The sequence below is a fragment of the Grampus griseus genome (assembly GCF_964374135.1).
Source record: "Grampus griseus genome assembly, chromosome: 18".
Taxonomy (NCBI): Eukaryota; Metazoa; Chordata; class Mammalia; order Artiodactyla; family Delphinidae; genus Grampus; species Grampus griseus.
In genome coordinates, this window is record NC_139012.1 from 391,811 (window position 1) to 463,899 (window position 72,089).

At 43.7% G+C, this 72,089-nt stretch overlaps 2 protein-coding genes across 2 annotated transcripts in view; both read right to left on the reverse strand.

Annotated features, from left to right (window-relative positions):
• UPF3A (UPF3A regulator of nonsense mediated mRNA decay) overlaps positions 1–10,022 on the reverse strand; it is a gene marked incomplete at both ends in the record, with an annotated part of 25,331 nt that extends 15,309 nt beyond the window's left edge. The window contains 7 exons of the mRNA XM_082675648.1: positions 2,061–2,219; positions 2,309–2,364; positions 5,755–5,865; positions 6,000–6,098; positions 7,278–7,384; positions 9,006–9,112; positions 9,816–10,022. Coding sequence (XP_082531774.1) covers positions 2,061–2,219; positions 2,309–2,364; positions 5,755–5,865; positions 6,000–6,098; positions 7,278–7,384; positions 9,006–9,112; positions 9,816–10,022 — 846 coding nt within the window. The remainder of the gene's footprint in view (positions 1–2,060; positions 2,220–2,308; positions 2,365–5,754; positions 5,866–5,999; positions 6,099–7,277; positions 7,385–9,005; positions 9,113–9,815) is intronic.
• A 16,639-nt stretch (positions 10,023–26,661) lies between these two features.
• On the reverse strand, positions 26,662–55,046 carry CDC16 (cell division cycle 16). Its single transcript, XM_082675680.1, has 18 exons — positions 54,933–55,046; positions 53,630–53,684; positions 53,431–53,528; positions 52,289–52,327; positions 51,885–52,025; positions 49,581–49,740; positions 48,519–48,610; positions 47,882–48,015; positions 46,960–47,039; positions 45,600–45,649; positions 44,634–44,707; positions 42,936–43,061; positions 37,031–37,183; positions 35,677–35,740; positions 33,154–33,215; positions 32,122–32,257; positions 30,454–30,544; positions 26,662–27,132 (listed from the first exon to the last, which is right to left on the reverse strand). Exons 1-18 carry the CDS (start codon positions 54,978–54,980, stop codon positions 26,873–26,875), a joined length of 1,863 nt encoding a protein of 620 aa, XP_082531806.1. The 5' UTR covers positions 54,981–55,046; the 3' UTR covers positions 26,662–26,872.
• Positions 55,047–72,089: the final 17,043 nt, after the last annotated feature.

The following is a 72,089-nucleotide window of genomic DNA, read 5'->3' on the forward strand; positions in this document are numbered from 1 at the left end:
TATTGACAAAAATGCTTTTCAGAATATAAAGCATTAGGTGCTATTATTCTTTGCTGAGAAAGGTAAAGGAAAAGGTTAGACAATATTTGCATACCTGTAGATGGATACCTACTTGCCCCCTGGTCATGACAGAGCTGTCTTTCCAAGATGACAAAGGCCTTCCCGTAATATTAAGGTTTCATTTTATTATCTTTCAAGGGCTGTTAGTTTATACTGTTGAGACTACATATGATTGTTATAGGAAGTATATCTGCTACACTTTTGTTATGAAGAACTGTGTTCATACTTAAACCACATGGACAAACAGAGAACAGTCTCAGAGTTATTTCCAGAGGGACACCCTGGCTACGCCCATTATTAGGTCCATGTCCTGGCAGAGGTGGGATGGACGATCTTCATTTAATAATCTTGACTGGGCTCCTCAATTTCATCAATGTTACTAACAGATTATGAGATTTTAAAACTACATGGATCTGTAACAACTGTCATCAAAGCCAAAATGAAGGAACTCACTCTGGCTGATTCCTTGCGGGCCAAACAGCTACCTACTCATCTTGCCCGCTGAGGCTTTATCCTTGCAGTAAACGTGCTGCAGCAGCATGACCTGGCCCACACCTTCCATCAGGTTGAGTTTTTCAGCAAATCCTTGAACTTAAAAGAGCCACTTCAAGCAACAGTCTTCAGAGGTTATGTTATTCATTAGTGCTGTTCATCAGCTATTCCAGGTTTTCCTCCTAGCACTTGCAATGTCCCTCGGCTTGAGAGTAGGTGGGGACGTGCACCGCGTTTTGGCCAGTGGAATGTGGGCACATGGGACCTGCCACTTCTGTGTGGAAGGTTTAAGAACCAGTGTGCAACCTGCTGTGTTACACACCTCCTTCCACTTCATAACGACTGCGGAAGCAAATGCAAGACGGACCCTCGTCAGCTTGGCTCACTGAATGGCTATGATGAGCAATGCACAATGGACACGTAATGTGAACAAGAAGAGAACCTTAGCTGCACGAAACCAATGAGACCTTGAGACTATTTTTACTGCAGCATAGCCCAGTCAGTTCTGATCGATACAGATGGCTGTGTGTGTCACAGGAATATGGTTAAGAAGTCCCCTCCATTGCTAGTGAACCCCATAGGACCACCTACGGGAGACATTGTTTAGAAGCAAAGGCCTAGAAAAAGCTTTGCTTTCCTTGAAGAAATGGCATGTTTTCTCCTCATGGATAGTGAAAATTACATTTCTGATCAACTTTTCTGTTTTTGACTGCCGAGCATATCAGAAACAAATCTATGGCTCAACTACGGCAACTGTGGTCTCTTCCCTATCCTTTCCTTTCTGCCTCTGTTCCCTCAAGTCCTGACCTTCCATTTTTTTCCTTTATATTATACAATGTTAATGAATCCCTAAAAGGCACCTTAAACCCTTTGTGGAAGAGGTAAGATTCACATGCGGTTGAAATCTAGGCTTAAAGTCATCTGAGCAGAATACTAAGAAGGTAGGGGCTGACCCCAATTTAGGCAATAAATTTTACATAGAGGATAATTCCCTCTGTGGGAATTAAACCACCCTCATAAATGAATGCATCAGTCAAAGGGAAAATTGGGCAAGAGATGTAGAAACCATTGCTGCTACCACAAAAGAAATGATACAACCCAGTTCTCTGAGTCCGTCGGCATGAAGAAAGGCCAGTAGACACGAAGCCAGCGGGTTTCAAATGTGTCGTGTTTTAGTTAGGAAATCTCTCTTGAAAGGCAAATATAAGCAGAAGCCCAGCCTACGACATTTAAATGTGGGCTCCTCTGCGTGAAGTGCTTCTGCCACACCCAGGAGCCTGGTCCTCGCCCACTCTTCCACCCATGTGGTCCCCCAAACACAGCAAGCTCAAGAAAGCCTGGGGCTCAGGGAACACCATCTGAGAACCACTGTCATAGAACAGAGAAAAAGAACTATAATTGTGAAAGACTACACTAATGAAAATGTCCTGCAAGTTCTGAAGAGCTAAAATACCGAAAAGGTTGAACCATTTTTGGAAAAAAGAAATGAAATGTCTCCTCAAAATTACCTTCCTCCTTACTTCTTTCTCAGCAGTTTTCTGCTGTTTTTCCGCTGCTCTCCCCTTACGTCTCTCCTCTTCCCTTCTCCTTCTTATCTCTTCTTCCCGTAAGCGCTTCCTTTCCAACTCCCTCCTCCTCCGTTCTTCTCGCTTTTCTTCTCGAATTCTCTAAAGATGTGGAAAGTATGTGTATAAACTGTCTGCACAGACATGATGGGAACAAGAAGGCTATTCACTGGGTAAAAGGCCAGACCTACCTGCTTTTCTAATTTTCTACTTTTAATATACTCCAAAAGAGGTGTGGTTCTTCTAGCTAAAATACAAAAATTGCAATGTAGTGTTTAACTCTAACATAAGATTTCTTTATTTTAAATACTTGCTTTCAATTTAATCTTTAAAATAATTAAGGGAAGACTATATCATTTTAAAACTTTCCTACTCTATCACTATAAAGTCAAGCAATTTGGAGGCACTGACAGACTTATACACACTAGGCATTTAATTCCTGAGTCTTAAGGGAGTCCCATACATTACTCACAAAAATGTGCAAAGCAAAAAAGCAAACTGAGAGCAATACATTAAACTGAGAGCAATACGTTAAACCGAGAGCAATACGTTAAACCGAGAGCAATACGTTAAACTGAGAGCAATACGTTAAACCGAGAGCAATACGTTAAACCGAGAGCAATACATTAAACCTCCCCAACGCTGTAACGTATTTATATACGGACGGCCCTCCGTACCCACTGGTTCCACATCCGCAGATTCAACCAACTGTGGATCAAAAACATATGGGAGAAAAATTCCAGAAAGTTCTAAAAAGCAAAACTTTGACTTTGCAACTCAGTGGCAACTATTTCCATAGCATTCACAGTGTATCAGGTATTACAAGTAATCTGGACATGACTTACCGTATACAGTAGGATGTGGGTAAGCTGCGTGCAAATATAATGCCATTTTACACAGGGGACTTAAGCACCCACAGATGTTGGCACCCATGGGGTCAGGGCGGGGCTGGAGAGGCGTGAGGACTCTGCCCTGTACGGCGGTGGTTCTGGGTTTGTCAACTAGGGCAGAGCTGAGACCTACCCGGGTGGGGCTGGGGAGCCGATGCTGAGGCTCCACCCGCCTTCCCTCCTTCCTTACAAACACCCGCCTTGCTCCCCCAAAGGACTGATGTGGTGGGTAAATAGGACCCTGTATAAGAAAGTGCTTTACAAGCCATAAAAGTGTATCATTTACTAAATACAAGATGCACAACCACGCAGTACAACACTGATTTAACCAACAGTAGAACCGTTCTCGCTTACTAGGCTTGGCAACAACCACGTATGAGGAAGCCGGTCCCACGGCTGCTAAGTCTCAGAGCTGGGACCTGAGCCCAGGTCTGTCCGCGCTCTGAAGACCCTGATATGCCTGCACTAATCTGCAACTTCAGAGTGAACTAACATTTGCATTTAACCCACACTGCTCAGCCTTGACCATAAGAATCCACTGAAGGTCAAAATCTAAGAAAAGAAAAAGGCATTTGCCACGAATTGCCTGATTAAGACTAAATTTAAATAGGCAGAAAGAGGAGTCACAGTTCTACAGGCTCGTCCTGGGCTAGTGGATTCTAAGTCACATTTATTCATTCAGTAAACAATTACGGTGCACCTACTGTGCACCAAGCACTGGGCGAGATGCTGGGAACGGGAGAGGACAGGCTCGTCCCTCCTCTGCAGGAGGGTGGCTGGACTCTGGTGGGGGATGTGTGTGTGATCAGCAAGTGGATATCTAACAACTGCCCAGAAGTGGAAGATCTTGCTACTTCCCTGCAGCGGCCCTGTACAAGGGCATTTAAGAAGCAGCAGTAAAGAAACAGGATGAGGAGGGTGAGTTCTGTAAATAATTTCTAATTCGCTGCTTCGTTTAACTCTTCTGAAATTTATCATGTTCTACAGTGAAATCACGATTTGCCCTCAATACTGTTTCCTCCCCACGTCAGTCCTGGTGCCATAACCCACTGATCTGCTCAAGTCAGGCTCCTGGAGGCTTTCATCCTTTCTGCTTTCTTACCCTCACACCCAATCCTCAGCCGGTCTGGTAAGTTCAACCTCCAGAACACATGCTGACTCTGCCGCTCTCATTCAAGCAGCCTTTCCTGACAACAGCGAGGGCCTCCTAACCAGAGCCCAGCTTCTCCATCTTATGGAGCAACCAGAGTGACGGGGAAAAAAAATCAATCAGACCACATCACTCCCTCGGTCCCCAGCTGTCCCGCAAATAAAATCCAGCCCATCATGCTGTGGTCCCACCTCTCCAGCCACTCTGCTCCTTGCCCACCACGTGCCAAGCACACAGGCGTGCGCCCCGCTCCTGCAGGCCCAGAGCTCCAGCCTCCAGCCCTTGTGTTTGCAGTTCCCCCTTCTTCCATCTCTTGGCCCAGCTGGTCTCGGCTCAAATACAGTCTCAGAGGGCCTCTCTCTATCCCATTATTCTATTCCATTACGTCTGTGGCACTTATCACAAGCGGAAGTACTCTGGCTTGAGCATTTCTGCATGTGTTTGCTGCAGTCGCCCCAGTAGGAGGGCAGCTGCATGAGGGCAGAAGCCTGTGTGTCCTGTTCCAGTGCTGTCCCCGTGCCCAGGCTCAGAGTCGGTACCCAGTCAACATGTGCTAAGCACATCTCCATAAATACTTTAGTGATTAAAGATCCTTCGAGCCTCACATTGAATCACCTCTTATAAAATACAGAACTTCATTACTAGACTAACGAAGAACGCTTCACTAATGTTAACCTTGTTTTATTAATTTACTCAAATACCTAAACTTGTTCAAGCAATTACATGCTAAGACTACAAAGACAAAAATACAGTTCTCTTGGGGGGTGGAGAGACAAAGTGAGAGGAGAGTTAATGCAGAGAGAGACAGACAAATAAGAAGATAAATTATCAACAGCGTAACCATTCTGTCCTGTAAGTCTTGGTGGGTGAGCAGGAGGTAGGCATGGGGAAGGGAGGGCAGAACAGGTGGGAGGGGCACCGGGCTGCACGGTGAGGCCCCAGCCCCGGCAGAGGCAGGAAGGGAGACACTTACAAGCATGTTTGGGAGAGACAAACAGGTTGCCTGATAGAGAAAGGAGTTTCACGTCTACTCTTGAGTTCTGGGGGAATGCTGCTAGGAGAGAGCCATTTCCAAAATATTCCACTTGGGGCTAGAGGGTTGAAGGCCTGATTCAAACCAGATTCTGTGCTCTGGCTGGGCTTATCCACTCATCTGCCTCACTCGCTCAGGGGCCTTAATAGTTTTTTGAACAACAGCAAGATGACCTCATACTTAAGCAAAGCATCTCCTTTCTATGACTGCACTTTGCAAAGATGACTGACTTCAACTTTGAGACATAAGCTTACCTGATGCAGCCCGGCACACAGCACTCCAATGTCTTCTCTACTGCTCATTCAGAAGCGTCATAACTTTGAAACAAAGTGACTGTAACTGAAAACTCAGGTGTTCTCCCTCCATCAACAGATGCTCAGAAATATTTTCCCAAGTTACCATCCTGCTACCCTTTTCCTTTTGTCAAAACTGGGAAATACTCTGTATTTCTGCCAAGCCTGTCACATGTGTCAATTTTCTATAATAATCATGAAAAAGGAAAAACAAATATATACTCTATAAATACATATCTCAATAAAGAGGAAAAAAATGAGCAAAACAGACCAATAAGTTCTCTTGTCTTTGCCTCTATGTCCCCCAGAAGAGTTTCAGGATTGGCATTAGTTTTCTCCTCCTCCACACAGTAAGTTTCTAAAAACTTCTTATATTCTGGATCTGTATATTAAGATAGAAAGAAAATAAATATATTCTTCCCCATATAGGGAGAGAAATTATATTTGACCAATGTGTTTAATTTGACCAATGTGTTTAATGCAGTTTCACAATCCAGCATTTGAAAAAGGACTCACCATCTTCAATGCTTCCAGCTTGGGTGTCTTTTTTCTTTAGCTTCTTTTTGGCTGTCTTCTGGAATGGAGCAAATTCTACCACTGCAGGATATTCTAGGCCTTTAACAGGAAACAAATTACAAAAGCCATTCTGAAATTCTGTATTCATTTTAAAACAATAGTCTAGCTTACTTAAGCACTGAGCATAGCATTGACAATATTACTGTTTAAAATATAATTATACTTTCAAGTAACAGTAATCTTAGCACATCAAACTCCAGATTTAAACAAAGGATGAGCACTTATTTACTAAATAACACAATTCCTCATATTGTAGTTGTGGTTACATGACTGAATACATTCAAAATTCTTTAAACTGTATACCTTAAAGTGGTTTTTTTACCATATGTAATTTCTACCTCAATAAACCTTATCGCTCTCCCACCAAAGAGTTTATTTTGGAATACCTTTCAATAGGTGTCCTAGTAACATCTTACATTTTTTAATTTTAAAAGGTTAATTTAATTATCAATCTGGTATATGAGTTCAAGGAAATGACTCTGTTTACAAGAGACACTCAGCTAAAAGAGAGGGTTTCAAAGGGTGTTCATGATATCCAGGTAAGATTTGCTTCATATAGAAAAATCTAGAATGAAAGTCATTTGAAGCTGACTCTGTTGTTATGTAGGGGTGGCGGGGAACAGACACACAGAAACGCTCGCAGACAGCATCTGCCTCACGGAGAGAGGGAACACTTCCACCCTGCTGCCAAACCCGCTGAGTGATCACTTTCACATTTGCCAGAGGGCTATGATACTTTAACTCTCATGTATCTGGAAGACACTTTTGAGTATTTATTTTATCCTCAACTACTCAGAATAAAGTCAAGAACCAGGAGGAGAGCAGGGCTTCAGACAGACAGGGACAATGTCTGCTTCATTTTCAGTGCTGCATCCATGATGCCTAGTACATAGTACCAGGATAAAATAATTTACTTTGGGAACGTAAAAGAGTAAAAAGTTCACTTATCCAGAAAACTCATTTATGTGAAAAACTTCATTCTCTGATGATGATACCTAACTAGGTTGTCACTACTACACAAAATTGCTATTAATTCTTTGGTTTATATGTAATTTTAATTTTTAACATAAACCCATAATCACAATAACATACTCAAAATTTATGAATTTATTTTAGATTAGCATCTAAGGACTCAATTAAAATTCACAAACATCCAGCAAAACTTAATTAATGTACTTAGATATTACAATAAAGAGTTTAAAAAGCCAATGACCCAACCTTTACTGTCAATGAAGATATATCCATCAAAACGATCTCTAAAAAGCAGGATGTCATCAGGATTTCTAAAATTAATGTATGCTCTTGAATAGAGATGAGGATAAAGACTGAAAGAAGAGATAACAATGAAAACAGTAAAAAACTTAAGACTTCTTTTAATTTTGTCTTTTTTTTTTTTCTTCTTTTCTGGATACAACAAACTACTTCAGATAAAACCTTTATGCCAAAGAACCATTTGTCAGTTAATTACAGCAATCTGGATATTCTTTAGCAAATAAACCAAAAACGAACAAAATATTAACCGAGATCTTTTTAATGATTTGGGAGAGACACTTTAGGTTGGTTTTTCTACTGCACAGAGCCAGGGTTAAAATACTGGTGCTCAGAGGTAGAAAATCAAAGGCAAGGTTATTCAAAGATCATCCCTAATCACATATCATGACTGCAATACAACCTAGTCACGATTCATTCAGAGAAGGAAATGTTGTATTGTAAATGAGCTCCTTTACTGATTTAGAGAACACATTTAGGTATCTTAAAAGGGTATTTATTGTAGCACATGGCATAGGATCTACAGAAGAACTAAGCCTTTCCCCTCTAGCTCACAGCTACCAATGTCCTTCATAGGTGGGAACTTTCAACCCCATTTCACAGATGAGAACACTGAGGCTCAGAGAAATTAGGTGCTCACAGAGGGACCAGTTAGTAAAATGGTGGGACTGGGATTCCAATCTGAGTCACTCTGAGTCCAGTGCCTGACCTCCTGTAACTGTACTAGTTTTCCTAAACTTTAGTCATTTCAAAAAATCATGTTTATGTTGTGTTTTTTTTTAACCAAATCTACATTTACCTGTGATATTTTTCTTTGACCGAACTGACATTTTTTTACTTAAATGTATTTATTCAAAAGGAAAGTTTATAATGGCTACCATAAATGAGAACTCATGATATTGAAGAGAAAAAGAATAATAAAGATAATAAGAAATCACATAGTGAAAATCACCAAATTCTAGCTGAACTGTCATCTGTTGGGCTAACTTGAGGTCTGCTCTCTTTTTTAATAAAAAGGAGATTTTGAAGTGTTAAATTATTGTCAGAAACATCTTCCTACCAAGCTGTAAAAGGTAACTGAAAAAGATATAACTTAGTGGGCGTGGGTTGAGGGTGGGGATGTCAGTGATAGAAGGGAACACTAGGGGCTGCTGGGGTCTGGAATATTCTGCCTCTTTATCTGGTCTTAGTTACATGGGTGTGTTCACTTGTAAAAATTCATTAGGTTATACATCTATTATTTATTCACTTTTCTTTCTTATATCTTAATACAATTTACTTTAAAAGGTTATATGAAGTAAGGTTTAGTGATATCCAAAATAAAAAATACATTGTTAGACTGCTTTCCTTTTTAGGCTATGGTGGTGGTACGGAGATCTTCAAATCTATTTTAGGGAAATTTAATTATCTGCCTACTTAGAAATAACGTGCAGAAATAAAGGCCTGCACTGATTTCCGCATATATGTGGGAACGAAGATGGAAACAGAGATGGCTATTATCTATATTCCTTTACCATCAACTGACAAAACCTCTCAGCCTTTTTTTTTTTGGCCATGCCGCACAGCTGGTGAGACCTTAGTTCCCCGACCAGGGGTTGAACCCGGGCTCCGAGCCCTAACCATTAGGCCACCAGGGAATTCCCTCTCAGCCTCTTAACGTTGGTAACATCTTCTCACCTGAGATCAGCAGTAAAGAGCCCGAAGTAATCGTGTGCAGGAAGGGGGTGAAGCTGCTGTTCCAGCTGCTCCTTGGTGAGGCTGGGAGGAAGCCGCCGGATGACCACCTGGGGAGAAACGCTGGCTGGGTTTCCTTTCGCTAGTACTGTATTAAGCTTACCTGAAAGCTTGGTCACCTGTGTTTATGCTCAGAGTAAAATCTAACCCAGGAGTCCAGCAGAAACACGCATTTTAGTAAAGATTAAGGAACATATGCATGGAGAACATGGCTGTCAAAAGAATAACAAGGGCTGAATAATGTAAAAGGGATCGGTGAGGTCAGAAAAGGCTGGGCATAGCAGCCGTTTTTCATAAAATCTTTTCATTAAAACCAGATAACTGTTGGTATGTGCCCGCCTCCACGCTCCCTACCAGGAGGTAAGGTACCTGCAGGGCAACATCCACAGCAGCACCTTCCGCCTCCCGCCCGCAGGGTCCACCCGCGTCCACTCCAGCGCCACGGGCTCTGCTCTCCCGGCTGCGCCGTCTCCCCTGGACCGGACCGGACCCTCGGCAACGTGGAAGGCTACTGCCCGGCACTGGTAAGCCCAGCGTCCCAGCCTCGACGGGAAACACCTACAGGCTGAAGTGACTTTTCTTCCTCCAAAGCCAGAAAAGATCGCGTCAAGGGCGCCCTAGCAGCCCAGACGCCGCGGGGGCAGCGCAGCGCGGCCCGGCCGCTGTCCGCGGTGCTGAAGCGCCCGCGGCTCCGCCCCGGAGCGCAGGGATACCGCACCTTCGGCCCCGCCCCTCACACCGCCCCGCCCCCACCTTGCTGAGGACCGTCCTCTTTTCCTCGCGAGGTTCGACCGCACCGCCCCCACAGCCGGAGGACCAGGCTACTGGCGCTTCAGGCTCCCGCCGCTGAGACTCCCGGCGGAAGTGGCTTTCTGTGGGCGACGGCTTCTCCTTCCCGCTCGGACCCCGCGTAGTAACGGGCAACCCTGGGCCCCCCTCTCCCTCCTTCTGCGAGCGCATCCCAGACCCGCCGCCGAGCCGCTTCAGCCTCTCGTCAGGGCCGAAATCTCGCGAGGACTGGGCCGCCCCACCCAGTCCCCACTGTTCAGAGGCCGCACGCCCCCTCCCCCGTCCCTGGCTGCAGTTCCGCATCCCTCTCCCGTACTCCGACTTCCGTTGCCGCGCCCGTCCGGGGCCCGGGGACGCGCGTGGGGAGGGACGTTCGGCTCCTGGACGAGGGGGCGGGGGTGGGGGGGCGTATGCGGGGCCAGGACCTGCAGCTGGAGCTGGGCTGCCGAGGGCGGGCCCTGGCCCTGCGGGGGCGGCCCCGAGAGCCGCGGTCAGCTCGGGGCCCATGCCCTGGTCTCCTTGCAGCCCGACTTAGAAGGGTCTGGGGGTGGACGGGGGCTTGGCGGCCTCGCCCAGGAGCGGGTCAGCGGGAAATTCGGGACCTGAGGACTTGGCTCAAGCGGGAGCCTTGAATTGGGCTGTGCAGGGCTGGATCTCTTTCCCACCGAGAAGAGCTGGCCGTTTGGCTAAACATCCCAGAGAATGACATACACATGCTTAATAAAGTGTTTACAGCTATTTAGTCTTTTCCAAGGAAATCTGAACGTTTCATCAGAGAGTAGCAATTACATTCAGGAAAAAGCAAGCGATTGACAAACAGCACAGATCAGTACATGGCTTTCCTCTGCGGAGTAGAATAAATGCCCCAGAGTTGAGAGAAGAAATTGGCCGCAGAGAAAGAAGCCTCACTTCGACGGTCCCTAGGACTCAGGTGGCAAGGACTGGAGTAGCTCAGACTCACGGCACTCAAAATAGGGCCTTATCTCCACACATTCTCCAGCATTTATGGCATGGACGTATATCCACTACCAAACATAAAACAGACAGCTAGTGGGAAGCAGCCGCATAGCGCAGGGAGATCAGCTCGGTGCTCTGTGACCACCTAGAGGGGTGGGATAGGGAGGGTGGGAGGGAGACGCAAGAGGGAAGAGATATGGAAACATATGTATATGTATAACTGATTCACTTTGTTATAAGCAGAAACTAACACATCATTGTAAATCAATTATACTCCAATAAAGATGTAAAAGAAAAAAACAGGGCCTTAATGTTTTCCAATATAATTTTCGCTCAACTTTTTGAGCCGCTCAATGGGACAGCAGCCATGTTTTTCTTTTACAAACATTCAGGCAGAAACACTTTTGGTTAGAATAATTCATATAGAGGTTAATTTTTAAATGCCACGTTTTTTCGTATTTTCAACTTATTCGTGTTGGCTATGTTTTTCATTCGTAGCACCTTTCTTCCCAGAACTTTAAGTACCAACAAACAAAGAAACTGGAGAATAGAGTAACTGAGGCATTAAGAGATTAAGGGAATGGCTGGCAGCCGCTGGGAGTAAATCCAGGTTTAACTCAATCCAGTCCTTTATCCCTGAACCACTCACTACCTATGAACACAATTGAAATGTGTCATTTTAAATGGGCTGAAAGACTCAAAAGAGCAGTTCCAAACCTGAGTTCTCTAAAACCCCACAAAGGAGGCCAGGAGCAGTTTTCATTATTTCAAATCAAGTCTAAAGGAATCCTATAGGAACAAACTATGCTGAAGTTGCACACACACTAGATCCAGTTTCCTTTCCTGCCTCCAATCAACTCGGTATTGAAAGCCTAGTTCTGCTGATCAAAAGCTCTTATTGTGACAAAGAAAAGGAAAATGTGGTTGTCGGAGAAGATGGTTTATTATATCCCGAGGGTGGGAGGGAGGGGCACAAGGGGCTGATGGTGAGAAATGGCAGAACTTCAGAATTCACGGTGGATGGAATTATTCTTTAAATACAATTTTATAATACCAATTTCAAGACAGTGAATGACATACACTTGTTAAATCGCTCATGATTTTATATGAAAGAAAAGTACAGCGTAAAGAATATCTACCTTCCTACACATTACCCAGCATGTTTTGTTTAAAATACACATAGAACTACATCCAAAACAAAGCCGTATTAACTAATCGCCACATGTCAGTGAACCTAACCCTAACTGAACACTCCACCTCCTGGTCATAGGAAGGGTTACATTTTGCTCCAGAGCACGGGTCTAATTGATGGATGACCATGACCTAAAGCAACTGGTGACCGTTACACTCTGTTTTTCTTCAAAGATGACAGCACAGTCACTTTAAAGGTGGCAAGAAGGCTGACTTCTTAGGAAACTAGGCATTATTATGAGATACTAGAGTCATATCAGAAAAATACTTGGCACTACAATTACACACTACCCTCCCTTTTTTTTGACACTTTCTGAAGACTAAACATTGATATTAAACTTGTTAATGTGAAAAACAGCTTAGTCAAATGTCTTGAAGTTCTTGTTCTTTTATGTCTTAAAGCACTGTCAACAAGGTCATGGGTTAATTATCAGGCGTTCACTTTTCCAGAACATGAAAAAAAATCACACCACGTGATCGATGAAAAAACTAAATGAAGCAATGTTATTGTCTGGTGGGTAAAATAAGTGTGGAAGAGTATTAATACCTTCATTTTTATTTATTTTAAAAGTGATTATTTTCCGTTCCATAATTTGATTTTCTAGCCCAGCTAAAGAGAGGAGCGGCATAAAAATAGGCACATGTGATGCTTCACAGAGAAGAGACAGAGAAGCCATTTGCCCGACAGAGAAGAGACAGAGAAGCCATTTGCCCGACAGAGAAGAGACAGAGAAGCCATTTGCCCGACAGAGAAGAGACAGAGAAGCCATTTGCCCGACAGAGAAGAGACAGAGAAGCCATTTGCCCGACAGAGAAGAGACAGAGAAGCCATTTGCCCGACAGAGAAGAGACAGAGAAGCCATTTGCCCGACAGAGAAGAGACAGAGAAGCCATTTGCCCGACAGAGAAGAGACAGAGAAGCCATTTTAAAAGACAAATGAAAACTCAGGAACACACTATCTGAGTCTAAATAGCAGTAGGCTATCAGGGACTCTAAGCGCCTCACTGCACACAGCCCATGTGTAGTGCGAGGGGCTGAGACAGGAAACGGGGCCTGTGCGCTGCCTTGGATGCATCGCTAGCTGGGCTCAGACCCCCACCTGTACCGGTCTTACTCCAGAGGCTTACGGGAGTTACTAGCACACGGGGGCCTCGAGGGGTGGCAGCTATTACTCTTCTACCTTATAAATCGCGTTTTTCTGCCGTAGCTATTACATTTCTAAGCCTTAAAAGGTACAAATATATAAGATACATTTTAGGCTAAGATAAAAAGTTTTAGTGTTTAAGAGAGAATATTAGGTGCTTGGAAAATTCATTTCTATACAATACCTTACTTGTTAATGATGCTGTAAATAAATGCCTTGGAATAAAACATTTTTCTATGAAAAAATAGGATAATGTGTCTAATATGAGGATAAGAGCTTGAAAGAAAAGATTTGAACAAATGAAGGACCTAATCCCATCTTTTTATTAGAATGACTAAGAGTTGTTCTTTTTTTTTTTTGGTACGCGGGCCCCTCACTGTTGTGGCCTCTCCCATTGAGGAGCACAGGCTCTGGACGCGCAGGCTCAGCGGCCATGGCTCACGGGCCCAGCCGCTCCGCGGCATGCGGGATCTTCCCGGACCGGGGCCCGAACCCGTGTCCCCTGCATCGGCAGGCGGACTCTCAACCACTGCACCACCAGGGAAGCCCCGAGTTGTTCTTTTTTTATTATAAATTAATTTATTTATTTTTGGCTGTGTTGGGTGTTTGTTGCTGCACTAGCTTTCTCTAGTTGCCGTGAGTGGGGGCTACTCTTTGTTGCGGTGCACGGGCTTCTCATCGCGATGGCTTCTCTTGTTGCGGAGTAAGGGCTCTAGAGCGCAGGCTCAGTAGTTGTGGTGCACGGGCTTAGTTGCTCCACGGCACATGGGATCTTCCCGGACCAGGGATCAAACCCGTGTTCCCTGTGTTGGCAGGCAGATTCTTAACCGCTGCACCACCAGGGAAGCCCTGTATAAACTGTATAAAAGACAATTTTAACATGTCTTTCATGGAATAAATCACCTGCCAATGGGTGAAACTATAAGAAATGTTCTTTCTTGCCCCCCAAAAATGTGCTACATCATTTCAGTAAGTTCTGCCACAACTGATCCAGATGCTTGGACAATTATCTAAGCTATGACATATTAAAAGTGACATATAACAGGAGAAAAGCAGCTCCAAAACTAAGACTCCCTAATCAGCTCAGGCTCCGGCCCAGAGGACTGGGCGTGGCTGTATTTACCTGCCTGGGAAATGGCTCTGGAAGGATGCTGGCTCAGCATTACAAAACCCCTGGATTGGCCAAGATGGTGGAGTAGAAAGCGCCTGAGCTCACCTCCTCTTACGAGCACACCAAAATCACAACTATTGGCAGAACAACCATCCGTGAAAAAGGCTGGAACTTTCCAGAAAAGATCTTCCACAATTGACGACAAAGAAGGAACCACGAGATACGTAGGAGGGACAGACTTGCGATATAGTCAAGTCCCATACCTCCAGGGCCCAAAAACTTGAGAATAATTACATTGCAGAGGTTCTCTCAAAGGAGGGAGGGGTTTCAGCCCCATGTCAGGCTCCCCAGCCCAGGGGTCCTGAACTGGGAAGACAAGCCCCCAGAGCACTTGGCTTGGAAGGCCACAAGGACTTACTTTTGGGGGGGCCAGAGGGCTGAGGGAAATAGACTTCATGCTTAAAGGGCACACACAGAAACTTACACGCTCCAGGACCCAGGGCAGGGGCAGTAATTTGACAGGAGCCTGGGTCAGACTGGCCTGCTGATCTTGGAGAGGCAAGAAGCCACTGCAGCTCACCCTGGGGACATAGGCGCTGGCGGCAGCCACTCTTGGAAGCTCGCTCCTTCTACCACATGGACACTGGTGCTGGGAAGGGCCACTGTGGAACCCTTCCTCTAGCTTATTAGCCCCAGGACACAGCCCTGCCCTGGCCCAATAGCTTGTAGGCACCACTGCTGAGACGCCTCAAGCAACTAACTGAGTGGGGACACAGGCCCACCCGTCAGCAGAGAGGCTGCCTTGAGACCTCCCGAGACCACAGCCGCCCCTGGACAAGGCCCTCCCACCAGAGTGCCCAGGAACCAGCTCAGCCACCAGTCGGCAGGCACCAGCCCCAGAATCCCCTGGGCCTCAACCCTGCCCTTCAGGAAGCCGGCTCTAGCATCCAGACCAGCCTCATCCACCAGGGGGCAAACGCCAGACGCAAGAGAACCACAGCTCCACAGCCTGCAAACCCAGCCTCCCGCAGCCAGCCAGACCTACCCTGGGACCAGCTGGGCCCCAGCCCTGGCCACTAGAAGGCCAACACAAGCTTCAGGACACCCTGGACCCTGGACCCAACTGTGTCAGAACTAGTCCCCCCAACCAGAGATCCAACACCAGCTCTGGGACCCCTGGGCCCTGCAACCAGACCCCAGGACTTGGCTCTGCCCACCAGTAGGCTGGCACTAACCCCAAGACCTGGGTTCACCCACCAGTGGGCAGGCAATAGCCCCGAACTCTTCTGGACCGTGACTCCGCCCACCAGTGAGCCAGCACTAGCCCTGGAGCCCCTGGGGATTCTGCAGCTAGCTGCCTCCTGACCAGGCCCCACCAAGCAGCAGCTAGCAGCCTCCACTCAAGGCAGAGTTTGGCAACCACCCCAACCAGGTGCCAACCAAGCCCACCAGACTGCCCACATAGTCAGCCTGCCACAACAGAAGGACCCACACGTCCTCACAGGGGGAACACCTAGAGCATACAGCTTGGGAGACGAGAGGGGAGTGCACTGCTGCAGAGGACGTCTCCTACAGAGGGCCACTTTTCTAAGGTTGTGAAACATAACCAACCTACCAGATACATAAAATTACAAACCGCAGCTTAAGTGAAATGAGGCAACAGAGGAACGTGTTCCAGACGAAGGTACAAAATAAAACCCCAGAAGAGCTAAGTGAAGTGGAGATAGGCTCCCTACCCAAGAAAGAGTTCAGGGCAGTGATTGTAAAGAGGACCCAGGAACTCAGGAGAAGAACGGATGCACAGAGCAGGAAATTAGAAATATTTAACAAAGAACTAGAAAATGTAAAGAACAACAAAACAGAGATGAAGAATACAATAACTGAAATGAAAAATACACTAGAAGGAATCAACCATGGACTAAATGATATAGAGGAACAGATCAGTGAACTGGAAAACAGAGTAGTGGAAATCACTGATGCTGAAAAAAAGAAAAATGAAAAGAAATGACCGTTTAAGAGACCGCTGAGACCACATCAAGTGCACTAATATTCACATTATAAGGGTCCCAGAAAGAGAAGAGAAAGAGAAAGGGGCTGAGAACATATTTGAAGACATAATAGCTAAAAACTTCCCTAACCTGGGAAAGTAAACAGTCACCCAAGTCCAGGAAGCACAGAGTCCCATACAGGACGAACCCAAAGAGATACACACCAAGACACACAGTAATTAAAATGGCAAAAGTTGAAGATAAAGAGAGAACATTAAAAGCCGCAAATAACATACAAGGTAACTCCCATAAGGCTATCAGCTGACATTTCGGCAGAAACTCTACAAGCCAGAAGGAAGTGACACGATATATTTAAAGTGATGAAAGGGAAAACCTACAACCAAGAATATTCTCCCTGGCAGGGCTCTTATTTCGATTTGATGGAGATCAAAAGCTTTATAGACAATAAAAACCTAAAAGAGTACAGCACCACCAAACCAGCTTTACAAGAAATGTAAAGCTTGTTTAAGCGAAAAAGAAAAGGCCACATCTAGAAACATGAAAACTACGAAAGGAAAAAGCTAATCAGTAAAGGCAAACATAAGGCAGAGGTAGGGAATCACCTAAAGCACAAAGCTGGTAGGAAGGTTAAACGATAAGAGAAGCAAAAATCATCTATATCCACAATAAGCAGTTAAGGGATACGGAAGACAATCAGATGCAAAATATGGTATCAAACATAGTAATCGTGAGAGGAGTGTCCAAAGCAGGGATGTTAAAATGCATTTGAAATTAAAAGATCAGCAACTTAATTCAATCATGTATATGTATAGGTTGCTATATAAAAACCTGATGGTAACCACAAACCAAAAATTTGTAATAGATACACACAAAAAAGAAAAAGGAATCCAAATATAACACTACAGGTAGTCATCAAATCAAAGCAGACGAGAACAAAAGAAGAAAGGAATGTAACAGACCTACAAACAAACACAAAACAATTAACAAGATGGTAAAAAGAACATAATATCAATAAATACTTTAAATGTAAATGGCCTAAATGCTACAATCAAAAGACACAGAGTGGCTGAAATCAACACGAAAACAAGACCCATATATATGCTGCCTACAAGAGACTCACTTCAGATCTAAAGACACACACAGACTGAAAGTGAGGGGATGGGTTCGTGCCCCGGTCCGGGAGGATCCCACATGCCGCGGAGCAGCTGGGCCCGTGAGCCACGGCCGCTTAGCCTGAGCGTCCGGAGCCTGTGCTCCGCAGCAGGATAGGCCACAGCAGTGAGAGGCCCGCGTACCGCAAAAACAACAACAACAACAACAACAACAAAAAAGATATTCCATGCAAATGGAAATCAAGGGACAGCTGGGGTAGCAATACTTATATCAGAAAAAATAGACTTTAAAATAAACACTGTTACAAGAGTCAAAGAAGGACACTACATAATGATCAAGGGATCAATCCAAGAATACATAACAATTGTAGATACACGCACCCATCATAGGAGCACCTAAATACATAGAGCAAATATTAGCAGACATAAAGGGAGAAAAAGACAGTAACGCAATAACAGCAGGGGACTTTAACACTCCACCTACATCAATGGACAGATCACCCAAGCAGAAAATCAATAAGGAAACACTGGCCTTAAATGACACATTAGACCAAATGGATTTAATAGATATATAAAGAACATTCCATCAAAAAGCAGCAGAATGACACATTCTTTTCAAGTACACATGAAACATTCTCCAGGATAAGTCATATGCTAGGTCACAGAACAAGCCTTGGTAAATTTAAGAAAATTGAAATCATACTAAGTATCTGTTCTGACCACAATGCTATGAGACTAGAAATCAATTACAAGAAAAAAGCTGCAATAAATACAAACACTTGGAGGCTAAACAACATGCTACTAAACAACCAATGGGTCACTGAAGAAATCAAAGAGGAAATAAAAAAATACTTCAAGACTAATGAAAATGAAAACACAACCACCCAAAATCTAGGGGACACAGCAAACACAGGCCTAAAAGGGAAGCTTCTAGAGGTACAAACTTATCTCAGGAAACAATAAAAATCTCAAGTGAGTAACCTAACCTTACACCTAAAGGAAATGAAAAAAGAACAAACAATATCCAAAATTAGTAGAAGGAAAGAAATCATAAAGATCAGAGCAGAAACAAATGAAAGAGAATGAAAAAAAATAGAAAAGATAAATAAAAGCAAGAGCTAGTTCTTTGAAAAGATAAACAAAATTGATAAACCTTTAGCCAGACTCATCAAGAAAAAAAGAGGGCCCAAATGAATAAAATCAGAAATGAAAAAGGAGAATTTACAACCAACACCACAGAGATACAAAAGATCGTAAGAGACTACTAAAAACAACTAAATGCCCATAAATGGATAACCTAGAAGAAATGGACAAATTCTTAGAAATGTACAATCTCCAAAGGTTGAACCAGGAGGAACAGAAAATATGAACAGACCAATTACCAGCAATGAAACTGAATCAGTAATTTTAACACTCAAGAAACAAAAGTCCAGAACCAGATGGCTTCACAGGTGAATTCTACCAAACATTTAGAGATGAGTTAACACCTATTCTTCTCAAACTATTCCAAAAAACTGCAGAGGAAGGAACGCTTCTGAACTCATTCTATGAGGCCAGTATCACCCTGATACCCAAACCAGACAAAGACATCCCAAAAAAAAGAAAATAGGCTCAATGATGAGCATAGATGCAAAAATCCTCAACAAAATATTAGCAAATTGAATCCAACAATACATTAAAAGGATCATATACCATGATCAAGTGGGATTTATCCCAGGGATGCAAGGATTTTTCAATATTCCCAAACTGATCAATGTGATATATACCACATTAACAAGGTGAAGAACTGAAATCATATGATCATCTCAAAAGATGCAGAAAAAGCTTTTCACAAAATTCAACATCCATTTATGATATGTTTTCCAGAAAGTGGCATAGAGGGAACATAACTCAACATAATAAAGGCCATATGTGACAAACCCATACCTAACATCATACAAAATGGTGAAAAGCTAAAAGCATTTCTTCTAAGATCAGTAACAAGACAAGGATGCCCGCTCTCACCACTTTTATTCAACACAGTATTGGAAGTCCTAGCCACAGCAATCAGACAAGAAAATAAATAAATAAATACATGGAATCCAAATTGGAAAGGAAGAAGTAAAACTGTCACTGCTTGCAGATGACATGACACTACACATAGAAAATCCTAAAGACGCCACCAAAAAACTACTAGAGCTCATCAATGAATTCAATAAAGTTTCAGGATACAAAATTAATATACAGAAATCTGTGCATTTCTATACACTAACTTCAAGTTATCAGAAAGGGCAATTAAGGAATTAATCCCATCTACCATCACATTAAAAAAAGTACCTAGGGGGGCTTCCCTGGTGGCGCAGTGGTTGAGAGTCCGCCTGCCGATGCAGGGGACTGTCCCGGTCCGGGAAGATCCCACAAGACGCGGAGCGGCTGGGCCCGTGAGCCATGGCCGCTGGACCTGCGCGTCCGGAGCCTGTGCTCCGCAACGGGAGAGGCCACAACAGTGAGAGGCCCGCGTACCACAAAAAAAAAAAAAAAAAAAAAGTACCTAGGAAGAAACCTACCTAAGGAGGTAAAACACCTGTACCTGGAAAATTAAAAGATACTGATGAAGGAAACTGAAGGTGAAACAGATGGAAAGATACACTATGTTCATGGATCGAAGAATTGATATTGATAAAGTGACCATACTACCCAAAGCAATCTACAAATTCAATGCAATCCCATCAACATACCAAGGGCATTTTTCACAGAACTAAAATAAATAATCCTGAAATTTGTATGGAAACACAGAAGACCCCAAATAGCCAAAGCAATCTTAAGAACAGATCTGGAGGAATCACGCTCCCTAACTTCAGACTACACTACAAAGCTATGGTAATCAAAAAACATCATACTGGCAAAAAAACAAGACACACAGATCAATGGAACAGAATAGAAAGCCCAGAAATAAACCCACACACTTATAGTCAATTAATCTGTGACAAAGGAGGCAAGAATATACAATGGCAAAAAGACAATCTCTTCAATAAGTGGTGCTTAGCAAACTGGACAGACACATATAAAACAATAAAATTAGAACATTCTCTGATACTATATAAAAAAATAAACTCAAAATGGATTAAAGACCTAAATGTTAAGACCAGAAACCCCAAAATTCCTAGATAAAAACATAATTAGAACACTCTTTGACATAAATCGTAGCAATATTTTTGGATGTCTCCTAAAGCAAAGGAAATGAAAACAAAAATAAACAAATGGGACCTAATTAAACTTAAAAGCTTTTGCACAGCAAAGGAAACCATCGTCAAAATAGAAAGACAACCTGCTGAATGGGAGAAAATACTTGCAAATGATGACTGATAAGGGGTTAATATCAAAATATATACATAGCTCACATATCTAAAAAACAAACTCAAGTAAAAAATGGATAGAAGACCTGAACAGACATTTTTCCAAAGAAGACTGCAGACAGTCAACAGGCACATGAAAAGATGCTCAACATTATTAATCATCAGAGAATGCAAATTAAAACCACAATGAGATATCACCTCCCACTGGTCAGAATGGCTATCATCAAAAAGAACACAAATAACAAACATTGGTGAGGATGTGGAGAAAAGGGAACCCTTGTATACTGTTGATGGGAATGTAAATTGATGCAGCCACTATTGAAAACAGTAGGGAAGCTCCTCAAAAAACTAAAAATAGAACTACCATATGACCCAGCAATCCCACTCCTGAGTATATATCCAAAAAAAACCCAACATTAATTCAAAAAGATACGCACACCCCAACATTCATAGCATCATTATTTACAATTGTCAAGATACGGAAGCAACCTAACTGTCTGTCAACAGAAGAATGGATAAAGAAGTGGTATATATATAGACAGACAGATAGATAGATAGATATACACACACAATGGAGTACTACTCAGCCATAAAAAAGAATGAAATTTTGCCATGTACAACAACATGGACAAACTTCAAGCATATTATGGCTAAGTGAAATAAATTAGAGGAAGACAAATACTGTATGATACCATTTATATGTGGAATCTAAAAAATACAACCAAATAGTGAATGCAACAAAAAAGAAACAGACTCACAGATATAGAGAACAAACCAGTGGTTACCAGTGGGGAGAGGGAAGGGGGAGGTGCAAGATAGGAGTAAGGGAGTATAAGGTAAAAACTATTATGTACAAAATAAATAAGCTACAAGGATGTATTGTGCACACAGGGAATATAGCCAGAATTTTAACTATAAATGGAATGTAACCTTTAAAAATTTTGACTATGTTGTACACCTGTAATGTATGTAATATTGTACATAAGCTATACTTTTATAAAAAAATTTTTAAAAAGACATATTAATGATCACCTGCTTATTTCATATGAATTCAGAAGCTGTAACAGGTATAAATATATATGTATCTGATAGGAATCCCAAATATATGAAGCAAAAGTGAACAGAATTGAAGGGAGAAATAGAAGTTCTACAGTAATATTTGGAGACTTCTAACAACCCACTTTTAATAAAAGAACAACGAGGCAGAAGATCAACAAGGAAATAGAAGACTTGAACAACACCATAAACCAATTAGACCTGACACACATATACAGAACACGCCACCCAACAAAAGCAGAACATACAATCTTCTCAAGTGAACAGGGTACATTCGCCAGAGGGACCATAAATTAGGCCACAAGAAGAGTCTTAACACACTTAGACTAAAATCACACAAAATATCCTTCTAATAAGCACAATGGAATGAAACTAGAAATCAATAACAGAAGGGAAACTGGAAAACTCACACACATGTGGAAATTAAACACATTCTTAAACAACCAATGGGTCAAAAAAGAAATCACATGGAAAACTAGAAAGTACCTTAAGACAGAAACAAAAACAGGAAAAGTTATGGGATCAGCAAAAATGGTGTTCAGAGGGAAATTTATAGCTATAAATGCCTACATTCAAAAAAAAGTACCAATTCAATGGTCTGTACACTTTAAGGAACCAGAAAAAGAAGAGCAACCTAAAACCACAGCTAGCAGAAATAAGGAAACAATACATTAGAGTGGAAATAAGACATACTTGAGAAAAATAACAGAGAATGTAAACAAAATTCAAAGTTAGTTTTTTGAAAAGCCATAAAAAATTGACAAATCTTTACCAGATTTACAAAGAAAAAAAAGAGAAGACTCAAATTTCTAAATCATAAAACGGAAAAGAGGAAATTATTACTCACTTTACAAAAATAAAAAGGATTATAACAGGATACTATGAACAACTGTACACCAACAAACTGAATAACCCAGATAAAAAAAATTCCTAGAAACATACAAAGTATGAAAACTGACTCAAGAAACAGCTGTAACAAGTAAGGAGACTGAATCAGTAATCAAAAACCCTCCAACATAGAAAGGCCCAGGACCAGAGGGCTTCACTAAAGAATTCTACCAAACATTTAAAGAATTAACATCTATTCTCAAACATTTCAAAAAAATTGAAGACTTATCTCAGGACTGCAAGGGTGGTACAGTATATGAAAATCAATAGAAATGAAGGGAAAGAAACCTAAAAGATGTTGCACAAATGAGTCAAATAGGCCCCTGCATATTGATCCTCATGTTGTTTACTTCTTCACAGCAGGCTAGGATGGTTAGCTTAAGTCCACCAGAGCCAAATCAAAATTTTCACATGCACCTGTTTATATGTAGCCCAGACAAGCATATCTTCAGCCATTCAGAGCCTGCCTGTTTTGCATACTCATCAAAACTACACCCAGTGTCTGGTAGCTGTAAATAAGACAAAAAAGACCCCAAGGTGCCGCTGCACTTTGTACTTCTGTAACCCAGAGACCCCCTGCATGCTGCTACTCCATCATGGAGACATGTGAGCCCCTCTGGAACTTCCCTCTGCCCCAGGAGTTCCATTGCCCTCTTCCCCTTCTGGGTGGTGACCTCATGCTGCTGTCTCTGGAAGGGGCTATCCCCTCTTGCAACCTGTCAAAACAGGGCTCAAATAAAGCTACCCCAAATAAAGCGTGCGACTGCCATTTATGGTTGTGTCTTTTCCTTGAACAGTTCCAAAATCCTAGAACTCATTAAACCTGAACATCTCAACTGATCCAAAAAAAGCATTTGACAAAATCAGCACCCATTCCTGATTAAACAAAACATTCAATAAACCAGGAACAGAAGAGAACCTCTCCAACACTAAAAAGGACATCTATGAAAGACTAAAAGCTTTTCTTTTAAGATCAGGAATGCCTACTTTTGCCACTTCTTTTCAATAAAATACTGCAATTCTAACCAAAGCAGTTATGTAAGGAAAAGAAATAAAAGGAATCTAAATTGGAAAAGAAAAAGTAAAACTATCTCAACTTGCAGATGACATGATCCTATTGCACAGAAAATTCTGAAGAACGAACACACACACACAAATTGTTACAGCTAATGAACACGTTCAGGATACAAAGTCAACAAACAAAAATCAGTTGTATTTCTATACACTAGGAATGAGACAATCCAAAAAGGAAACTAAGAAAACAATTCCATTCACAATAGTATCATAAAGAATAAAACACTCAGGAATGAATTTAATCAAGGAGGTGAAAGACTTGTACAACGAAAACTGGAAAACATTGCTGAAACACATTAAAGACATATAAATGAAAAGACATCCTATGTTTATGGATTAGGCATATACTAAGAAGACATACATATTCAACTAAATCCCTATCAAAATCCCAGTGGCTTTATTTTCAGAAATGGAAAAAAAAATCTAAAATTCATATGGAAATTCAAGGGACTACAGTAGGCAAAACAATCCTGAAAAAGAACAAAGTTGGAGGACTCACACATCCCAATTTCAAAACTTACTACAAAGCTACAGTTGACAAAACAGTGTGGTACTAGCATAAGCATATACATATGGACCAATGGAATAGACCTCAGAGCCCATAAATAAACCCTCATATTTATCATCAATTCAACATGGATGCCAAGACTATTCAATGGGAAAAGAACAGTTTCTTCAAGAAATGGTGCTAGGAAAACTGAATATCCACATGCAAAACAATGAAGTTAGACCCTTAACTTACAACATTTAAAAAAATTAAAATGGATCAAAGACCTAAATTTAAGAGCTAAAACAATAAAAATCTCAGAATATCAGAAGTGAAACTCTGCATAACCTTGGATTTAGCAATAGTTTCTTAAATGACACCAAAAATACAGTCTACAAAAGTCAAAAACAAAAGAAAAATAGATAAATTGGATTTCATTAAATTAGAACTTTTGCATATTGAAGGACACTATCAAGGGAGTGAAAGGACAACCCAAAGAATGGGAGAAAGTGTGTGCAAATCATGTATCTGATAAGGGTTTAATATCAAAAATCTATAAAGAAATCCAACAACTCAACAACAATAAGATAGACAACCCAATTTTAAAGTAAGCAAACGATTTGAATAGACATTTCTCCAAAGAAGGTATACAGATGGCCAATAAGCACAGGATAAGATGCTCAACATCACTAGTGATTAGGGAAAGGCAAATCAACCAAAATGAGATACCACTTCCACCTACTATAATGGTTACAGTAAAAAACAAAACAAAAAAACAGAAAAACAGTAAAAAGCATTGGTGAGGATGCAGAGAAATTGGAACCCTCGTGCACTGGTGATGGGAATGTAAAATGGTACAGGCACTGTGAGAAAGGTTTGCTGGCTCCTCAAAAAGTTAACCACAGTATCATCATATGACCCAGCAATTCCACTCCTAGGTATATATCCAAAGGATTGAAAACAGGGACCCAGATAATCAGGCAGCCATGTTCATAGCAACATTATTCACAACAGCCAAAAGGTGAAAACAACCCAAGTGTCTGTCAACAGACGAATGTGGTAAATATACACATTTTGGAATAGTATTCAGCCATAAAAAGGAACGGAGTTCTGATAAAAGCTACAACGTGGATAAAGCTTGAAAATATTATTCTAAGTAAAATAAACCAGACACAAAAGGACAAATATTGTGTGATACCACTTACACGAAATTATCTAGAATAGGCAAATTCAGAGACAGAAATTAGATTAGAGGCTACCAGAACTGAGGGACTTTCTGCTTAGTGGGTACAGTTTCTGTTTGGAGTGAAAAAAAAAGTTGGAAATAAATGCCACTGAATTAGACACTTGAAAATGATTAAAATGGCTCCCTATCCACACATGCACACACTTTATTTCTTCACTTACAGAAAAACGGGACAGAAGAGTTCCCATATACTAACCGTGTCCCCATATCCCTATCTTGCATTGATGCGGTACAGTTGTTACCAAGAGTGATGCATTAGTATTAACTAAAGTCCATAGTTTATGTTGTATACATACATTTTACCAAAATAAAGGAAAAATGAGAAGAAAAAATGGAGGCACATCACAAGGACATAAGATGGAGGCATGTCACAAGGACATAAGAGCCAAGCTGAAGACTTCCAATGGCCAAAGCTGAAACAACTTACGCCACAAAATAAATAACGTTAGCATAAAATTATCACCTAAAATAGAAAATATGTATACATGAGTTTATGCTGATAAATAAATGGGATAAATAAATAAAATGAACAAATGGGAGAGAACAGATGAAACTGTCAGGGGATGGAGCTTAACTTAAACCCCTCGACAAACGGAGGGTAGGCTGGACTTAGTGATTTGCTTCTAAAGTGTGGGAAGAGGGAAACAGTGACTTTGCAGTGGGGAAACCTGGCAGACACCATTGCCACCAAGTGATCAGGTCCACACCTCCTGTGTAAGTCATGCTGATAACATGTAACCCTGACACAATGTGGTGAGAAAGGTACTTCACACCCAAAACCCCAGTCCAATCATGAGAAACACTTGAAACAACTCAAACTGAGGACCATTCTACAAAATATCTGACAAGTCCTCTCAAAGCTGTCCAGGTCACGAAAGATAAGAAAAGTCTGAGTCAAGAGGAGCCTAGGCAATCTGACAGCTAGTTGCAGCGTGGCCCCCGGATGCAGGAGCGGAAAGAGGACATTCACGGGAAAACTGGTGAAATGCAAAGAAGTCTGCAGTTCGGTTACTAGAGACCAACGTGGATTTCTTAGTTATGACAAAAGTCCCACAGTCACCTAAGATGTTCACAGTGGGGGAAGCTGGGTGAGGGTGCACGGAAGCTCTCAGTACTACCTTTGCAGATTTTCTGTAAGTTCAAAATTAGCCCCAAATAAAAGTCTACTGAAAAAGAAAAAACGACCTAAGACATGGTTTACTTTCTTTATTTCACTTTGTATAACTGCTCCGTAGGATCAGAAAACATCTGTTGCAAAGGTGTGCGATCCAGGCTCTTAAGGCAGGTCTCCATTCCTAAATGCAGAGGTGGGGTCTGGATGCATGTTGAGCAATGGGACATTTTAAAGACAAGGATGAGAGGAAACACTGACCTACTCTAGGACACAGGGGAACTGGGACCCGTCTGGAATCACGTACTGTGGTCTGACATAGGCGTCTCTAACATCATGTCACTTTCATTCATTTCAATTTCAAAGGTTTCTTCCAAGGAAGGTCTGGAATCTGGAGTTTTCCTTGAGGTTTCTAATGGTGCAAGCCCTGCTTCTTCCACTGTCTGTTTTTCTACTTCAAATTCCCTGAAATCCCACGGAGGTGAAATAATGTTCTTTAATGTCTTCATTGTATGCACATCAAAGTCGTAACATTTTAATTTGTCTTTGATGTCTGCTCCTAAAAAGAGAGAAATGCCACAGTAAGAACAAAATAAGAAATTCCATTTACCTGTCATTTCCACCAATACATGGCACCGCTCTATCGTTTAGGCCAGATGTCCTTGTAAGAGCACACGCATAGCTAAGGAGGAGAAGCGTTCCCATCATGATCTTGGGGACGAAGGGAGATTGTGGGGAGACTCCCAGAAGCACGTGCAGGCTCAGCTCCACTGGGCTCAGCAGCCGCCCCATCTCCAAAGCGAGTCTGGCACCGACAGAAGCCTGTGCGCGGTGCTCCCTCAGCTGCTGCACACGGAGAGCTGCCGGCTGGCGCTTGGCCCTGGTGCAGTCACAAGCCTCAGGTATACAGAAACACAGTGAAGGGAAATACATTGTCTACAAATCAAAATCGTGAGAACAATGGATGTATTAGGTCCAATCATTCCCGACATAAACAAAATGACAATTTTACAAAGTTCAAACTAATAGCTTTCAGTAATAGATGTTTTAACAGATAATAACATCCAAGTCTTCTTAAGATAAAAATAGTACAGCATGGCGATTACAGTTAATAATACTGTATTACATATTCAAAAGTTGCTAAGAGAATAGACCTTAAAAGTTCTCATTGCAAGAAAAAATTTTTTCTAACTATGTTTTGTGACAGATGTTAATTAGACTAACTGTGGTGGTCATTTCACAATGCTTACGAGTATTAAATTATGTTGTACACCTGAATTTAATACATTATATGTCAATTTTACCTCAATAAAATAAACTAATATGTAATGAACAATACACTTGGAAATCTCCTTTCTAAGACCATTACCTTTGTGAGGACAGGCAAAACGTCCGTCCTATTCAGTACTGTATCTCCACACCTCTCTTAGCCTTATAGGACTTTTGCGTTTAAGCTTCACAACTCCTCCTTGGACAAATGTGGAAACTGAGGCTCCCACTTGCCCCAAAGCCACAGGGCTACTGGGTGGCAGACCTGAGATTTCAACCCAAGGTCTTTATTTTTAAGTTTTAAAAATTGAGCCGTAACATACAAACTGTGAACTGTGCACAGCTGCATGAATTTCCACATATGTACACATCCACATCACCACCACCAGACCAAAAGCGAGCATTTCCAGCTCCTAGAAAACCACCTCAGGGCCCTCTAGTGAACCTTCCCTTCTAATCGATGCTCTCATTCTTCTATCACCACTGATTAGTTCTGCTTATTACTAATCTTTGTATAAATGGAATCAATCAGTATATATTCTTTTCTGGTCAAAACTGGTGAGACTCATGTATGTTGCAACACGATTCAGTCGTTAGCTCTTCTAACTGTGCAGTGTTCTCCACTCTGCTATTGCTGGACCTCGGTTGTCTCCAGTGAGCTGCTGTGGGAAAGAAGCCGCTATGATCAATTCTGCGTGTGACTTCCGGCTTACCGAGGCTCTTGCTCCTCTTGCGCATAAACCTGGGAGCAGAGCTGCTACACTGTAAGATCAGCACGGAAAGTCACTGCCTCAATCGCCCCCAATGAATCACACCTCCCAGCACCCATGCCCTTGAATAAGCCCTCCTGTGTTGACGGTACACTTAATCACGACTCATTCTGATGAACAGAATGTGATGGAAGTGATTTGTCCAACTTCCAGCTTCCAAGGGGTCCTGATGCTTTAGTTCTTGTCCCTCAGGACCCTGAGACGACCAGGCTATGAAGAAGCCTGGGTTAAAGACCCATGGAGAAGCCCAGCTGTGTCACTGAGGTCCCCCTGTGTATGAGGCCATCTTGGACCATCAGCCCCTCCAAGTGAAGACCAGCAAAAGAGCCATGAACCGACCCACAGGACTGTGGGAAACTGGCCGGAGTGGTGTGTTAGGCAGCAAAGGCCTATTTAACTTTAGCAGATGTGCTGTTAAACAGTTTCCCAAAGAGCTCTGACCCGTTTATAACCCCGACAATAATCAATAATGTACGAGGATTCCAGCTGCTCCGTGCCACTGCCAACACTAGGTACTACCAGTCAGCATTTTTCACTTTTAGCCATTCTGGCAGGTTTATAGTGGTGCCTCATTACGGTGTGTTTTTTTGTTTTAATTTAATTTAATTAATTTATTTGTTTTTGGCTGCGTTGGGTCTTTGCTGCTGCGCGCAGGCTTTCTCTAGCTGCGGCGAGCGGGGGCTACACTTGGCTGCGGTGCACAGGCTTCTTACTGCGGTGGCTCCTCTTGTTGTGCAGCACGAGCTCTAGGCGCGTGGGCTTCAGTAGTTGTGACATGTGAGCTCAGTAGTTGTGGCTCGCGGGCTCTAGAGCACAGGCTCAGTAGTTGTGGTGCACGGGCTTAGTTGCTCCGCGGCATGTGGGATCTTCCCGGACCAGGGCTCGAACCCATGTCCCCTGCATTGGCAGGCGGACTCTCAACCACTGCGCCACCAGGGAAGCCCTCGTTATGGTTTTTATTTCACTTTACTGATAAGTAATGATACTGAGCACCTTCATTTACTTTGTAATTACCTGAATAACCTCTTTGGTGAAATTCCTGTTCAAGTATTTTGTCCATTTTTGATGGAATTTCTACTCATTGTAGGATCATGCATAGGACTTTTTGTATTCTAGACGCAAGTTCTTTGATGAGTTTATGTGTTGTGGGGGACTCCTCTCGGTCTCTAATGTGCCAGCTTGCTCTCAAGTTTTTACTTTTATTGAAGCCTAATTTAGCACTGTTTCCTCTTCTGCTTTTACACCCTGTTAAAGAAGTCTTTGCCTACCCCAAAGTCCGGCTCTCAAGATGTAACCTCACTGCAATGCTCTTTCCCTTACAATGTTCATAACTAAGTGGGCACCCAAGTACAGCAACTCCATACCAACTTACCTTATGACTTGCTAATCATTAAAAAAAATTTAAAGAATTACATAGCATTGTAATGTGAATGTAAGCCAACTTAACAGTCCACTGAAGTGCAAAGATTTACATGCTATGCTCTGCATTGTAGAATATTAAGGCAAGAGCCCTTTCATTTACTTATTAGAAAAATCTGTCTTAAGATTTTTTTCAATTATGCAATTAGATTGATTGTTGTATATCACAGTGCTTTACACATATTCTATAACTGTATTTTGCATACAGCAAGTACTCAACTTTAAACTGAATGGATACTTAATGAATCATTAATTTCCACACGTTGTTCCACTGAAATAAATGGAGTTTCTTAATATTAATGTAGCTAGAATCATTAGAAAGATGAACTTAGAACTTTACATGAGAATTTGAGAAACCTAAAGAGATATACAACAATCTAAAAAATGGAATACAACGTCAATAAGAATAATTATAAACTTACCAATATAAGCTTCAGAATCACCAATGTACATTTCAATGCAATGACCAAGCATTGTAACAGAAAATGTATCATCTCGCCTAAGACCAAGGGCCTGCCAGAAAAGATTCAGCACGGTTATTACAAGAAAATTTGTCTCCTTCTCTTTGGTGTAAAACATTCTCACAGGACTCGTTTCTAAATACTCCAGGGAACCCAGGGTAGAGGTAGAGGGAGGCTGTTAGTGAGGATACAGTTAACATGAGTAGCCAATAGTTGATGACTGTTGAAATTGGGCGATGGGCATGCGGAGGGTCATTACACTATGTTATTGTTTACGTTCGAAATCCCCTCCTCCAAAAAGATTTTAAAACCTGTATCTCCACAAAAAGCCTTCAAAGACTTCTGTATTAATTAAATCATAGAAGAGAGGTAAATTACACAATGTTCAAATACAGACATTTGAAAGATCACAAAAACTATTAACACTTCTAAACACTTCTGCTGCTCAGAAAGTATTCTGGTTATCTCAGCGGCACTTCAGGACTTCACTCTACCTGAAAATCTCTAACCAACCTTTGAAAATCAGTTACGAATCTATCACTCACAAATTTATCTTTGAAATATTGCATTTTCTCAAATTTTATCTCTTTCTCCAAAAACAGTTGTTTCATCGATTCTAAGACGCACATTTTTTCAAATTCTAGCATTTCTGCACTTGGGAAGTCTTTCAACAGGTGGATTCTTACTACTGCTGTCCGCCGGGCACAGCCATGATACGGGAGTCTGTGACAGCAATGTGGGCTTGGCGGCCACACCAAGAGCACAGACTAGACCACAACCCCCTGAAGAACACCTACAGAAGATACTGGACTTGCGGTTGTTGTCTAACAACCTTTTGGTGACACTTTCTGACAGAGCCAACGTCTCTGGCCGGGAGGAACCTGAGTGAAATGGGGCGTGTGCACTGGCACACGGACACAATTTTGGGAAAACAGGAATGACCACCTGGTACAAAAGTGATTTAGAAGGAGCAAACTCTGAATGGGAAGAAATGAATATCTTAACTATTTATTTCACTTATACCTTCTTTTTTATGTAGGTAGTAAATTGATCCCTGATAAAAATCTATGTCCTAATATGTCCAAAAGAGCACTTTTTCTAAGTACAGAAAAACTAAGTGGCAGGAAGGAATTACGATAAAGTATAAAGGGCAGCGTATTTGTGTGTGGTCACCTAGCTTATTAACGGTGGCTTAGAGCTGATGAAACACTGCGTGTGGATTAAGGGGGAGTCTTCCGCAGTGACGAACGCACAGGCTTTGTTCATCTGCAAACACCATCTAAGGGAATTACTTTTAAGTCATAAATAGAAAGAATGGAGTTCCCAAAGGGCTCCTCCGATGCACACCCAGCTCAGCTGTGCTGACAAACACTCCTGGACACTTGTGTTTCTCACTGACACTCAGGACAAGGTTCACATCTGCTCTAATGTGAGGAGTTACTACACGACATTCACGGACTTTTCTCTGCAAAGAATAAAATACAAGGTTGCCTGAGGAGTTTTAAAATGTAAATTTTAAACTGCACTTCTGTAAAGTAACAAAACATTGCCTAGAAAACGTCTTTTAAAAAAAGTGGTAACTGTTAACCAGATTTAAAGTTAGGTCCAAACAAAAGACGAAAGACGTACTGTGTGGAAATAGTCCACGGCATTTTCAAAGTTGCCCATCAGACTATGGATGTACCCTATGGCAGAGTAGGTGGACGCATTCTGAGGAATCAGCACCAGTGCCTGCCGGTGGTAGTCCAAGGCTTCAGCATACTTCCTGGGAGAGAAGACGAGGGAGGACAGGAGAACAGGAAGAAAGAGAGAAAGCAGTCAGTGGGCGCCGTGGGTACTCCTTGATGTAGCCACGTAAGAACCACTTTCCTGTATCAGAGAAACAGTCTAGATGGCAACGGTCCTTCGCATCCACTGCGTATCTTCAGTGGGTCTTCCTGCCTTCCAGCTGAGGGTGGGCACTCCTGCAGGGCTACCAGCTGAATGCCATTCTTGACCCTTGGGCCTATGCCCCATCGCACAGCAAGACCTCTTTTATGTGAAGACAAGCCTCCTACACCAGGGATGGTTAAAAGCAACCACATTGTTTTGCTTTAAGGTCTACAGGAGTTGGAGCAGCATTTCCCCAAATCCTCTGCAATACTTGCTCTGTAAAAACTCTTGTGAAAAAAGGTTTTGTGCTTAATAATGTTTGGGAAATGCTGCAGTTCATAACGCATAGTAAAGACTGCAAGAAATCCTGAAAAACCTGCTAAATTTTGAGTAACCTCGAGGTTCCCAAACTTATTTAACCAAAGAATCTCTTTTTCAATTGGCATCTATTATCACATCAATCATCACATCATAAAACTGGTATCTGGAGGAGAAGAGTGAGTTAGGATATGGATATGGCTTTAATTAGCTCCTACTGTCCTAATTCTTCTAAATTAATTTTGAACACTAAAATTTTTTAATCCTAGAAAATAGAAGTTATTATAATTCTCAATATATTTCTAAAATAAAATTATACCAACAGAGGTAATAAAAACATTTGTTTTGTGCTTGTTACATCTGAGTAGCCAAGTACAAGAAAGCTAAATAAAAATATGGAAAAGAGCTACACAAAATTAAGTAAACTTTTACTCACAAAGAATATTTCTGAAAATGCTTTACTTCACTTACTTGAGTTTTCTGCAGACATGGCCCAAGTTGTTCAACAAAGGTTCCCATTTGTCAACTGTTACCTAAAACAAAGCACATGAGACCCATGATTCCAAGCTACTTTTCACCCTGACCCGTTTGCACTGCATGACTTCACTCCTCTGTGCGAGAGGGGCTCTCTCCTGGTGCTTGCACGGCACTAGGCAAGACTGCTGAGCTGCTTTTCCAGCGTTCCTACTAGAAGCCACTCCCTGAGCGTTATTCTATTAGCGCTATCCTGCCGAAGAGCCCGCCTATGCCAGAGAACTTCAGACTTTGCACCTCCAGCCCAGAGCTTTCCATCTGCCCAGTAACGTGGCTACTTAGCAACTCACAAGCACTTCAAGTCCAGCACACCACATGCTGACGTCTTACCCCCTCTCCCCTGTCAGCCCAGCTCCCCGACCCCACCCCTCTGGTGCTCTGCCACTCAGCACACAGCACCACGTCACCCCGACCCCTCCGGGGATGGCGTATCAGCCCCCTCATCAGAACGCCACCCCCATCACTAACACGTCTTGTCTGGGCCCCATCATATGAGTCTGACCACGCCACCTGTCTTAAAGCTCCTACTGTCCTGCCACCGCTCGACAAGGTGCAAACTCTAACATCATCTTCAAGGCCCTTGATGACCCACACTTACCCCTCCTGCCCCATTTCTTGACGTTCTCTGTGAACTGAAAATCCAAGCCATACTGAGTTGGCTCCAGTTTTGCACATACCATTCTCTACACCTGAAATACCCTCTTCCTTACTTTTGCCTGGCTAGCATCCATCCTTTAGGACCGAGGTGTATTTCCTTGAACCCAGAAGGCCTTCTTGACCGGCCATCAAGTCTGTGTGGAGTCCTTTACTTCCTCAATCACAGCCCTTTCTGTGCACTGCATTATTACTGGCGATTTATTTATCTGCACTGATCTGAGGGCATCAACATCAAACCAGTTTTCTGTTGCCTCCCAACCCCTAGCTCAGAGCTTAGGACACAGTCGACACGCAGCAGTAAGTCAGAACTAAGGGAATAAACAGACCTGGTCACACTCTCTAACTCCCCTGAGCCCAGCTCTGGAAGGCACTGCCCATGTGAATGAAACAAACCGTCTACGATTCTTAGGCACACCTGCTTTCCTGGGCTACTCTGACATTTGCTGCAGTTTACAACTAAATCACACAATATCTTCCCCTCCTCATATAACTGTTTAATGAGCATTTTGAAAGTTTAATAGTATTGTGCTTTTGTATTTAAACCATTACTTTATGTGTCTGCAAGAATCCAAAGTGTCTTCTGATCATCAAAGATGTAAATAATTTCAACTTCAAATGTGGTTTATGACAGTGCATCTCAAACTTTTCTGTGCATGAGAATCACCCGGGGATCTTGCTAAAACTGCAGATTTTGGTTCAGCAGATATGAAGTTCTGCACTTCTAACGAGCTCCCAGGTGACGCTGATGCGGCTGCTGCAGTCCAAGGAGCAAGGTCCTAAGGGATTCAATTCTTTGAAAATGGGCAAGGTGGTAAGTGGCCACCCTATATCAACAGAAACACATGCATTATCCCGACCACCCAAGACTGAGCTGTGGAAGACCTGCTTTATATACATACGTGTGCAAACACACAGATATATAGTGTTTTTAGGTTCACATGACAATTAAGAAGAGACCAAAATAAACAAAGCTGTGTCTACAGGGACAAGTAAACCGCCACCTGGCAGGGAGCCCGGGGAGCTGCGTCTGTCTCAGTAAAGAGGAACTTATAGCCAAGGAAGATGTATGCTGTGGGCAAGTGTTCCTGGGGGCAGGAACAGAAGGACACTGGGAAGTGATAATCAGAACAGAGTAAGACAACACAGGCGTGAATAAAAGAATCAGGAACCAAAGAGCAACAACATGCAAATCTCTGACCTACAGAAGTTTACAGCGTCTCAAACTGTCAGCATTTAATATAATACCAGTGTTTACACATCCATGATAGCTGGAAGGTTAATTCATGAGCACAAATTCACGCACCTCTCATGTGACAGAACCTGGTTAAAGATCTAAATATATACTAAGTATCAGGTAAGGAAGAGCAATGATAGGTCTAATTTTAATGACATGTGGCCCCATTCCTGCAGAAGTGGGATCTGCTGCTACATGTACCCGTTGGTCAAAGAGGTTCTAGACAAGGACAAGTCAGATGCTACAGTGCCTACCAGCTTCCATGTATCATCACACATTCCCTGTATCAAATAATCATGGAATATACTGATTACGCCCACAGATCAAAACCAGAGCCTCTTAAGAAGCAAAGAGCCAACACCTACCCTCTCAATTAGAAAGACTCATTTTGTACCATGTAACAAAACACTTCATACCATGACAAGTCAAACATTAACAAACATCTGCTATGATAAATATTAGGTTATTATATTCTAGGTAAGACAGACGGTCTAATATTATCTTCCTCATTCAATACTAAACACACTTATGAGTGTGTGTGTGTGTATTACAGATATTATATAGAATACCTCATTCCCAATTGCTTTAATTTTTTCCAAAGCATCGAGAAACCATTTTTCCGCTGTTTTCCATCTAAAATAGAGGGGGAAAAAGTTGCAGTTTATTCAAGATTAGCATGTATAAACATTTTAAGAAAAATCTGAATATCTCTTGCCAGTAATATTAAAATGAAATGAGGTAAACTTCTGTAAACAGTTTTTTAAAAGTCAAGTTTAAGTGAGATAAATGATTACTTTTATGGCATCACCATCACAAGAGTTCAAGATTTTAGGAGATACAGCATCTTCTCAGGAATCAGGTTCCATAAAGGCACTGTTAACACTACTTTAGCCAACACCAAACCACTGCTCCCAGGGGAAAAGCTACAATCCTCTGCTCACACGTTCACCAACTGTTCAGTGTACCTGGTTTCACATGTGCTTCTGTTTGGCAACACCTTACTTGACGTATACTGCTGATCTGTTAACACTGAACTCACAGCCAAAAGCGCTGTAACTGATGCCTGAACAAAGCTTATCTAACACCTGTATCCTGACCAAGGCATATCTCAGCCTTCCTGAGCTTAGGACACTAGACAGCACTTTGGCATTCCGCTTGGGGATCATTTTAAACTGTAAAATAACCAACATAAAGCACAAAAAAGGGAAAAGGGCATAAAATAGACTACAAATAAATTGACTGTACATGAAATTGTTACTATAGATTATTTTAAAAGGCTCCAAACTCTTTTATAAATATTAGATAATCAAATTTTTAGAATACACACAAATGCCACAAAAACACTACAGTAGTACTAATTTACTGTTTTAAAATTTAAGTATAGTTCAGTGCAAAGGACTACAGAGAGTCCCCTCTTTGAGTACAACACTGAATTGCTTATTCTATAAATATCCAAGACTACAGTAACCTCAACTACTGACCAGGAAGCTCAGAGACTGGGCCATTCTAATTGGCTTAATTTTTGGATTATCTGCAAAGGAAACATTTTTGTTCCAAAATTGTAAGAAATCTTTCTCAAATGTATGAATCCAATTCCTAGTCAACAAAGAGACGACTAGGGATTCTGCAGTGTCTCCAGGCCACCCTGAGGGGTCCAGTGACTTAACAGAGTTGGCAACAACGGTCCAGTCCAGGACCTAAGAGCTTGTGACAGCCCACAGCACAGGGGACCAAAACCCAGGTTTAGTATTTTTAAAGAATTCCAAGATAACACTCGCTATTTTCATTTTTTACCTGTTCGCCTCCTTCTCCTAAAATGAAATGTCTGTGAAGAGCCACTCTGATGGGCTAAACTCTGGTGACTGAGGTTTTGCTCTCTGTACAAAAAGGAAACAGAGGGGCCTCTGGCCTTTCAGTACTTACTCTCCATTTTGAAATGCGACCACGCCAACCTCATGCATAACAAAAGGGTCTTCTGGTGCGATGCTTAGAGCTTGGCCAAAGAATCTTTCAGCCAATTTTGAGTTATTGGTCAATCCATATTCTAATCCAATATAAAGCATTGGCAAATGACACCTAAAAATATTGGAAAATTTCACATATTCAACACTTAAAACTTTATAGTTCAACAGATTTCAAATCCTGTCTGCAAAATAATTTTAACATAGCCAAAAGTAGGGCGCTTACTTGTTTTCTGACACTTCATTTACTAATATTTAATGAATATCTAATAGGCTCTTAGACTAATCAGCTGCCACTTCTAAAATCTACCAGCAACCGATTCACCCTTACTTTTCATTATTCTACAGTAAAGAGACGAAGCAAAACCCCTGCAAAGCAGAAGGGCAGGCCCCCCTGTGCCAGCACCCAGGCCCAGCCAAGACCGCCTTCCTCCCTCACTGACTCAGCAACACAGACCCTCATGGCTGTGCTCAATTCCACTTGCCTCTATGCAGCTGCTTTGGACTTCCAGCTAGACCACCCCCACCCCTCGTGTGAGTCTCCACTATCGGTTATTATCAGTGCTATGCTGCAGAGCTCTGAATTATGTCATGTGTATTCTACTCTCATACCCTCTGAAAACAGCTGTAGGCAGAGTAACTAGTTTTAATTGAATTTCCATCTCTTCACCCTGTCAGACCAGTGATCACAGTAAGATAACCTTTCCCCAAAGATGGATCTGACAATGTCAGTGAATACTGACTGCCTGGCTGGGAGGTGTCCGGGCTCTAATCTAGAATCATGACTGAAGTTACAACTGTAGCATCTACAGAAGGGTCATGAAGAACCTTTATGGATGTACCTGGAGGAAATATGAAATGCACAGGAAGGAGCTCCAAAAATCTATTCCTCGGGCTTCCCTGGTGGTGCAGTGGTTGAGAGTCCGCCTGCCGATGCAGGGGACACGGGTTCGTGCCCTGGTCCGGGAGGATCCCACATGCCGTGGAGCGGCTGGGCCCGTGAGCCATGGCCGCTGAGCCTGCGTGTCCGGAGCCTGCGCTCCGCAACGGGAGAGGCCACAACAGTGAGAGGCCCGCGTACCGCAAAAAAAAAAAAAAAAAAAAAAAAAAAAAATCTATTCCTCCATAGGAGCAGCAAGAACACTGCCAACAATTGTCAAAATAAACATTTCTAGAACTTTGCAAGTTAACCAAAGGCTTACAACAATCTGAGGGGTACTTATTCTAGAAAAACAGCTGAATCTCAGTAAGAACAGCAAACTCTATGACATTTAACTTGTCTGATTCCCATCTCCCTTTCCCCAGCTCCACATTAGCCTAGAAAATCAGCAGTCTGACAGCCACTGGAGGGGACAAAAATTAGTTTGGAGCTTCTGAAATACCCCACAGAGATCTGTCACTATTTGACGTATCTAGCAGCTCCCTGGAAAAGCCCCATTCACAGCTGTCTTATTTGACCTGACTCAGAGCTCATGCAGAGAAATGTCTACCCCCAAGGCATTTGTTGAAAACAATGTTTAACATTAACCTGAGGCAGCTACAGCAGAAGGCCACACACAGGACCACATGCACGCACAGGAAAGGCTGGAGGAGGCCCTAATCTCTCATCTCTGGATGCCCCTGAGGCTCAGTGCAAGCAGGAATTGAAGAGGGCTAAGGCAGAATTACCAACCATGGGAACACTGAAGACATGCCCCTATACACGTACAGGGTCCTTCAGAAGAGGGGGGGAAACTCGGCTCAAGATATGAAAAGAAGCCCTGAGCTAACTGAGCAGAGGCTTCACTGGCCTCAGATGACAAAGGACACAGACTTTACAAAATTTTTAAAAGCCCAGCAAAGTCACCAAACAGCCACAACAAATAGCAGCAACAACAACAAACCCTGGGGTGGTGTAGGGTAAATGTGATTTCCAGAATTGCCACATTATATTACTTTAAACGTCCAGTTTCAACAAAAAATAAAGAGACACGGAAAGAAACAAGAAAGTATGGCAATACATAAGGGGATAAAAGCAGGCAATAGAAACTACCCTGGAGGAAGACCATACACTGGGTTTACTAGAAAAACACTTTAAATTAGCTATTTTAAATATCCAAAGAACTAAAGGAAATTATGTCTACAAAACTAAACTATGAGAACAATGTCTCACCAAACAGAACAACAAAAGGTAAAAATTATAACAAACGATCAGAAAATCTGGAGTTGAAAAACAAAATAAATAAAAAATTCACTAGAAGGGTTCATCAGCAGTTGGAACAGGCAGAGGAAATCATCGAACATGAATAAGGTCAAATGAGATTACCCAGTCTGAGGAACAGAAAGATAAAAGAATGGCGGAAAACAACAGTCGCATCGAGTTGGGAGACACCACCAAGCATCCCAACATGTGTGTAAAGAGAGCCCTGGAGGCGAAGGGAGAAAGTAAGGGGTAAAGAAAATATTTGACACCAAAGAACATGTAGGCCAAACATACCCCAAAGCTCGGAAAACTCCCAAGTAACCCCCACCTAGACAAACCACAGTCAAACCACTGGAAAACACTAAATAAATATGTAGATAAACATCTTTAAAGCAGTAACAAAATATAACACATGAGATCCCTGATCACCTGACTTCTAACCAAATACCTGGAGGCCAAGAAGGCAATGGATGACACTCAAAATACTGAAAGAAAAAGGACAACCAAGAATTTTATATCCAGCAAAACTATCCCTTGAAAATGAAGGTGAAATTAAGACATTTTCAGGGACACAAAAACTGAGAAATTTTGTTGCAGACTCACCTTACAAGAAATACTGAAGGAAGTTCTTAAGGGTGAAAGAAGTGACCCCAGACAGTAATTCAAATCCACATGAAAAACACAGCACCAGTAGAGGTGATTACATTTCATCTTTCTTCTCTGGACTGACTTAGAAAGCAATTGTGTGAAACAGTGTGATTAGGCCTAACGTATGTAGAAATGTAATGTTTACCACTAACGGCACAAAGGAAGTGGCAGGAGCAAAGCTGTACTGGGGTAAGGAAGCGACACCAGACAGTATCTCAAATCCACAAGGACAAATGAAGAGAACTTGAAATGGAAAAAAAGGTCAACATAACAAACGACATAAACATACACCTGCTTGCGTTTCTTCTCACAGCTTCTTTGAAAAACAACATTACACGCGGAAATAATCATAACAACGTATAACTGAGAGAACTTGTTGTTAGCAGACCTGCCCAACAAGAAATACTAGTAGGAGTCCTCAATCTGAAATGAATGGACACAAGAGAGTAACTCAAATCCACAGGAAAAAATAGAGTTTAGGCGAAGTAACCACATAGGTTAGGATAAGACAGTACCAATGTATTTTTGTCTGCAACCCTTCTCCTACTTGCTCTACTGAAATTGAGTTGGTGCCGTAAAGTAAGAATTACATTTGGTTTTTGTCTCTGGTTGCTGGCACAGGGCTCCTAAGAGCCCTGGGATCTCCTGAGTGAGAGGAGCGTCTTTTGTTAATGAGCCCCTTCTGATCACACCCAATTTATGCTACTGGGGTGACTCAGAGTGGGGCTGGTTACCAGGAAGACCGAGTGATGAGAGGACTGGAACTTTCAGGCCCACTCACAGACCTCCTGGAAGGGAGGCTGCAGCCTAAGCTCTGTAAGAGCTCTTGAACAGTCAGCTTCAGAAGAATTCCGGGTTGGTGAACATGCTGCGGTGCTGGGAGGGTGGCGCCCAGAGGAGCGGAGGCTCCACGCACCCCCACTCACGTGCCCTGCCCTATGCATCTCTTCCATTTGGCCCTTCCTGAGCTGTATCACTTATAAGAAGCAAAATGCTTTCCTGAATTCTATGAGTCGTTTTGGCAAATGAGCAAACCTTAGGAGGGGGTTGCGGGAACCCCTGGTTTGTGGCCAGACAGTCAGAAGTATAAGTGACCCAGGACTTGCGATTGGCATCTGGAGAGGGGAGGGGCAGTCTTGTGGGACTGGGCCCTTAAGCTGTGAGGTCTGCACTAACGCTGGGTAGTTAGTGTCAGAACTGAATGGACTTGTAGGACCCAGATGGTGTCTGGAGAAGCAGAGAACTGGTTGTTAGTGTTGGAAAGTACCCCAGTCAGTATTAATCCAAACTAGATTGGATAAAAGCTGTTCTGGTGAAAAAGTGAAACTGAGAGAAAAATGTTTATCCTGATGAGCTGATTTGAAAATTTAATTAGAAAAGTGTCAGACTGGGAAACATTAAAACATTAATCATGTCATTAATTATCACTGGTTTTGACTCTTAGCTAGTAACTAACTAATAACTAGTAATAACTGTTCCTGGGCTTGTGAGCACCCAGAGTAGCAAAATGAAATTAGCAGACTAGCATTTCCTCATAAGAAACAACCCACGGGAAGTTATCATTTGCTGCCAGTTCACCAGATTGATGGATCGGGGGTATGGGCAGACACCGGAGCCAAGCTTCAGCAGGGCACTGGAAAGGGTCTCACGTGTCTTGGTGACTAGGATGGACTGGGTACGAGGACCGTTTAGATGGATCAGTAACTGGCTGAACAACTTTAATCTGGAGGATTACTCTAGTAATATGTTAGTATCATGGACTTATGGACTGAATGTATGTCTGCCCCCAAATTCGTATGTTACACCCTAACCCCCAGTGACTATATTCGGAGAGAGGGCCTGTGAGGAAATAATAAAGGTTATGTGAGGGCATGAAGGTGAGGCCCTAATATGGCGGGGCTGGTGCCCTTGTGCGAGACACTAGACCTAGCTCTCTGCCCTGTGAGGACACAGTGAGAAGGCAGCCGGCAAGAGCCCCCCACCCACCCTCCCCGGAACCCAATCAGCCAGCCGGCCAGCCAGCCTTAGAACCAGGAGAAAATAAACTGCTTCTGCTTAAACCCCCCAGTGTATGGCATTTTGTTACGGCAGCCTGAGCTGACAAACGCAGTCAGGGAGCTATGTCTTTTACAATATTTTCATGGACAGCTAGTTAGATATCAAAGTCATACATATCAAATTTAACATAACTAAAAAAGCTGGCGCCATAAATAATATAGATGCAGAACTGGGTGCCAAAATGAGTCTGACAGTCTGGAAAGGTAGAGCAAACCTAACCAGATGAAATTCAGTCAGACAAGTTAAGGCAGCTAACCTTCACTGAGTGCTTTCTATGTGTCTGAAACTGGAATTACCTCAACTATCCCTCACAGCAAGTCTAGGTGTTAAGTGTTGCCATGATTCCTATTGTTTAAGAGGTACACGGCTGGCCGAGATCACCAGGCAGTCTGGCTCCAGACCAGCCCTCTGCACCCCGGCACTCCCACTACCTCTCCACGCAGAGGTGGGGCGGCAGACAGCAGAAGCAGCCCACACAGGAGAACGAGGCACAGTGAAACCGATGGCAAATCCAAGGAGTCAACAGGAACGACAGCAATTCCTGCTCCCCAAAGTACCATATGCTCTCAGGGCACACCGGCCACTACCAACACATCTAACACTGATATAAATCTACAACACCGGCAGACTCAGTCCTGAACCTGAGTACTGCACTGAGCCACGTGAATACCTTCTGGACATAAGCAGGGTGTAAATAGTAACTTTGCTCACGAATACTCTCATTCTTACATGAGCATGTGAAAAACAGCTTCCACCCTATCCTGTTCCCTGAGCCTAACTTGTTAGTCCCCTTTTGTATTGGTTAAGGTAAACTGCTAGGCAAAATCACCACACCAGCTTCTTTCCCTCTCACTTCCATACTTATTTCACAATCATAAGCTACTAACATGATACATTATTCTTTTGTTCAGTTTAACAACCAATGGCAGAGATAGTAATAATAAAATTTCGCTTTGCTTAAGCAACCTGCTCTGCGCACCCTTTCATCAGCTGCGCTGCCGTGAAGTAAGCAGCCATCGCTTGGTCATGTTCACTCTCAACTGCGAACGAATGCCCGTAAGCGATCCAGGCCGGCCCGTAGGTCTTCTCCAGCGTCGTAGCTTTGCTAAAACAAGAGATTTCATTCGAGTGTGTAATATTTATTCTTAAACTGTTAGGTTAATTTTATGTAAGTTCATGGTTTCAAGGACATCAGAATTAATGAATGAGTTGTCAACATATTAAACACTAATGTAACATTTATGTTAATTCACTTGAAATAAAATGTTTAATAGTACAAGCAAATTTTTAAGTAATTTTAGGAGAGGTCCACAACTTCTTAGGTACTATAGTGGAGCCCATTAGCTTTCTGTATAGAATTTACAAATATTACTTAATCCAGGAGCTTCATTTCAAAACCTAGTAGATAAACGGTGGTAGCAGCAACCACTTAAGGAAGTGTGCCTTATACGCATCACCTAATCCTCATAACCTTCAAGATAAGTTACTATTTATATTTTAACGATAAGTATACTGAGGCTGGGAAGATTAAGTGACGTCCTACAGATGATTAAGAGAGTCATGCTGGTTCTGTGGACTGGACTATTTACATAGTCTTAAATAGTCTTCAACCAGGTGACCCACAATAATAAAGAGAACACATCACAAAACAAACACAGAAAATACAAAAGGGGAGATTCCCACTTCTCAGCATTTTATTTTCTAAGTTTTCTTTTACCCAAATGTTCCCTGTTTCATGTAGAATTCATCACTGAATAAGCACACTAAGTCAGAGAAGCATAGTTCAAAGGAACCATCATAACATGAAGCGCACCGCTCCCGAAAAGAACACGAGCACCCTTCTTCTAAAATGCTTAGCTGCCCACCAATCAGAGAGCTCGCCCTAATGCTTTCCTAGTGCAGGATCCTCTCCTGTCATCTTAGCAATTTTCCTAACAATGCTGACATACAACGACATCATTCCCATTTTCACAGAAGAAAGGGAAGGTAGGAGAAATGAACTCTCCCAAGGAATTATAGCTAGTAAGTGGCAGAATCTGGATCAGAATTCAAGTCTGTGTCCAAAGTTTATGAACTTCACCACAGACTCATTTTCTATTTCGTTCACATGGAGGAAGTCACAGGTATTATTAGACATATTTCTGTACTTGTGTAATTGAATAGCACTGGTTAAGTAGTCTGATTGGGCTGCATGGAGCTCCTCAAGCTAAAACCACAGCAGATCCTTACATAAACCAGTTCACTATGCCAAGAGTTCTGTTTTATAGTCACATTTAGTGACCCTAACCTCACATAAAGTGTCACGTAATTTCACAACTATTAACAAAAGAAGTCCTAAGAGTAAGAGGTTAATAGTATCTCTATAAATAAAAAAACTTTCGAAATACTTTGTATTATTCCCTATTTTTTCATATTTATTCTCATTTATAAATAAAAGTTTAAATACATCATAAGCTCCTTGAGGACAAGGTCTACACCACTGACTACTTTTATCTCCCCTCATGGCATCTTATAAAGAGCAGGGTAAATAACGGACACAACCGAATGGAATCTGAAGAAAACCTTTATTCTTTCATACTGCTTTTAAAAGTACTACTAATTACTGCATTAAAGCAGATGACCAAGAAATCACTTCCTGTAGGTTCACTACAGAGGGAGGAAGACAGTAAGTTCATACCTGAGATATCTTCTGGCATGTTCATTTTTATGACCGACCATGAGATAATAGCACCCCACTGCAAACCAAGACACCTAAAAAGTTTAAAACGTACCATGACCAAAGACGCTTAACCTTGAACCGGGCATCTGTAACAAGTCAGAGGTCCCAGCATATACTCTAGTTCAAGTCAGGAACGTCACTGAGACAGGCTGTCTACTAAGGGTCCTGGGTGACAGGAGGCCAGACTCTCTACAGCTCTTGCTCCAGGCGCTTCCCATCGCACCCCTGCAGCATCTGAACCTCTTCCTATGGCAAAGCCAGCCTGGGTCCCAGCCTCCCACCTGCACTGTGTCTTCCCCACCCCACCTCGGTTCTACAGATTCCACCTCTTCAGCTGACTTCTCTTGCACTGGTTTCGCCTCTTTATAAATTGTTTTCACACTGGTCTGGGGTGCAGATTCTTGTCTGAGACTTAAACCCTGACCCCTGACTTTTGCCTTTAAGGACATGGTTCCTGATTCCATTTTCAATTTCTAGGTCTTCATTCTGATCCATGGCAGTTTGGAAGACACAATGATTCAATTCGGCGCATAATTCAGTAAGTTATCATACATGTAATGTGAGAAAGCTACCAAGCAGTTATTAGCATTGCTTATGAGAGGTATGAGTATGACTTTCACTTTCAAGATGTAATTTTTCTGTATGTTAGCTATTTCAAAATAATATGCATATACAATTTCTGTAATCATAAAAAATAAAGATTTTTAAGTTATATACTAAAAAAATATATACTTTCATGAATTGAAAAAGTGAATGCTGCTTCTAATTATCATAAGCACTAGGAGATTCTGCTCCAACACCTTAAAATAAAACATTATTTGCTTGAATTTAAATTTAGCCTCTGTCTAAACACCTGTTAAGTATTTTCTTAAAGTTCAGGTAAGAAAAAAGACACTATAAGGGAAAAAGTTTATATTTACTTACAGGATTACTAGGATATAAATCCACCAATTTATGAGAAAGATAGAAAAGTTCTACATTAGAGAAAAAGAAAAAAAAAGAATAAAATTATTCACAGCAAATGAACTTTAAGATATGCGTTTCCCCCAGTTACAGCTCTTCACAATCATATAAATCTTGTTCTCGCAGCAATGATTTCATACTTTTCTTTCTTCCTGGATACAAAATCCATTTACCTAATGCCATATAGAAACTCCACGGAGCAGACACTACGGCTGTTTCACGTACCCCCACCTCCAATCCCTCAGCCCACTCCAGGCCCTAAGTGGGTGCTGGGCGCTTATCGAGTGACTAGCAGCCTGGATGAGAGGCACACGACAAAGCACTCCACGTGCTTAAGAGGCTATTTCAAGGGGCCTCGCCTGTCTTAAAGCCCAGGTTTCTTACTCCACGGGCCTAGTACAGACCGTTTTGACCACCCACAGCCAATCTGGTTGACCAAAGCCTCCCGTTTATGGAACCAGCAAGATGATGTGCTCCTGGGTAACACAAAGTCCCAGCATGTCACGACGACACTCCTAGGGCTCAACAGCCCAGGGCGGCTAGAGAGCCTGCACTTCCAGCAAACTCCCCGGAGGCGCGATGCTGCTGGCCCACAGGCCATGCCTGGAACAGCAGGGGCCCAGAGCTGGGGTGCCTGGCTAGTTTTCCTCCTGACCGAGCTGACGAGTCAGTTTAGAAGATTTAAGGGCAAATACAGTCCAAACCCTGTAAATGTTTCCAGAATATGGAAAATGTGAGCAAAAAATCTGCCCCCGGGCTTCCCTGGTGGCGCAGTGGTTGAGAGTCCGCCTGCTGATGCAGGGGACGCGGGTTCGTGCCCCGGTCTGGGAAGATCCCACGTGCCGCGGAGCGGCTGGGCCCGTGAGCCATGGCCGCTGAGCCTGCGCGTCCGGAGCCTGTGCTCTGCAACGGGAGAGGCCACAACAGTAAGAGGCCCGCTTACCGCAAAATTAAAAAAAAAAAAAAAAAAAAAAAATCTGCCCCCTTCCCGTTTCTAAACAGTTACTGACTCCTGCCATACCAGCTTTCTTATGGATTTTACAAGAAAAAGGGAAAAGGCACACCTGGCACCCAATGCTCTAAAGCTAACACACCTTGGAGCACAAATTACATTTGAGAAAAGGAAGCAGGAGTTAGGGATATAGAAACAGTGTGCTCTGCTGGGATAACAGAAGAGACTGCTGGTTACTTGGATAAGCATTTCCTCCCCCAGGTGTTAACCTGCAATCTGAATTGTCCAGGATTTGTGAGACAGAATTTCCAGAGCTACAGAATATTTTCTGTCTTAAAAATTATTATTTTAATTTAAAGAAATTCTTACCATTTGCTTTATTCAGCTCCACAAGTGTCCCTATATGTACAGGTAAACAATTTGCATGGAAAGGATCTTTTTCCATTACTCTGAAAGTTAAAGAAACACTCTATGTACACACGTACAAACAGTATGTAACAGCGCTCACTGCAATTAGCTATGCTTATCCAAACAGTCATTACCACATTACATACAATACTGTGGGCTAGAATACATTTTTACTTTCTTAACTCCATTATCTTCAGACTTGTTCAGTTAAGGCAATGATTAAGTTTTAAATGAAAGGGAAAATCCTGATTTATTCAGAATCAATAAAAATAAACATCACCACATACATTTACTTTAAGCTAACAGAACTGTACCACATAAAATAAGTGGTCTAATTATTTAGAAGGATCAAAAATAATATGAAATATTAAATGAATCCTAACTATCTGTCAATTAAAATTTTAGTGAATTCAAGGATTTTAAGCAACCCGAAAGATCCATTAAAAACAGTACATGTAAAGGACAAGTGTGAACTATGCACATGGAAAGACTGGTGCTGGGGGAGGAGGCCTGGCCAGTTAGTGAGCCTGACACCCAGAACCTATAGGATTTTATTAGCCTCTGCTTTAAGAAAGAACGGACTTCATAAAACTATGTGCCAGACGGTATTCTCAAACTTGCAAATTATCTCCTGGGAGGGACAGGATACTCCCGAGTTAATAGAATAAAGCAACAAACGTGCATACACCTGTGTCAGTATATTGCTCTTTTGAGATGACACGCTCCCCCCACTCCCACCCCGCCCTGTACTCTGCAAATGGAAAAGGCAGCTTAAATGATCATCCATCAGTTTGACATTATTCAGAAAGCAGGTCCCATATATTTCTCATGTAAAATGGACTAAACTCTACGTTCCTGCACAAAAATAAGTGGATGTACTTACACAGAAGTCAGCTTGTAGCACATTTTAAAATCACAGTTATAATAATGTCTTTCAGCTAAAGACACGACCACATCCAGATTCTCCTGCAAACCATCTACAGACTCGGGGATAACAGTTTCACTAGGTTTATTATACTGAAACAGAGAAATGCAAACATGACTCAGTGTGCAGCACCGAATCAAAAGGCAGACTCAACGTGGCCCGAGTGTTTCAAGGTTTAACACAATGACACCTGTGAGATGCTCGAAACTTTTCTAACTTCAAGTATCACCAGTACTCCTCTCAGCAAGTCTAATTCTCTTCTCAATTTTATCACAGAATTCCATGGTAGGAAGTATTTTACAAAATAGTAGTTTAGGAAGCACGAGGAAAAAAATCCTCATTTTCACACATCATTGATTATCTGATAGTTCAATCTTTTAAAAGTATGAGTTGTTCCCGGGAGGAAGACAGCTACTTTGGGAAGCTTTTTCAGGAATCACATCATATATTTTAAATAATCTAAATCTGTCCTTGCAAATGTGCTAAACTGATAAAAATTAATTTCTAAATTCTTAACCTGTGAAAGAATAGAGGACAAATTTAATGAAATAAGATGCTTATACAAAGCAAATACTAACTTTGTGTTTTTACTTACCTTTTTCAATTTGTTCTCAAATAGAAAACGTAGCAATTCCTGTTCTTCAGTACAGAGCTTGCTAAGAGGTAGTGATTCAAGAAGTTCTTTTTCTAAAAAATGTTGAGAAAAAAGGAACATCCTCACAGTATTTGTGGGGAAGAAAAATCAGCAATGAAAAATATTCTTCTATAGTTCTTGGTTTAAGTAAATTGAGCTCAAAAGAGAAAATAACAAGATAGAATGAACTGGAGAAAACCAAGACAGTGGTTCCAGACCCAGGTAATAAGAATCACCTTGAGGGCTCTGCATGAACCTGCCAGGCAATTCTAGTCATCACCAGACTTAAGAACCACCAAGCCACTTACCCACCCTCAGCACTACGGACACTGTGGGGACAATTCTCTGCCGTGCTGGCTGTCCTGCACACTGTAGGATGTGTGCAGGACCTCTGGTCTCTACCCACTAGATGGAGCAGCAACCGCCCACACCCCACCCACCTGCAAGCTGTGACAATGAAACTGCCCAGACACCGCCAAATGTCCTCTAGGGGGCAAAACCACCCTGGCTGAAAACCACGCATTAGGCTAAAGTGTCTGAATGCCACTAATACAACATCTCCACTTTCTGTTTCTCTCGTTTATCCACCTCACACCACTGGCAACATACTAGGTCAATGGTTCTCAGCCCCTGATGGATCTCAGGATCATCTGGGAGCTGTAAACCATCTGAGGCCAGGGCCCCACCACCAGATTCTGATTCGACTGGTCTGGAGTTAGGACCTGCACAGTGATGTTTTTAAAACTCCTGGGGGTTTAAAGAGCAGCCATGTTGGAAATTACTGAGTCAGATCCTGAATTCTTTACAACTTAAATCACTCATCACATCACAATCCCTGAAGATTCTGACGGCAAGAAGCACCGCACAATATTGTATTTTGCAACGTGCTTCATGTGTGAAGATGTGAAGGAAGTTTAAACCTGTACATAATAGCCTGCCCTTGATTCTATAGATTTCAGAAAAAAAAAAAAAATCCAGACAGTATTAATTGTGCTAAACATAAAAACACCTGGGTTTCCAAACCTTCTTGGGCTGTCAACATGTGGTGTGACGTTAAAAGATCAAATGCTTCAAAGCAGTAGACGTCAAGCTTCAAAGCTTCTTTATAGCTGTAAGTAGCGAGGGTTCGGTTATCTAGAGCATCATAGATTTTTCCTCGTAAAAGACAAATAGAACTCTTTATCTGTTGGAAAAATGATGAGTGACATACTAAGTCAGCACTACTGAAATTAATTTTTTATCAAAAATCATATATTGTCTGAAGGCTAAGACTTTTTTTTTTACATCTAAAAGGATGTGCTCCATCCAATGTCAGACACAATATAAATTAATAGAAACATAAAAGCAAAGTAAAACTTCTCTCATCTATCTTCCTTAGGCTCTCCTCACTTCAACAAACCTTTATAACTAGCTTACACGTTACTGCTACTTTGTTCATTACTTGTTCTGTCTCAAACAGGGTAATGATTTAGAGACAGCATACAGAGCATACGTGTATTAAATCAAACACGAAGACCGTTTGATAGGTAGATCTCAATGAACGAACCTTAGTAAATATTAGAAAACCGGCAGCAATGCAGCACAGGGGTTAGGAGCGTGGCCTTTGGGAACTGGACAGACCTGAGCTCAAATCCCAGCTGTGACACTTACGAGTGACCCTGGACAATGCTCTAACCTCTCGCGACTCGGTTTCCTCTCCTCATCTAACTCACAGGCTCTGTAAGGATCAGAGGTGGTACCACCGGTAGCCAGCACATGGTAAGCTGCTCACACGGCAGCCACCTCACTACTACCATTAACAGGAGGATGCAGAAATCTGATTTGTGTTCCAGATTCTGAACCTCAAAAAACAAATAAGTGAGCTTAAAGATGGTCCAGAGATGCAGCTAAAATTGGTAATGGGGACTTCCCTGGTGGCACAGTGGTTAAGAATCCGCCTGCCAATGCAGGGGACACGGGTTCGAGCCCTGGTCCGGGAAGATCCCACATGCCACGGAGCAAACTAAGCCCGTGCGCCACAACTACTGAGCCTGTGCTCAAGAGCCCGAGAGCCACAATTACTGAAGCCCTCGCGCCTAGAGCCCGTGCTCCGCAACAAGAGAAGCCACCGCAATGAGAGGCCCGTGCACCGCAACCAAGTGTAGCCCCCGCTCGCCACAACTAGAGAAAGCCTGCACACAGCAACGAAGACCCAACGCAGCCAAAAATAAACAAACAATAAATAAATAAAAATTGCCGTCTCTCAAACCACTAAAAAAATAAATAAATAAAATTGGTAATGGGATTCATCATAAAATCACAATTCAAAAATAGTAGAGGACATTATGAGAGAATCTTAGACCTATGCAGTATCCTATGAGTTATTAAAAAAAGTAAACTCATAAAATAAATAACGCATTACAAATAAATCATGCATTTCTTAGCAGTTAATGGATAAGAGGTCCAAGAATAATGATAATCCTCAACTCCCTCATAAATGTATTTCTTCACAAAAAAATGTGCTTCTTAAAAAGAAAAAAAAACCTAATAATGTATAGTATTCCCACCTTCTTGAGATGAAGAGTAGAGTAACCAAGTTCCTTCATAGACATGTTATAAAGAACAACTGGGAAATGGGGGATTGGTGGGTAACAGCTAAAGGGTACAGGGTTTCTCGCTGAAGTAAAAAAAAAATGTTCTCAAACGGACTGTGGTAAGGGTTGTACAGCTCAGCGAACATATTGAAAACCGAGGTACTATGCACTTCAAATGCATGAATTGCATGCTATGTGAATTACATCTCAAGAAAGCTGTTAAAAAAAAAGTTAACAGTCCAGATTAGCAATCTGACCCTGGGTGGTATTTACCATGTTACATTGTATCAGTATAATCTCTGCCAGCAAGGAATTTGCAATTCTATGCAGGCATGAAGTATACAAACTGAAATACACAAAATAACATAAACAGTAACACCACAGCACTCCCTGGAAAGAAACAGTCTAAGGTAATCAAGGTTTCTTGGGGGTAAGTACAAAACACTGTTGAAATACAGTAAGAAGGGAAAATATTATTCCACCTGTGGGGAGGAGCTTAAGGTATCAAATGTAAGAAGAAAGAGCTTAAGTCTGCCTGTTTCAGATTCAAGCATTTGAGGACACAATTACAACTTCTAACTGATGGCTCAGAAATGTCTCAGAATCTTCTTGGGTTGGGAAAATTAAGTAAGTTGGCAATCAAACTATTTTAACGTGATTGTACTCAAGTAAAAGAAGGCGATTTACATTTGCCCTACGATGTGGGCAATTCTTACTGATGTTACGGAAGCATGGCTATTACAGCGTTACTTACTGAGGACTGTGACATTTCCCAGTCACTGGAGGGGTCTTTCAAGCTACTTTCATCCTTCAAGCATTTCCCAAACAGTCTTTTGCTGATCGGCTCCTCCAGATCAAGAATGTCAAGAGCCTGCTGGTGTTCTTTTGCAGCAAACTGCAGAAAACAGAAATAGCGTTTGTCAACCATGACTTCTGACGCTAGATACACACAATATCACAGTAGATTTTAAAAGGGTAATAAATATTACACCCACTCATTACTTAAATTTAAAATGTCTAAAGTAGAATTTTCTTCAGGCATATGAGCTTTTAGTAAATGGAGGGTCAGTATTTTGAATTCTCACACTCATGGGAGGGATGTGTAACATTCACATCATTAAACCTTTATCGAATAAAACAAACTGAGAGCACACTTACATGGCATCTAGCTGCAAGGTAGCGACATGCTTCATACAACTAGGAAAGAAATTAATCTATTAAAAAAGTGATCAAGATAATATGCATCTTCAATCAAAAAGAAAACTAGAACCACGAAGTGAAGAAAGCCATTTTCATAATTCCTCTTTTACTCTCGCAGAGAAAAAAAACCAGTCTTTTTAACCCATATTCATCATGAACCTACTGTTTACCAGTCACCAAGGATTCAAAAAGGAATAGGGACCTGCCCTCAAGGAGGTTGTGGCAGGGGAGACATAAACACAGCACATAGTTTCTTTCATAAACTATGAAAGAATCGCATAAAAAATACTAACCAGTTGAATAAGAAAACATCTCCAGGGGAGAGGGTAACTTAGGAGTTGGTCAGCATTCCAGCACTGAGTCTGAATAACTGTCACACATCTAAGGAACTGCAAGCAGTCAGCATGACTGGATACATTCCATGCACTGATGGTGGTGCTGGGTCAGACACAGACTGGAGAGAAATCAAGAAGCACCTGGGGTGCCTATGAATGCATCTGACTTTATCCTGTAGGCAATAGGAAATCACTGAGTTACACTGTGAGTGATGTGATCAGGTCTGTTTTAGGAAGACCACCCTCTGACAGTTTAAAAGATGAACTGGAGACAAGGAAGGTGGGGTGTGGGAAAGATGTTACTGGAGAAAAGAGAAAGGAGAGAGGCTAAAACAACAAAACAGACAAATTACAGGCCTGACACGTATGAATGGTAATGAGATAGAAAGGACTATCCATACTTTCAGAGCTATTTAGGAAACAGAATTTTCAAAACTTAGTGACTAGATAGGGGGGTGGGGGGAGGGAAAAACAAAGTGACCGAGATTAGGAATAAGAAATTTTCTCTTGGACTTCCCTGGTGGTCCAGTGGTTAAGACTCTGCGCTCTAATGCAGGGGGCGCGGGTTCAATCCCTGGTCAGGGAACTAAGATCCCTTATGCCGCGCGGCGCGGCCAAAGAAAAAATAAACGTACACAAGAAATCTTCTCTTTACATTTAATATGAAAAATTGAATCCTTAAAAATATTTTGACATAAAAAGAACATATACCTAAAATACTAATCTAATAACATTTTTAAAAAGCTTTAAGATTCATACACTTACTTTGTCCAGTTTTCGTGACCGAAGTGCATGAGCTGCTCTGTGATACTGGGCTGTCAGGTAAAGACACTGAGCCAACCAGTAAATGTCCTGGGGTTCCTCTGGAGGGAAAATTACATAAATGGTCAGAGGTGCAAGGTAAAGGAGAAAGTTTTTTAAGGATAGAGAAATCAGAAAAAAAAAATCAGAATCTGTCACTTACCATGAGAGAGTGAGGCTACTTTATCTGCCCAAAATAGAGCACTCTGATACTGCTGCTGTATCCAAAAACAAACAAAAAAGTGGTAATTGCCCTGTTACTTCAATAGCTTTACACAGATAGGTATTATTAGAATGCTATATAATAAATCAGCATCTCAGTACAATAATTTTTTACATGTAGTAAAGGGTCTATCAGTCATATCTCTATCTTATATCTCAGGTAGGTGAGTTTTAGTTCAATGGTGCAATAAAAATATTATTGGAAGACCTTTGATATATACAGTTGAAGAAGGTAGTTTTTTTTAACTTACACATTGCAAAATTGTATCAGCAGGTATCTAAAGAAGTAGATAACTTAAGTGATCATTTTGCAACATCTAGCCATTAGTAAGGTTCTCAGTCTTTGCCTCAGTCCTCCTGGATGCAAACCAGCAACTCTGTTGCCAGTCAACTGGGGAGGAGGAATGCTTCTGGGACGGTTACAAATCTGCTCAATGTTAGTGCCTGGAGCGTGGAACCAGGCCTGCCTCCTTCCTCACTGCATCCCCAGAGCCAGAGAAAAAAGGCGCAGGAAGCATGTATTCAATTCAGCTGACTTCCGGCAAAGCAAAATACAGCCCTTCAGCGCGCTGCCAAACATTCGGCTGCTACAGTTCACATCGAACAGTTCACCGTGAACACGCCTTTCTCTCCCCTTCTTGGTTTCCATTATTGGGAGAGCACACATTATACAAAAACTAAGTGACATCGCAGATTAAACTGACGCTGCTGATTCTGGAAACATTTCTTTCCCTTAAACACTGTCTGCTGTTCATTCAAGAGGACTACAGGGAATGAGAGTGTAGTTAACAGGAACTTTTTAAAGTACTGATTTTGAGACTACAGATTTGTTTTTTTATCTTTATTCAGTTAAATTCGGCCAAATAAAAATGACAACTGAACTTTTCAAAAATTTTCTATTAGCTAGCTAAATTCAAAGGCCACCCCGCAACTTTCATCCTAAAATAATCCTTCAACTTCCACCTAGCACGAAGTATGTACTGAGCACCTCTGTGTCCGGGGTGGGGCGGCTGCGGAGCGGGGCTTGAACACGTGTAAGGCTCGCCGCGCGCATTAGTGGCTTCACGCTCAGCGTTCCTCAGCCTCCCGGCTGCACAGGGCGGGGGGCTCGACCCCTCCCTTCGGGGGCTCCACCACGAACCAAAGCCCAGGCCCTTAGGACCGCGCGCCGCCAAGACCCCGACAGCAGCCGCCCCTGCTGCCTCCCGAGCCCCGGCCCGCGCTCCCCGGATCGGGCCGCCCACCTGGTCCAGGTACTGCCGGACGCGCTTCCGCAGCCGCTCCAGGTTCATGGCTGCGTGGCCGGGGTCCGGCGCGCACCCTCCCTCCTGCTGCCCGCCGGGCAGACCCGGCCCCCCGCGCCGCCACCGCCCCAAGCCCCAAGCCCGGGACCGACCCCACCCGGCCGCGCGCGCCGCCCGGAAACTACCGCTCCCGGCCCGGCCCCGCCCCGGAAGTCCTCCGCAACTGCGTCCCTCCTGGAGACGGAAACGGGCTGCGCGCCGTTAGTGCCGAGGCTCTCTCTTGGCCCTCGGGTGGCCGGGGTTCTCGTGCGGCCGTGGACGCCTTTCCTCTGCAACTCAAGCCGCCGCGGACGCGCAGCCAATGACGTATCCGTGCGCGATTCGCTCATTAGCTCGTTCGGAGGCGGGAGCTTGGCAGCTACGCCCCGCGGGTTCCGTGGTTCCAAGTGTGACTCGCATTTCCCGTGTAAAAACGGCGGTAACCACCTCAGAGGCTGGTTGTGCGGACCGGTGGGTGCACACGCCGTCCCGGCACGTGATGTAGAAGTTCTGCCTGTGGTCGCCATGGCCAAGTGTCCCTTTCAGATTGTCTTTTGGCAAAACCCAAAGGCTCATTCCTCAACCTGAGGTAGAGGAACCTGTGATCAAAAACGAGTAAGAACTGGAAAAGCGGGTCTATTAAAATCTTGGATCCATACAGCGGAACATTATTCAGCAGCAACAGTGAATGAGCTGTTGACACATGTATGAACCTTGAGCTGTTGACACATGTATGAACCTTATGCTGAGTGAGAGAGACCAACCGCAAAGGACCTCATGTATGATTCCGTTGACAGATTCTCTCATTGACCAAAGTCTGCCGAGGCTCCCCGAACTTTTTTTCAGCTAGGCCTGGCTTTTGGACTTCCATGTTCCTATCTGCCGTGTACAATTTTTGCAAGAATTCTGATGTCAGTTTAGCCAGAATCCCCCACCCTGTACCTTCCTTATCCACTACAATCTCCCAGGTGATATCTGATCACCCTGGCCCACCTTCAGGGAGAATCCTCCGAACCCTGATGCTTCCTCTTAGCCACTTCCTACTGGTGGGCCCCCACCCGGCTCCTTGGCTATACATTCCCACTTGCCTATGCTGTGTTCTGAGCTGACCGCGATCTCTCCCTCACTGCGGATTTCCATCTCAATGGTCCCTATAACTGTGTTGGTAGTTCTCCACCTTTGAATAAAATCTTACAGTGCTTTAACAAAGGTCATTTGAATATTTTTTTCTTTAACACCATTTAAATGAAATATCCAAAATAGGCAAGTCAGTATAGACAGATAGTTGAGTAGTAGTTTTCAGGGGCTGGAGTGAGGGATGGGGTTGGGCGGATGACAAGTGACCGCTAAAAGGTCCGGGACTTCTTTCAGGGTTATGACAATGCTCTAAAATGGATTGTAATGGTTGCTGCGTAGCTCCATGAATAAACTAAAAGCCACGAACTCTACACTTTAAACTTTATGGTATGTAAACCATACACATGTAAACCATACATATGGTATGGTAAACTCTACACTATAAAGCTGTTAAAAACCCCTTTTTTGACAAGTTGAACGCAGAAAGAAACATCATTTGACAAATATGTTTCACTCGACTTAATCTGCACAGCATGGTGCCAGCAGTTAGCTGTGCAAAGATGAGAAAGTTATGCACCCGAGAGCAATCTCTGCTCATGTAAAATGTTCAGTCTAGTAGAAGGAAACGTGTGTAAATATGTAGATGCAAAGATGCAAGACTCATGAAGGAGTGGAGCGACTAGCAGGGAACAGTCAGTACTACCCAAGTGAGAAACCAAGTGACATGTAAGCAATTGAAATGGAGATGACATAATCTGAACTTTTCCTTCCCCATAATGAAGTTCAACTTTTAAAATAAAGGCAATGCATTCTCATTACCTAAAAACAATTTAATGTAGACAGGCAAACAGCAAATGAAGTCAAAAGACAAGCTAGGGAGAAATTTGAAATCTACCATAAGATGCTAATTTCCTTTAGATGTAATAAGCCAATATAAAGAGACTGATGGCTCAAGAGAAAAAAGGGGGTAAATGACATGAAACTACAGTTCATAGGAAAAGAAATGCAAGAGAATAATAAACATATGAAAGAAAGCTCAACTTCACTCATAATAAGAAAAATTAAAATAGTGAGGTATCACTTTATATACAGCAGCAAAGATCAAAAAGTTTGGCAACACTTTGTGGCAAGAGTAGGGGAAACAGGCCTCCTCATATATTGTTTTTGTGAGTGATGTTGATATACTCTCTGTGGTGAACAAGTTGGCGTGTCTTCCAAAACTAAACATGTATATACTCTGCCCTAACGCTTCCAATTCTGGGAAACCTCTCATAGAGATACATATTGCATGTGTGCAGGGTGACCTGCCCCATACGGATAGTCATTACAACATTGTCTGCAAAAGCAAAAAATTAGGGACAATTTCACAACCCATCAGGTAGGAAACTGATAAAAGAAGCCACAGCATACTCACGTAGTGGAATACCATGCAGCTGTTTAAAAGAACAGGCAATTCTACGTGCGGATATGGAAAAACCTCCAAGATATATTAAGGGGGAAAAAACAAGGGATAGGGAAGTGTTTATCATATGTGACCGTTTGGGTAAAATAGAAAACTAAAGAATGGGTAGAAAGATCATTAAACTATCCCTGGGAGGACCAATTAGGCCATTGGCAGCAGTGCAATGCCTCTGGGAGAAGTGCTGGAAGTTAAACGATGGTGGACGTGGGAGAGACTTTTCCCTGGGTATGCCTTTGAGCTTTTTGCCTTTCAGACCATGTACTGTATTGCCTTTTAAAAGTAGATACAACCTTTATCGATATAAAATCCTAGGAAAGAAAGAAAATGCAGAGAAGCCAAAAGAACATAAAGCTTTCCACAAAGATTCCGTGTACTCAAAAACTCTTCTCTCACTACTTTTGTGAGTTGCCTGCCGTGTCCTTTTTCTATGCATACACATACACTGGATAATATTTTGAAACAGTCCCTTTAAATTTCTTCTCCTGTGTCTTTCCCTTTCCTTCTCTTCCTTTCCCACCCCTTCCATGCCAGCAGGTCATAATCAGCTCCATGCTCATTAACTTGGGGTAGGCATATGGCAGGTTATAGTTCAAGCCATATTCTCAATTGCTTCTTTCATTTAATGATATTATATATAATGATGTGTGCATTACCTCCTTAGATTTTGTCTTTTTCTGTCACTTAAGTTTCGCATGGATGCGCTCTATAAAAGACTCCCGTGATGACGGTGTGTACAGACTGTAGACGTTCCCCTGACCCGTCCCCCCTCTTCTCAAAAACTATCACTGTCAATTGTTGTGCATTTTCTTCTCTCCTTTCTGTGCTTTGAATGCACATATGCACATTTACAAATATGTCTTTTTCTTTTCTACAAAAATGAGGGACACAGTATGTGATTATTCTGAGAATTGCCTTGTTCACTGGTATACCTTGGAGAAGTTCCCAGTCAGAACCTGCTTTGTTCTTCCTGATGACTGAAAAACGTTTCACGTTCTATTCATCAGACTAGGCGGAGTGATGATGCTTTACAAACTAACACTCCAGGTCATACCTCAGTGGCTGTGGTGGTTGATTTTATGTATGAACTTGACTAGAGCACAGAATGCCGAGATCTCTGGTTAAACATTATTCTGGGTGTGTTTGTGAAGGTGTTTTAGATGAAATTAACGTTTGAATCAGTAGACTGAGTAAAGATTGCCCTCCCCCATGTGGAGCAGCCTCATCCAACCCATTAAGGAGCTGAATAGAACGAAAAGGTACAGCCAGGGGCTTCCCTGGCGGTCCAGTGGTTAAGACTCCACGCTTGCACTGCAGGGGGCACAGGTTCAATCCCCGGTTGGGGAACTGAGATCCCACAGGCCGCATGGCGCCGTCAAATGATAAAAGCAAACAAACAAATAAAAAAGACACATGTTGCTTATCAGAGACACAACTTGGTTCAAAATCCATTTGATACAATCACCAGTTAACAAAATAATGGAGAAAAACGTGATTTAAGAAAAAAAAAGAAGGTGCAGCCAGACAGAGGTTGTTCTCTCTGCCTAACTGCTGGGTATTGACCTTCTCCCGCCTTTGGACTCGGACTGGAACCCACAGCGTCAGCTCCCCAGGTCTCCGGCTCGCTGCCCCAGACCCTGGCACAGCTCAGCCTCCGCAACTGCGTGAGCCAGTTCCTTACAGTAGGTTGACGTGCGTGTAGTTGCAGAGAGACATGTATCTTAAGAGAGCAACCGTTTCCTCCAGGAAACCTTTGAGCGCCCCCAAGTTGGGCTTACGTGTCCCTCCTACACTTTTTAGTAACACCATTGTGATTGCCAGTTCATGTTTTCACATTGCCCTGTAGTCTGTATGTCCCTTGGGAGCAAACGCTGGTGGAGAAGGTAAGGAGAGGAAATAAATAGTCAGCCACTCCTGGTAGGGCTCTAATATTGTTTCCTAATCTCCAAGCGCTACCTGAAGTGGGTCGTGACTGATGTCAAAGTGTGGGCAGGGCTGTGCTCCTTCCAGAGGCTCTAGGGGAGAATCCAACCCCTTGCCTTCTCCACACCTGAGACACCTGCAGACACCCTTGGCTCCTGGGCTTTAAAGCCAGCAGCGCAGCATCTTCAAGCCTCCATCTGATTCGGACCCTCTTGCTTCTCTCTCACTTATAAAGATCCTTGTGATTATAATGCTTCCACCCCAATTACCCAGGAAAACTGCCGTATTTAGAACCCTTAACTTAGTCACCTCCAAAAAGTCCTTTTTGCCACTTTGGGTACCATATTCACAAGTTCAGGAATTAGGCATGGACATCTTGGGAGCTGTTACTCTGCTCACCACGTCGGCCACCCAAAGGCATGCCTTTATTACACCAGGGTAAGAAAATATAAATGGATCAGACAAAAGCCATCCTTTCTGCTGGAGGCCAACTCCAAGTGCATGGACTGCCATTTCCAGGACCATATTTTCTTTCCAGCACCGTAGGCAAGTGCTTTACCCACTGTTACTGGAGGGTAGTCGTGGGGTGGGGAGGGCAGCCAGAGGCAGACGTGAAGGTCCTGTGAAAACCTCAGAGCCACACTGTGGGAGGCAGCAAGTGTGCTGTCTGGTGGGAAAGGGTCTCTGAAGTGAGACTACCTCAGTTCAGATCCGGAGCAGAGGTTCCTCGACCTCTTGGTGTGTCATTTTCCTCATCTATCAAATAGCGCTTACTTCGTATGATTGAGGTGTGTGAGGCCTTAATGAGATCATTCATGTAAAGTGCTTAGAATAACGCTGAACATCTTCCTGTGATCATGTTAACGTGAATATCAGGATATATTGCATTGCATTAGACGACATTATATTATGTTATGCGTGGCATTTGTTACTAGTGGCAATAGGTGTAGCAGAAGTCTTGCTAAGAAGCCTGGGCGGCACAAACGGCAGCGTGAAAATCTATCTCAGCCGTTTCTGGGTCCATCTCAAGGCCGGACAGTTTGCTCCACTCCGCTTGACGTCTCTGCACCAAGACAGCTCTTGTTTATCTCCTGCCCCACTCAGCTCCATGGAATGGCTAAAAAGCAGTGACCAGGCTGCCAAACAAAATTTCTGGAATCTCAGGTAGGCCCGGAGTTTCTCTGTCATGCTAAGGCTGGCCAGGCGACTTGTCATACCCAATTTCATGTTTAGCGTCTTCACTGAACTTTTTTTTTTATTAACTTATATGTCTGTGTTAAAGTCATATATTTGAGATGAATAATTAGTAAAATCACAAATATAATCTAAAATTTTCTTTCCATCAAACTCATTTTTAAAAAGACAAAATAAAACAGTGAATTCAGTTTGGATTACAGCCCTCAGGAGCTGAATCATACTGACATTTTCCAGATGTGTTTGAGGGTCATACATCTTTTATTTCATTCCATGAGGCCAGGCTCTTCAAATGTCTTCAGGTATTAAAAGCTTTGCTGCAGGGCTTCCCTAGTGGCCCCGTGGTTGAGAGTCCGCCTGCCGATGCAGGGGACACGGGTTCGTGCCCCGGTCCGGGAAGATCCCACATGCCGCCGAGCGGCTGGGCCCGTGAGCCATGGCCGCTGAGCCTGCGCGTCCGGAGCCTGTGCCGGGAGAGGCCACAACAATGAGAGGCCCGCGTACCGCAAAAAAAAAAAAAAAGTTTTATTGCAAAAGGATTTAATAAAGTAAACACACCCTTGAAAGCACAGCTTGTCACGTTTTTCCAGTTCGTTCTTTGCTGTGCTTGATGGCAGCTACGGAAACTTCTCCACTGCAAGCAAATCAAGGTGCTCTCTTGACACTTGACTATGTGAAGAATCTAAACCTTGGAGAAGTTTAATTTCAAAGTCCCAGGAACCTTTAAGCAGTAACCAATACCCAAACGAGACTTCTCCACTTTCACGGTAGCCTCCCGTGTAGCGCATCACTCACCTCACCACCTCGGGGGCAGTGTCACCTCCTTGCAGGACAGGGGTCTGAGTCCCAGGGATTTACTGAAGGGGCTTGTGCCCTTTCTGGCCACTGCTCTGAAGGGGCAAGCAGGACCCTTGGCTACCGGAGGATTTTTGCTAATGAGCCCACAGCATCTAGTTAAGACCATTTCTTTATCAAATGCTGTTGCTGGAAATATTTATAAACCATATTAGCCCACGTTAGTGAGTTAGTGAGTGTGGTAGGGGAACCATAGTGATGCAAGGTTCAGCTCCAGGTGTGTCATTCTAAGATCAGTGATGACGATGTGGCTGCAGGTGGCAACGGGTACAGGAGGGAAAAAAGGGCAAGAATAAAGCAGGAGCCTGCTGTGGAATATTTGTGTCCTCCCAAAATGCACATGCTGAAACCTGACAAAGACTTAGGAGTTACTAACACCTGCCCCTCACCTCCCTCGGGACTGTGGCCTGTTGTTTGCCCAGCAGCTCCAGGCCAGTGTCGGCCTGGTCAAAGGGCAAACTCCTCGGCCATCCAGAACCATCCCCCGCCACAACTCCATCCTCCCCCTTCCGTGGCCACGGTGGCAGTGGGAAGGTGGCAGGGTCTCCCTCCCCTTGGACGGTCAGTTGCTTGGTACCCAGGCGGCCAGCCCTGCGTCCTCAGGGGTCCTGGGTGCCGAGGCCCCACCGGCTACCGCAGGCCAGGCTGGCTTCCCTGGCCTCCGCCTCAGACGGAACGGCACTTTTTCCTTGGGGAATAACAAGCTGAGCTGGATCTGCCTTCCCTGCGCTTCACGTTTTGGTGGACTTTGCAACTGCTGCGGTTGCCTTCAGGGCTTTAACCAAGGATGTGACATGAAACAGCAGCCCGTGTCCACAGGGCTCACTGGACTCACCGCGCACGGGGCTGCTCCCGGCATTTCCGGCAGGCAGCAGCGAGTTAAAAAGATGCGCCACCAGGTGGGCACCTGTGTGTGTGGTGGGAAAGACGCCCCCTCCGCTTGCCCCCGCACACCTACAGCTGTGACCTGAGTGCACCAGTTAGAGGTCACAGCTCAGGTGTCTGAGGGGTGGTAAAGGCCAAGGGCCAGCGAGGGACGCGGGACAGCGGGCAGGGTGCTTCCCTTACATCCCTCAAATCGCCTGTTCTTCAGCAGGAGTCACTTCCACTGTCTTCGAAGCGGGACAATGAAGAATGACACACAGAAAGAGAACAGGACCCCGATATCAGCAGTCGAATCGTGAATTACGTTGGACAGTCGTACAACTTCATCCAGGAGTTTCTAAACCCTTCCCCACCACCCTTCTTGCGTGTCAACTTGTCTGAAGTCAGCCGAATACTGGGGAACAGCTGCACGTGATATTTTATGAAGTACTAAGTTCTGTGAAATTGCATATGTATAAGTCTCTGTTCTGCTGTTTCTTTTAATGAGTCCTTCCTTAAACAGTCCATGAAATACAGTCAGGGAAACAGGACACAGATTTTCAGTCTGACCAGAATATTAAACATCTCAAGGGGTTTCTCATGAATTTAAATTACTCAGAAAAGAATAGAGAACAATCTTGTTCACTGGAGTGAGGAGTGATGTGATCAGGCCACTGCGGGAGAGTAATTGCCTGACTCCTATTGGCTAAAGTGGAAAGGACACAGATAATTCCTTAGACAGTGATTTGCAACTATTCTGTTGTCATTTTACAATGACAACTCTACAAATTTGGGATTAACCTCTATCCAAACATCAGAAAAACATTGTTTTTTTTTTATATTGAGCTGCATGAGCTGTTTGTATATTTTGGAGATTAATCTCTTGTCAGTTGCTTCGTTTGCAAATATTTTCTCCCATTCTGAGCATTGTCTTTTCATCTTGTTTATGGTTTCCTTTGCTGTGCAAAGCTTTTACATTTAATTAGAAGTACAATCTTTTAAAAATAACAGCAGTACATCACTGAAAAAAGGTGTGAAAGTGTTTAAGCTAGAGATACACACATCCTTGTACAGACCTACATGCACGTGGTCTTATTAGCAGCCGAACCTTCCTCCACACCTGGTCCTCAGATATCTAGATTTTGTTGGGCAAATACTTTTTAGCTACTCAGCGTGGGATAGAAGCTCCACAAGAGTCCTATTTAGGGAACGAAAGGATGGTTGCTGAACTGCTGATAAGGGCAGTAGGTCCAGCTTGATGAAGAGGTCCTGGTTTTGTTGAGTGTGAGGTGCAAACTGAGGGCTGGAGTTGAGTTGCCAGGGAAGAAGGGACATCTAAGCTACACAGGGAAAGAAGGAAGCAGAGAAAGGAGGAAGGCAGTGGAACTCAGACTACAGAGTCAGGGGAACAGAGACATTTAACAAGAACTTTGAAGGAGGCTGACTGTGTGGGGCTCGATCTACACCAGCATTTCTCTCATTCCATGAAGCCTGTTGGTGACGCTACCCTTACGTCAAGTGTGTGTGTGCAGGAAGTCTCGTCCAGTGCTGCCAGAGGCCTGCAAGGAAAGAGTAGGATGCCCTGGGGGACACTGGGGCTGGGTGGGGCCCACGCTATTGGAAAAAGGGAAACGTAGATGCTTTAGGCAGCAGGGAAGGGGTTCAATAAACATCAGAAGCCATGGTGTTCCAGAGGAGAAGGAGAAGAAGCAATGATCTTTCACATCAGTGACAGAGGTCAGGCGTTATCCCCCCGTGCACCTTCGGAGAAAATGCGCCTTGTGCCAGCAGAGGACACTACCATGTGAAAAGGGAAAACACCGGGAGGAAGAGACACAACCGTGTGTACACCACTGTCTGAATTCCCTTCTGACAGCACGTGGCAAGCTGTGGTTCACGTGGAAGTGTTATTTTGGGTGGGTTTTCAGAAGGATCTGAAGGGGATCAGAACATGCCACACCAAAAGACACCACTTTGGCTTAGTGATTATTTGGAGAAACAGCAGATGCAGGAGGGCTCTCTGCCCTCCCCCTTTCTACCTAAAAGCAGGGCATAAATTTACCTCGAGAAGGATGCCCTCCTGCACCAAGCAGAGGACACCGCTCTCAGCGCCAGAGACCGGAGTCTGCAGAAACGGGTCTACAGGCAAACCTGCGAAACAGCCCTTATCTTCCACTAACCCGTGCACCCCCAGTCATTGCTCCACAGGGCACTCTGCAGCCCAAGCCCCTCTTCCTTGTCACACCCCCACAACTTAGCATTCTTGGTTTAAAAAGGTAAGTAAGGTCTTGAGTCTATTGGTTTCTTCATGTTTTCATTTTCCTTTTGAAGACTCCCATGTTCACTTAAAATATTAAACAAGCTTTATGGTTCCCTCCTGTATTGTATCTGTCAGTTCAGTTCTTCGGCCGCCCACAGATCCTCGGAGGGTAGAAGGAAGCTTTTTCCTCCCTACAGATCCTATTCCCGCTGCTTCTAAACACAATTCTGTTAAAATTCCTGGGGACTCTAATGTTTTCCCAAATTGGACTTCATGACTTGGAGACCCTTATTATAAAACAACAGCCATGCAACCGTGCTGAAGAGCTGCTCAGCTGAGCGCAGATCGCACGTGGTCATCTTTCTCCATCAGGCCGCAGCATTCCGGGTGACTTAGTACATTTTGGTTGAGAACAATTGATTATTTTGCTACAATTCACAAGCTGATGAAGATATTGGAAAAAACATGAGAAAAAGAGTGCTAATTAGGGGGATTGGAATTGTGGGCTCCTGGACGGTTCTCATCAAACAGTAGGAAGGGAGAGAACTGGGGGCTCTGCGGTCCCAGCCCGTGCGGCAGCCCTCCGAGCTGGGCTGCGGCCCCGGGGCCACCAGCAGAGGGCGTGCCTCTACTGGCTTCTCCAAGGCCCGCGGGCCCAGGGTGCCGAGCGGTCGGTTTAGTGGACGCCTTGGGCCGGGTCTTGCGAGGGGCCTCGGGAGGCCGGCAGGAGGGCCGGGTCAAAGGCCCTGAGGACCAGCGAGGCCCTGTCTGTTTCAGCCACTGTTTCCAGGGTCAGTTTGCTATGTGGTTTCCGCAACCTATTCCTGGATTATGTGGAAGTGAACCTGTTTTCTAAGTAACTAACCAAGAAGTGTTGTTCAGCTTCTATGGCGTGTTTTTAGGACTTCGTAGTTGACGTTGGGAAGAGGAGACAGACCCTGCACGGCGACCGTCCCAGCTGACGGGCACCAGGGCTGTGGCGGCTTCCTGAGCTGCCTGACTGGACGGGCACCACGGCCTGAGAACACACTGCAGTTTGTTTCTTTCAAGTCATCTTCAAAGTCAGTTGCTCTTGTTTCCCAGCGGTTCAAGCCCACGTCACAGTTTCCAGTTTTCATCATTTCAGTGTGCACCCTAGGTTCTGCCCACCCGGCCAGTGGACGCGAATTTCTCACAGGAGTTTGCTTTCTCTGCTGGGCATGTCTGACCCCCAGGCCACACCACTGTTTCTGGAAGTTAGAAGTTATAGACCTTCAGCACCAGACACTCTATCCAGCGCCCACGTCTGCATTTCCAGAACATTCCCTCACATTCAGGACTCTGCTCGGCAACCAGAGGAGGGGCCTGCGTGCCCTCCGAGCCGGAGGAAAGGAGGCCGCCCTTGCAGAGACCTCCTTCTCCGTCTGGGATACAGGGATCCAGGAGCCCCGAGGGCGGCCTTATGTGGCCTTTCTGGGGCCTTTAGCTGATCTAGCAGCAAGCAAGAGGGCGAAGCAAGCGAGTCGTGTAAAACTAGACAAAATCGGCCCCCAGAATGTCATTGAGAGTGAGAGCATGGCTGTGGTGATGGGGAGCTTTCCGGGGAGCTGGGGCCCTGGGGCCGAGATGGAGGGGTGCTCATACCCAGCCCCCCAAGTGCAGAGTCGGGCCCTGCAGGCCCCGGGGGCAGTGCCTCCTTGTCTTACCCGGGGTCAGTCTGGGCCCCAGAGCCCTGTGCAGCCCCCTCCCTCCCCAGTCCCCTCCCCTCTCTCCTCTTCCTCCCCTCCCCTGTCGCCGTCCCCGGTCATTACGGTCAATACGTTTATGGGGATTTAAAAGCATTCCAAAATTCTACATATTTAAACTAATTTGATGCACAGGGTAATATGGGACGAACACCTGAAAACACACCCGGTTCTTTATTTCTCAAGTTATCTTCAAAATAAGAGCTCCTGGATGGCCAGTTTTCACCCTGAGGGGCCTGTATGGGCTAACACCGCTTGCCCGGCAGAGACTCCGTGGGCAGAGGCCAGAGAGGAGAAGCCAAAGCCAGAGGAGTCTCCCAGCAAAGGAGAGCCGCTCCTTGACCCCGGGGAGCAATTCAGCAGCTTTATGAGCTGTTGACTCTCTGGGAAGCGGCAGGTGGAAAAAGAATTACGTTCTCATGACCAAATAGCAACGTTTCCAGTTACAGAATCTTTTGTGCTTCTTTTGTTGAACTTTTAATGGTCTCTTTAGCGAATACAGGTAGCTGAGTAATTGTTTCAAAAGCTCAACAGGTAACACATTTCTTTTCTAGAAACAAGACATTTCTTGACAAGCTTATCAGGTATAACAAATCTTTTTTTATTCCCTTGTGTTCTTCCAAGCTGCTTTTTGGATTTTGGAGTTGAGTGCCATGGAGACTCAAACGTCAAAAATATATTGTCTAAATTCATTGCCTTTGGGTTTTTCAGGACTAAGCTGCAGAAACCCAGCTTCTAAAACTCAACTCTGGGAGTAACGTGGTCACTGGGGTGAGGGTCAGGCAAGACGGATACTGACTGCCAGCAGGAAGTGCTGGTGTTGGCCCTGAAGTGCCACGGTTACAAAGGAGGGACGCACACGAGCGCTTGTAAACCAGCATTCAGCTGCTACTCGGAGGGTTTTTCTATCAAATTTATCACTGAGCGCAAGACTCTTAACACAGTGCTGTGCCCAGTTTGAGGCTTCCTGACAGGAAAGGGATGTGGACAGCCTGCGGGGGCTCTGGGATCCGCCGCCCCACAGCACACTGAATGCCGAGCACGCAGTCGAGAGCCAGGTTCTAGTGCAAGCTCGCTCTACGGACGGGGGCTCAGAGAGGCTGAGTAATCTTCTCACGCCACTCAGAGAATCCTCTGAAGGGTCAAAACTCACATCCAGGTCTGTCTGACTCCAGGCCCGTGATTTTAAACACTGTCATTGGGGATTCCCTGGTGGCGCCCTGGTTAAGAATCCGCCTGCCAAGGCAGGGAACACGGGTTCAATCCCTGGCCGGGAAGATCCCGCAGGCTGTGGAGCAACTAAGCCTGTGCGCCACAACTACTGAGCCCGTGAGCCACAACTACTGAGCCCGTGAGCCACAACTACTGAAGCCCGCGTGCCTAGAACCTGTGCTCTGAATAAAGAGAAGCCACCGCAATGAGAAGCCCGCGCACCGCAACGAAGAGTAGTCCCCGTTCACCCCCACTTCGTTGTGCACAGCAAAGAAGACCCAATGCAGCCAAAAATAAATTAAATAAATAATAAACACTCTTTCAAACAAACAAACAAACAAAAACACCGTCATTGAAGGACCTCCCTGTCAGGAGCAGGGAGGAACCTGGGTGATTCCACATAGACGTGGACACCTGAGAGGAGACGGGCCCTTGACCTCCAGGGGTGCCGTCAGGGTTTGAGCAGGAAGGAGTGACGTAAGCTGCTGGTTCCCCTCTTTTGCTTTCATAGAGAATTCAGCCTAAACTAAACCTGCAGCACAAGTTCAATATAGCCTAGAGCACTAGGTGCTGTGATGCGGCCAAGGGTCCAGCTCCGCGAAGCGGGGACCGCGTCAGTCCTTCTTGTCTTGAACCCCGGGCTTGCCCCAGGGCCTGGCACATGCACAGAGTTTGTTGATAAATGAATGAGTCTTTTCATCCTTTTAATTTTTTTTTTTTGAGGCCTTAACTACAGGATAGATGTTCGTGGTTGTGGAAAGCATGATCTTACCTGGGCGTGCAGAGGAAGGAAGCAGATTCTGAGAGCCTCTCCGCGGTGCTTAGTCGCTCTATCCAAGACCTACTGATTCCTTTTACGTCTTATGTTGTGCATTTTGGGGTCAGGGTGTAATTTCATCACACTGAGGAGTTTTAATCTGATTTATCTAGATATTTGTTAAAGTAATAATCACAGATTTTTAAGGCAAATTACACAAATACACCTGAGAATTATAAGCAAATCCACAACAGCACAAAATATGGTAACAGAGTACGAATTAATAACTAGAAAAAAATCCAATTCAAAAGCCCTTAACTCCCAATATTACTCTGCATAATTTGTTTCCAGCTATCAGCCTAAGAAGCACAAAAAATAGTTTTGCTGCATCATCTGGTCAAATACATCCTGTGAACACACGGTTTCGGAGTGCTGACTCACGTGCATTTAAGCTGTCCTCATGTGATAATCGAGGGGGGCCTGCCCTGGCCGAGGTCAGCGCCGGCACTCTGAGGACCAGGCTGGCCACGATGGCCTTGCCGTCTTCCCATCACCGCTTCTCACACGTCGTCTTCTTCTTCTTTTTTTTTTTTTAGTGAGATAATTTATCTTTATTGCCTAAACTGCAGAACATTCTCTACACAGCAATAAAGGAGAAATGGGCCAGGAACAAGACATGCAGGGAAACCAAACCTGGGAATTTATTAAGGAGCAGTTGAAGAGGTTAAGGTCCCAAGCTGATGAGATTGTGACCTTGAAACAGCGGACAGTCTCTCAGTTAAATAAGGGGAGGCAACAGGACAATGAGAAGGAAAGAGGACTCCCTGAGAACCAGATGGCTTCAGGCTTCAAGCAGAGGAGAGCCTGAGCTCTAGCTTCTCATTAGGAAGCCCCTGCTGCGGACAGGCCTCAGGCCCTTCCTTGAGCCTCCCCCACCTAGGCTAGGACTTCCTTCAAGGCGGCCCCCAGCTCTGGGAAGGAATACTGGCAGCCAGCGTCCGCCTGGGGACCACCTTCTGGCCCTCCAGCAGCATGACGGCACGTTCTCGCCCAAAGCCAGCTTGTGCCACCGTGCTGGGGAGAGGGATGGATGGGCGGCCCAGGGCTGCGCCCAAGGCCCGGGCAAGCTCAGCGCTGGTAGTGGAGGAGGCTGGAGCCACTCCGTTCAGGACCCCTTGCACGTGGCTTGCTTCAAGGGCGTGGGCTAGGATTCCTGCCAAGTCTCTGATGTGGATCCAGGGGAAGAACTGGTGGCCCGAGCCGATGGGAGCCCCCAGGCCCAGGAGGAAGGGCAGCAGCATGTGACCGATGGCGCGGCCTCCACGGCCCAGCACAACCCCTAGAGCAGCAGGAAGGACGGTACAGGAGGGCCCCTCAGCCTCCAGGCGGCCCCACCGCTCCTCCCTGCTCCCGCTTCCTCGCCCGTCCCGCGTGCTGCTTCGCTCTGTCACACGTCTTCTTTTCCAGCGCTGTGCTCCAAGCCCGCCCCTGCACTTCGCTTCTCAGGTCCAGGATTTGTCTTTGCTAAATTTCAGTTTCAGTTCCTGTTGGATCAAAAATACATGTTGGAAACAAATTTTACTTTCCTTAGGTAAGGACAGTAAAATACCAATTTACTAGAATGCATGGGAAGTGGAGTATATAATTAAACTCATTCACAATTCTACTTTATTTAGAATTCATCATATCCGTTTAAAAAATAACAGTCTTGTGGAGACATAACTCTACAACATAAAATTCATCCTTTCAAAGTGTGTACTTTGGTGGTTTGGGTGTATTCAACGCTGTGCAGTCATCTCCGAATCCAGTTTTAGAAGGCCTGAGTCACCCCTGCAAACCCGCTGTGGCTGACGGCTGTCCTCCGCAGCTCTTGGTAACCACCAATCTACTTTGTGTCGCTGTGGCTAGGCCTATCCTGGACGTTTCATGAAAAGGGAATCATACGCTACGTGGCTGTTTGTATCTGGCCTATTTCACTGAGCACAACGTCTTCGATGTCCGGCTACAATGCGGCACGTATAGGACGTTATTCCTTTTCATGCTTGCATAATATTCCAGTGTATGGTTATATCACATTCTGTTTATTTGTTCATCAGTTGATGGAACATTCTTGTACAAGTTCTTGTGAGGACATGTGTTTTCAGTTCTCTTGGGTGTATACCAAGGAGTGGAATTGTTAGGTTCCATGGTAACTTTATGTTTCACTTTTTGAGGAAAAGCCAGACCATTGTCCAAAGTGGCTATTTCACATCCCCACTGGCAGAAGAAGAGCGTCCTGTTGCCACATCCTGGCACCACATCCCACATCCTCAACACTCATCTTCTGTCTTTCGATTCTAGTCAGCGGGTGGGTGTGAAGTGAGGTCTCATTGTGGGTTTGATTTACGTTTCCCTAATAACAGAGAGCATCTTCTCATGGGCTTATTGGCCATTTGTACATCTTCTCTGGAGAAATATCAATTTAAATAATCAGATCATCTTTTGCTATTTCAATTTCATTGTTGAACATCTTTCTAGAATGGGTCAAAGTACTTTTACACTAGATTGGTGCTTCCACGATTGCACTTTGAACCTGTTGGCTTGTTGGTGTTGGATGTTTTGCTGGGCCTTTAGGACGTCAGCCAAACCCCAGAGTCTTTATTTTTGCTTTTATTTCCCTGAAAGGCTGTGCTGGGAACTGCCTGTGGATAGAGTCTGGGGTAATGGGACCTAGTTGTCCAGGGCTCTCAGGGAAAGGGTATGGACTCATCAGGACCTGGAAGAGGGGAGAATGAAGGCTCCCTGCTGTGTCCTGCCCTGGAGAGTGTCCGCTTACCCTGACCTTCCACAGCATGTGTGTCAGGGGGACTACATAGCACAGATCAGTGTTTCACATGAAATGCTAGGAGTTGAATTCTTACAGTTTTATTTATTTGAACAACATAGTTAAGATATAATCAGGCAAACAGCCCATCAAGGGACGGCCTATGTGATCACAAAATATTCTCAAAACTTATATATAGCTCGAGGGGTAGGTTGGAAAGCCACCTCAGTAAACATACTGATGGATTCCTACGGCTTAAAATAAGCCACATTAGTTTTTCCCATTATCTTAAATGGCTAAAACCTGTAAATAGAACCTATTGGATTCTCTTTCAGTTTTAACTATAAGCCTAAAATAACAAATCCCTGTTGGACGCTGAATGCTTGGTAAGCAGTAGGCTCTCAAAAAACACATTAAATGATAATACAAGATATTTCATAATTAAATTCAGTTACCTATGGAAAAATGTCACCCTGTTCCTCATGCAATATTCTCAAGTAAGAATCGAAATAACCTTAATGGCGTCCCTGGTCATTCATCATCCATTGATTTCCAACACACACACACACACACACACACACACACACACACACACACACACACATACACACACATACCGTACACACACACACACAACATATACACATACACACGGCACACACACAACATATACACATACATACACACCACACATACACATCACACACTGTACACACACCGTACACACACACACACCATACACACCAAGATTATAAAATCCTTGAGGTGGGCAAATATCTTAAGGTACCACTTGCCCACCATGTGCTCTTTTTTTTCTTTTTTTGTGGTATGCGGACCTCTCACTGTTGTGGCCTCTCCCGTTGCGGAGCACAGGCTCTGGACGCGCAGGCTCAGCGGCCATGGCTCACGGGCCCAGCCGCTCCGCGGCACGTGGGATCTTCCCGGACCGGGGCACGAACCCGCGTGCCCTGCATCGGCAGGCAGACTCCC

What these genes read in the sequence shown, in the direction of transcription:
- CDC16 (XM_082675680.1), bottom strand. Translation starts at nt 54,980, where the DNA reads ATGAACCTGGAGCGGCTGCGGAAGCGCGTCCGGCAGTACCTGGACCAG. An exon ending in TTGAGAACAAATTGAAAAAG is followed by an intron (nt 48,016 to 48,518) that starts GTAAGTAAAAAC and finishes TCTCTGTTTCAG; the next exon opens with TATAATAAACCTAGTGAAAC. An exon ending in TTAAAGCAATTGGGAATGAG is followed by an intron (nt 33,216 to 35,676) that starts GTATTCTATATA and finishes GCTTTGTTTTAG; the next exon opens with GTAACAGTTGACAAATGGGA.